Source organism: Daucus carota, chromosome 7 (genome assembly GCF_001625215.2).
Source record: "Daucus carota subsp. sativus chromosome 7, DH1 v3.0, whole genome shotgun sequence".
Taxonomy (NCBI): Eukaryota; Viridiplantae; Streptophyta; class Magnoliopsida; order Apiales; family Apiaceae; genus Daucus; species Daucus carota.
In genome coordinates, this window is record NC_030387.2 from 10835816 (window position 1) to 10907904 (window position 72089).

Consider the following 72089-nt stretch of genomic DNA (forward strand, 5'->3'; position numbering starts at 1 on the left):
TATTATCAGACACATACAGCAAATCATATAAATTTCTAATAAAATAGATATCATTATACGGAAGAAAATTCACAAAATATATAAAAAATAATGCATATGAAAATTATATACCAGAGAACTATGTCATATTTAACATCCCTAACTCACAAACCAGTAGAGAAAGTGGATTCATCCAGTGGTTTAGTGAAGATTCAGCAATTTGCTCAGTCGTGGGTACAAAATGTAACACCACTGTACCCATTAGCATGTTCTCGTAGAAATTGATACCTGATATCCATGTGCTTGGTTCTTGAATGTTGAACCGGATTGTTGGAAATGGCTATGGCACTTGTATTATCACAAAATATGGGAATTTTGTTTACTCAACCAACCATAATCATTTCAGTTGGTTCTTGTCCACACGATCTGAGCACAGCAGCTACCAGCAGCTTCTATACTCAGCTTCAGCAGGTAGAAGTAGACACCGGAGTGCTGCTTCTTGCATACCATGGGAAACCAACCGACGTCCTAGAAATTGACAGCTTCCAGACGTACTTTTCCTATCAATCTGCATCCTGCATAATCCGAATCTGTTAGCCGGTTTTAAGTCAAAACAGTATTCTTAGGGTACCAAAATACCTAAACCATGGTGTACCCTTAAGATATCAAGATTCTTTTGACGGCTTATAAGATGTGATTCCTTAGGATCAGCTTGTGGAAACCTCGACACAAAACATGTTGCAAACATGATATCTGGTCTACTTGCCAGTAAGATAACGTTAGAGAGCCAATCATACCTCGATAGCTTGTGATATCAACTTTCTTACCAGATTTATCCTGGTCAAGCTTTGTGGCAGTGGCCATGGGTGTCTTTGCCGGTGTGAAGAGTCTTCTAGATTGAACTTTCGAAGGAGATCTCTGACATACTGGATTGGCAATATGAATATTCCATCTTCCTTTTGGCTATTACTGAAGACCCAAGGAGTAGGACAGCTACCCATCATACTCATTCATAATTACTCTGCATTAACTTCGCAAATCTTTTGCACAAGTTATCGTTGTAGAAACCAAAATAATTCATCAACATAACTTTGTACCAAATATCATATCCTTATCATGCAATTTGTAAAAGAGAGTTTTTGTCTATGACACCTCTTGTAAAGTGTTTCTATTAAAAACTCGAGAGGAGTGTCATCCCATGTCCTTGGTGACTGCTTGAGTCCATGACCGCTTTGAATAGAAAGTATACAAAATCAGCAAACTCTGGATTCAAAGCCAGGGGGCTGTTCCAGATATACTTCTTCTTCTGCTTTCCATTCAGAAATGCACTTTCCACATCCATTTGATATCCTTTGAAGTTGGGTGTGAAAGCAAGAAGATATTCTGATGCTTCAAGACGAGCAACTGGAGCATAGGTTTCATCGTAATCAATTCCTTCTTCCTGAGAATAACCTTTTGCCAACCAGTCTGGCTTTGTTTCTTACAACAATGCCCATCACATCTAACTTTGTTACGGAAGACCCATCTAGCTCCAATTGTCGAATTTTCCTTTGGTCTTGGAACCAGGGCCCAGGACTTCTTGTCTCTCAAAATGATTGAGTTCTTCTTGCATGGCAAGAAACCAATCAGGATCAGCAAGTGCTTCTTCTATTTTTTTGGTTTAGTTGAGATAGAAACCCAGAGAATAGACATTCATTTGTTCGTTAGCACTTCTAGTCCTTACCCCAACATCAGGATCACCATAATCAAATCAAAGGGATGATCTCTGCTCCAAATCCTTTCCCTTGGAAGTTGTTGTCCTTGATGTTTCAGCAGTATATCATTAAGCTGAAATTGTGTGACTAGTTGATCCATCAGCTCCCCCTGAGTTGTTGCCAGGTTGACTTGATGATCTCCACCACTTGGCATTAGTGGAATCTCCAGCATTATTGCCATTCCTCCACCATTGCCGGATCATCATTTGTTGTCATCTCTGTTGCAACCTCGGTGGTGGAACATCATATCTGAATCAGAATCTGATAGTTTGTCAAACTTCAGAGATTCAGATGGATCAGTAGATTGTATACTTGGAAGTTTTAGTGTCATCAAATGTAACATTGACACTAACTTTTACTGACAGAGTATCAATTATACAAAACTCTATAAGCATTATTTGTATAACCAACAAAAATGCTTCAGAAGCCTTTGGCTCAAACTTGTTCAAGTTCTCTTCAACCTCCTTGCGAACATAACTTGGCTCCAAAGACCATGAGATGTTTGACATTAAGGTTTCTTGTTTGTTATACAGAATGAAATGGAGTTTTCATATGATCCTTGTTGATCAAGTTCTATTCTGGGTTTATAGCAGGGCAGTGACACAGCTTCAGCCCAAAAGTACAGAGGAAGCTTTGCTTCAGCAATCATAGTCCTTGCCAGCTTCTATCAGTGTACGATTCTTTCTTCGACGGACTCCATTTGCCTGAGGAGGTCTTGGTCTGAATATGCCTTCTAATACCCTTTTCGAGTAAAAGTTGATTAGAGTTTGATTTTTAAACTCCGTTCCATTGTCTGAATCTTACAGCTTTTACAGGAACACCTTTTTCCAAACTCAACCCAACTTGTATGATCAATTACTGTCAGGGGAGTTTCATCCTTAGAAGCCAGAGAGTAAACACCCAAGTAAATTTTGAGAAGTCACCACAATAACCAAGGCATATCTTCCTCCATCAATGGGATGCAACATTCACAGGGCCAAACAAATCCATATGCAACAAAATGAAGTGGATCTGTAATGGTATTGATGGTTTTGCCTTTGTAAGATGCTCTCTTCGCTTTTCCCTTTCTGACAAGCTTCACAGAGATCATCAGATTAGAATTCCAGGGAAGGCAACCCTCTCACTAGATCTCTCTTGACTAGAGAGTTTCTGTTTTGAAGTTGAGGTGTGGCGAGTTCTATGCCCATAACCAACTATCTTCAGCTGACGCTTTGGCGTAGAAACAGTGAACTCGTTTCCTGGGCCTGAAGACAAATCAGCTACGAATATATTGCCTTTCCTTATGCCACATAGTGAAGGACGCTTATCCTTGATATGTTTAATGATTACATATCTCTTTTTCCAAAAGCAATAATAACCTTGTCACAGGAATTGACTGACCTCAGGAGCTTATGTTGAAGTCCTTCCACTATTGCAATATCTTCTATGATGATCCTTCAATTTTGTACTTGCCATCCACAGTACGACCTTTGCTTTCTCAGCAAAAAACTGACTGTAGGGCCGCTCCTTCTTTATGTCCTCTAGCAGGGATTTATTGCCAGTCATGTGCATTGGCCGCTCCACTGTCAAGCACCCAGGTAACACGAACAAACTCCACTGGCACCCTGCAAAAGAACTTGCTTAGACAGTCTTTGGGACCACACTTGTTGGGTCCGGCAGTCTTAAAGAACTGATTTTTATTAGGTAATACAACAGAGCCTCTTGGGACTGATACTTGGTTCAGACTTGACTGAACTCTTCTTACACAACAGCCTATAAACCTTAGTTTAGACTTTGGAACATAGTGTCCTTCCTAACATGAGTAGGACTAGCAGTCTTTGATCTAGCATGCTGTTGTTTGTTGTGTTGTCTAAGGTGATTGTGTTTTCATTTTTGGCATGCAAAATTTTTAAAATAGCAGACATCAAATTGAGAGCACAAGTTCATACCAATTATCAACACTACAAGATTTATGACATGCATCAAAGCAGGAAACATCAGAAAGTATCAGTCATGTAGTAGGAACATCAATAGATTCTATCTAACCTTGTTATAGATTTAAAGTTCTCAGTAGAAGACACCTCTTGTTCTTGTTTCTTACTATTAACAAAAATTATTGGGCTTGTTGAATTTAGTTCTCTCAGAGTGTTGACACCCAAAACCGCTTTAGGCAACCTAACATTGCCTTTCACTTTAATTGGTTTCAGGTTTGTCAGACTCTCATCTCTCATCTCATTACTCTCTTTCTTTTTAAGGTCTTCCTGTTTTAGTTCATATCTAATGACACATGGAGTCTCTAAAAGAGGTTCAGCTTCTGAGGTTTTAAACAAAGGTTTAAGGGAATCTTTCAAAACAAAAGGAATCCCTCTCTCTTCAGCACTCTTCTTAAAGGAGTAATGTTGCTAGCCTACCTACAGGATTGTTATAGTCAAAGCCTATTCCAACAGTTTCTCTTGATCTCTTGTTTCTATTAAGTTCTTTGACTATCAAGGATGCATCCTTAAAGGCTTTACATTTCACTTTCTCTTCGTCTAGCTGAAGTCTTAAGGCAATCTCACCTTTCTCTAGAAACTTTGACTTAGCACATTGTAATCCTAAGTCCATAGTCAATTGTTCTATTTTAGGTTTTAATACTTTCATCTCATTCATTTTAAAGCATGAATTTCTTAAGGACTAACGTATCAATTTAAGATTAGCAGCTTTCATCCTTTTATAGCATCATCTCTTTCAAGTCCTAATTGCATAAACAGTTTAGGGCATTAGGATCTACATGAAAGCTTCCAGCAGGGAGGAGTGAAGATGATCCAGTAGTAGCCATGAAAGCAACATTTCTAGCTGCTCCTCTCATCACTATCTGTATCATCCCAGCTTTTTTTGCCTTCTGCCAGATAAGACTTGCTTTTTGGAACTTTGACTTCCAGAAGTACCATGATGCTTTCTTAACCAGTGCATCATACTTCTGCTTCAGCTCTCATACGAATCTTTTCTTTTTCCTTGAACCTTGGGCTGTTTTTTGAATTCAGTTGCAAAGTGTCCAGGTTCACCACAATTGAAGCATTTGAACTTGCTTTGTCCCACATCCCAGTCTTATATCCTCTTTGCTTGTAGAAAGATGAATAGCCTCCCTTCTGCGAACTTACTATATAGTAGGTTTGTATTTATAGGAAGGGTTCTTCCGGAATCTCATGTTTCCAAACTTCTTGGCAAACAGTGATAGAGATTGATCTTCTAACTGTTCAAGCCTTCCATTGTATAGAACTCTTCGTCACCACTGGTAGAGAAGCAGTCTGACCATCTCAGGGGTACAACAAAATTCTGAGTAGTCTCAGAAGGAACAACACATCCTTCTCTTTCTTCCATTACAGGTGTACTCACAACTAGAGCTCTCGAATGGTCTGAGTTTACCTCCGCCATATCTCTGTTTACTCTGAAACTTGCTCCCGTCATAATTTCAAAACTCGTAGATCGAGTCTTTCCCGAGCAAATCTCATTCAGGTCTCTGCTTTTCTCGATGGCAGTGATTTTGTTGTTCCAGATGTCAGGAGGGTTAAGAGAAATTCATGTTGACCTCTTTTGTCGTAGAATTTCCCCTTCAGATTAAATTATTTATCAAATTATTAAGTCTGATACAACTTCTTGAAAATCCCTTCCACCGGATGGGAAACCAAACCTGTTCATACTGAGCCATCAGTATCTTTTCTGTTTTCCCTAACTTCCTCTGAGCCTTCATTGATAATCTCTAATGTATCCCAGATTTGCTTGGCGTTCGTACAGTTTACAACGCATTGCACATCACTGGATTTAGAGATTCAACCAAGATTAGTTTGAAGAGCATCATCTAAGTTCATCTGATCACTCTCTTCGTCTGTCTGTACTCAGGAAGTTCTTTCGGAATGACCTTGATGGTATTTACTCAACACACCATCCTCTTCGTGTGCTATATTGGAACTCATCGAGCTTAGTAAAGTAAGTAGTAACCACCTTTGTCCAAAATCCGATGTATTTTCTGTTCGCAGTGCGGGAGGAATAGGAACATGTGCCTCTTCCATAGGCCAAAGTGTTCCTGGTGAACGGGTGGGATTTTGATGCTACTGATCTTTTGTGTACCTCATGTTTAAGGATTGACATGAATCGTTGTTGGAGGATTTAGATTTTTGAAAGAAAATATTTTTAATCAAAATTACTTTTTGGAATAAATTAATTCGAATAAAAAATATTTGGACGTTACAGGTTGTGTTAGGATGTGGTACGGAAAAAAAAATGGTATCAACCGCTTGATACCAATTGTTAGGTCCAGAAATGATTGTAGAAGGGGGGGTTGTGAATACAATCAGTACCAAATCGTCGCGGGAAGTGAATCTGATTGAATATGATTTGTTAATCAGATTATAATTACTTATATAACAATGTTTACTCGTTATATAATTAAAATGGTTCAGTTTAATGTCCACTAAGTTCGTAGAATAAATTGACAGGGTATATTTCGATTTAGTGATTTAAACAACCGGGTTATCAAAGCACAGAGAAAACTGTGGATATAACGTCAAGCAAGTTCGACCAAACTTGAAAGCTTTACAAATGCTTTGATTACAAAGTGAATGAACACTAAAAAATGAAGGGGCAATGCCATATTTATAGGCAAAGCATTTGTACTTGTAAGACAATTGAAAGACAAGACAATTGTAAGTAGCAAAGACAAATGGAAGGGGCAAGACAATTTCAGATTGCCTTGCAGCACCAAGACACAGCAGAAAGACATTTTAGAGACTGTTAAGACAATCTTCATTCGGTCAGACAATCAAGACAACTTCGGTAAGACAATTGCAATTGTCTTGCAGAAGCCATTCGGCCGGACAATCTTGGATTGTCTTGGCAGAATGCATTCGGCCAGACAAATTAAGATTGTCTTGCAAGCATTCAGTCGGTCAGACAATCTTTGTTAGGTCCAGATATGATTGTAGAAGGGGGGGGTTTGAATACAATCAGTACCAAATCGTCGCGGAAGTGAATCTGATTGAATATGATTTGTTAATCAGATTATAATTAATTAATATAACAATGTTTGACGTCGTTATATAATTAAAATGGTTCAGTTTAATGTCCACTAAAGTTCGTAGAATAAATTTGACAGGGTATATTCTAGATTTAGTGATTAAAACAACCGGGTTATCAAAGCACAGAAAACTGTGGATATAACGATCAAGCAAGTTACGAACAACTTGAAAGCTTTACAAATGCTTTGATTTACAAAGTGAATGAACACTAAAAATGAAGGATGCAATGCCATATTTATAGGCAAAGCATTTGTACTTGTAAGACAATTGAAAGACAAGACAATTGTAAGTAGCAAAGACAAAGTGGAAGGGGCAAGACAATTTCAGATTGCCTGCAAGCACAAACACAGCAGAAGACAATTTTAGAGCTCGTAAGACAATCTTCATTCGGTCAGACAATCAAGAACTTCGGTAAGACAATTGCAATTGTCTTGCAGAAGCCATTCGGCCAGACAATCTTGGATTGTCTTGGCAGAATGCATTCGGCCAGACAAATTAAGATTGTCTTGCAAGCATTCAGTCGGTCAGACAATCTAATTGTCTTGGCAGATCTTCATTCGGTCAGACAATCAACAATTGTCTTGCTGCCACTAGAATCTTCGGTAGGACAATCTCTTTGAGATTGTCTTGCTGCTATACTCATGCATTCGGTAAGACAACCGAGTTGTCTTGGCAGAAAATGATGCACTCGGCAAGACAATTTAATTGTCTTGCTGCCACTCATTTCCTTTAGCAGGAAATCGGTAAGACAATACAGATGTCTTGCTGAGCTTGAGTAGGTGATTGAATGTAATATGTAGATTATATTTAAATAGAAAATTATCCACTTAATTAATTTAATCATATAATTCATAAATTAAATTAATTCGAAGTGAATTAATTAACAAATAATTACATAATTAATTTAATTATTTGAGAAGTGAAATAATAATCTATTAAATATTAAATCACCCGTTCTTCAGAAGAATAGCTTCCCGTCTTCTTTAACATAAATAACTCCTCTTGATCAGTCGACGAACGAACCACCAACCTCTGCTTGACTTCAAATATCTAATTTGAATAACTGATACACAGATGTACTGTCTGGTTCATCTGTATCTAGTTAAATCAAATATTCTTTGTCAAATAAACATTAGGAATTGATTTGTTCGTCGAGTCTTCGTCTTGTAAGTACTTCTTCATTAAATGGAATCTTCTGATAAAATAAGTATAGAAACTTTATATCTTCTGAACTCCTGGACGTGCCACAAAAGATTATTTGTGCACTGAGGCTTGAACATATTAATGAACTTCTTTCAGTGGTGTGTAGCAGCATCCTGGAATTTATCTGACATATAATTCCCATAAATCATTTGACGTTCTTCGTACGGAGTCCGTGAGCTTGCTATTTACTGAGCTTTCTTATCTGAGTTGAGTTGTATCTCTTTAATACAATAGGCTGAACATATGCCTTTCAATCTCCCCCTATTTGTTTGTTAACATAACATGCAAATTTCCTAGAGGATAACTCAACTAACAGATAAGACAAAGATTTAAACAATGGAATGTAAATAGCAAAAGTTTATGGCTTGCATTAACATTAAACCATGATCATAAATAGATTACAAAAGGATGTTCCTTGAACATATCTACAAAATATCCTAATCAATCTATTCACTCAGAACGAGTGACTTCTCTTCTTCAGCATCAGAATAGTGAATAATTGGAGTAGAAGGCTCATTCTGAGAAGGCTCTTCAGCTGCAGTGGATTCTCCACGCTTCTTTCTTTCACGAGCCAGAGCTAGCTGGTGAAGAACTTCCAGATCCACAGGGTCTTCATGAAAGTCAGATGGCTGAGATTTTGTTACACCCTTCATCCTCCGAAAGTATTGAGAAATGTTTCTTCGAGTGCAAGTAGGATGAGATTACATCATCAGCATCAGACTTGGCTTTAGATGCGAAGCCCTTGGTCCTTAGTAATGTGGATGCTAGAGCCAGACGTTTGGCTGGGTACTTTGGCAAAGCCTCTTCATTTAGATAGACAGTGCAGAGGATTTCCAAGTGAACAAACTTGACACAGTATGGGTTCTTAACAACCTGAGGACTGTTGAAAACAGCACAATCCAGCAGTTTGTCACGAAGAAGTTCATTCAAGTTTGAGCAACGCTTGACTTTGTTGCGAAGTACCCAGAGCTCAGATACAGAGAATGATTTGAGAAATTCGACAGATAGTCTGAATGAACCATTCCTCTGTGTGTAGACAATCAGCTCCCATTCTTCTAGCAGTCCCCTAACAGCAACAGTTACATATTCCAGTTCTAAGGCAAAGGCATGCATAAAAACATCCTCATCAGGGTTCACCTCTCGAAGATCATAGATCAAAGATAAGAACTTCTTATTATCGAAAGTTTCCCTTTGAGGTCCATTGAATATTCTCCTAGCAATGTCCCAGCCTTTTCCTTCTTTTCTTTAATCTCAAGATTTTTCTGCTTGATCGCAGCATCATAGATTTTCTGCTTTTCAATCTTGATTTGTTGCTCTGTGATCAACTTGTCTTCCAGAAGTTTCTGATAATCACGAAGCTTACGCTTCCTCGCTTCATTTTCTGCTTTGAACTTCCGGACATTCTCCTCGTGTTCAGGATCAACAGGTTCTTCCTGAAACAAATAGCTTTCATCAAATTTACCTTCTTCTTCAGCCTGACGATAGGTAGCATCGAATACGTCATCATCATCCATGTCTTTGGGATAATCATCATAATTGTCAGTGTTGAAGACATTTTCAGATTGATGTAGTGGTTCTTTGCCTTTAGACCTTTTATCAGCTTCAGAAGATTCTTTGCCACTTGCTCTTTCTCCACCCTTGTCACTCCTGTCAGCATCATCCTTGTCACTCCTATCACCAGCATCAGCATTGCTGTGATCATCTTTGTCCTTATCTCCCTTATCCTTCTCCCCCTTAGTTGAGGGATCCTCCGGAGTAGACTGAGCTGTTGACGGATTAAGCTTAAAGTGATGAATAACTTGAGCCAGAGTGTGCTCCAAGTTTCCAAGCTTTGTCAGACAGAGCTCCTGAGATTGATCAAACTTGTCCATCCTGGAGTGAATACCCTTGACATGAGCATCTAATTCCTGTTTGAGAGAAGAATATGAAGGATCAACAACCTTTTCCTGTAGAGACACCAACTCTCCACTTTTGAATCTGGCATTCTCAGCATTCAACCTTTCTATCTCAGCTTTCAGAGCAGCCATTTGTTCCTGTAACAGATCTGTGTTGGTGTGTGCACTCACCTCACGAACACTCAAAGATTTTTCACTATCCTCTCGTGCATGTGTTTCGCTCGGTGTTTGCCTGAGTTCACTCGTGTTTGTCACACCGTCACCAGTACCTGTATAGACAACCATAGTTCCCTGAGATGGAACTGTAGGTTGTGAAGGAACAAATTGTCCTTCAGATGCCTGTGAAGGCTGATGTACTTGCAGGTTGCCAAGTAGATCCTGATCCAAAAAGAAAGAGTGATCAGAAAGTTTTTCATATGACAATTTTTGAATATCTGTGCTCTCTCTAAGTGAAGAATTAAAAGACAAAGGTTCAACTAGCGTGAGTGCTAGTTGTGTGCTTGACTCTTTACAGGATACCGCGGTCGGACGGCCAATTTCAATAAATGCATTCTGTGAAGAGAATGAATCTAGAGACTGTATATTTACCATGTCAGAGTCCAAATCCTTTTGGGAGGAAATGGATGTGGCTGCAGTTGTCTCCGGTCCTGCCACCCTTTGCTTCTTATGAGACAGAGCTGCGGGTTCTCTCAGAATTGCACTCCCACTCCGTTTCCGGGCTACCTTTCTAACAACTGGTGTATGAGTAGTGTCGGTTGATGTGTTTGACGAAGAATCAGTTGTTGAAACGGAAACATCAGCTTGGATATGAACCTGGGTGTTTACAGGTTCAATGCTGGGAGTCTGGAAATCAAATCCAATATCACAATCAAAATCTGCAATATCAATATTAAAGGTATCAGTAAGATTAGAAAGTACCTGAGCTACCTGTAAATCTGTCCTGAAGTCCTGTAGCTCAGGATTGATAGCAGAATCAGCAGGCAGTGGCTGAGAGGTTGATTGTGGTTGAGGAATGGTATGTGTATGTGTAGGTGAAGGTGTTGGTTCAGATTGAGAGGGAAGAATGGAGGCTTGTTGGTCTGGGAAGAAGTTGTATTGTGGAGGGGATTGGTGTTGAGATTGGTGAGGAGAATTGTATGATGATTGATGAGGTGATTGTTGTGGTGAATTGTAAGGAGGGTTGTAAGGAGAGTAATGTGAGGATTGGCTGGATGATTGGTAGTCTTGGAGTAGTTGAAGTGGTTGATAGTTTTGAGGAGGTGATTGTTGTTGCGGTTGGTCTTGTTGTTGAGCTTGTTGTTGTTGTTGTGGTTGATATTGTTGCTGTTGTAGTGGCTCTGGAACTTGTACTGGCTGAAAAGGAACACTGAATTGCTCGAGCATGAATGGAGTCACCACAAGTGGTACATTGTCATGCTTTTCTTGTTAACCAGCCTAGTTTGGATCTTGGCACAAGTCCTCTGAATAGGAACAACAGGAGAGTCGACGTACATGTGCCTATCATCAGCATTCATCTTATCATTCATAAACAACATCAGGAATCTGGGGTAGAAGCATTCAACTTTGTCATTCTTTTGAATTGATCTCTGTGCAACAGACCCCATCTTCCTGATAATCTCCCTCAGCAATATCTTCCCAAAATTGATTCGACGGTTGTAAGCTATGCTGAATCCAAAGATCTGCAGCATTGAAGATATATTGCCAAAATTCTTTCTATTTGTGGGAGCAAACACCTTGGCAAGGGTGTCAAAGAACACATCCCATTCAGCTTTCAGATTTCCCTTTGACATTTTCGGGAGAAAAATCTGACCCTGATAGTGAATATCCTGAAAGAACTGTCTCAATTCATCCTCTGAGGGATCTGGCTCAAAATTGTCCCTAGGAAGTCCTAAGATCCGGTTCACATCATCGACAGTGATTACAATACGTTTCCTATTAGGCAGATCCCCTATAATCTTGTAATTCTCCAGAGTTGTAGAATTGACAGCATTTGAGTAGAAGTCAAAAAGAGGTTGCAGCTTAATCGGAATATCTGCAGTCATTGCCGTACTGACTAAACTCTGTCGCGAAAGAAATCTAACCCAAGTGCGGAATCTATCAGAACAGTCATCGGGGTTAAGACTGGCACAGTAGTTAGTCTCAGCAACCACGAATTCTCCGGCCATTTTTAATAATTAAAAATTGAATTAAGCGAGAATTTTTCAAATTAAATGTGAATTCTCAAATGTCTCGCAAATTTCAACTATTAATTAAAGCTTAATTAATTAATTAATAATTCGAAATATTTGGATAATATCGAATTAAAAGTTAATTAACTTAAATGGCACTAATCAATTAAACTCCACAAACTAGACTTCCAAACACGGCCTTAAGTTGAAAATCCCCAATTAATCAAAACAATTCAATCCAAACAGCCCCTTAAATCACAAACCCTCGATTCTCCAGTATTAACAACAAAGGCAGCACACGACTAATTCCAGATGAAAACCGATCGATTCGAGTAAGAAAACGGCAACGAGCAAATCCAGTTCGAAAATCGGGCAGAGGTTCGAGAGGAGTGGATCAAATGATTCAAACCAGCAAGCAATCAGAGCTTGAAAAACGAAACCGAGCAAGTTTGAGAAACTTGAAAACGATGGTGAAGTGAATCGGTGTGTGTATACAATCGAGTGTGTGTATAAGTCGATGGAGAAGATGAAGCTTTGGGCAAGACAATCTAAATTGTCTTGCTCAATTGTCTAAGAGGGAAATATATACAAGCACAGCAAGACACAAACGAGTATAGTCTCGGTAAGACAATTCAAAATTGTCTTGCCGAGATTGAATAATGCAGACAAATGATGTGTCAGTAAGACAATTAGATTGTCTTACTGATACATAAAGCGGCAAAAGGCATACTCGGTAAGACAATGTAATTGTCTTGCCGAGTTGTTTGAGGAACAGCGAAAAACCAGTTCAGCAAGACAATTAGATTGTCTTGCCGAGGCAACCAGTAGACAATTTAATTGTCCAGCAGAAAATCAATAAAATAATATGATTTTTGATTAATTTAAAAGATAAAACATTTTGCAATTAAAATCAAAAATCTATAATAAAAACCATACTATATATTAAACAAATATTTTGTAAATTTCAACTTTAATTAAATATAAATACTTAGATTTTAACTTTAATTCAAAAAGATGAATTAACTTAGAATCAAATATTTATGCTTAATTAATTTTGAAAAATACAAAATAATTACAAATAATTATCTAAATGCTTAGGGAATAGTACAGGGGAGTGTATGAGCACTTAGAAAATTACAGACTAATATACAAACATGCATAATTACTCAGAATATTATCAGACAACATACAGAAAATCATATAAATTCTAATAAAATAGATATAATTATACAGAAAATTCACAAAAATATATAAAAACATATAATGCATATGAAAATTATATACCAGAGAACTATGTCATATTTAACATCCCTAACTCACAAACCAGCTTAGAGAAAGTGGATTCATCCAGTGGTTTAGTGAAGATGTCAGCAATTTGCTCAGTCGTGGGTACAAAATGTAACACCACTGTACCATTCATGACATGTTCTCGTATGAAATGATACCTGATATCAATGTGCTTGGTTCTTGAATGTTGAACCGGATTGTTGGAAATGGCTATGGCACTTGTATTATCACAAAATATGGGAATTTTGTTTACTACAACACCATAATCATTCAGTTGGTTCTTGATCCACAAGATCTGAGCACAGCAGCTACCAGCAGCTATATACTCAGCTTCAGCAGTAGAAGTAGACACGGAGTGCTGCTTCTTGCTATACCAGGAAACCAACCGACGTCCTAGAAATTGACAGCTTCCAGACGTACTCTTCCTATCAATCCTGCATCCTGCATAATCAGAATCTGTATAGCCGGTTAAGTCAAAACCAGTATTCTTAGGGTACCAAATACCTAAACCAGGTGTACCCTTAAGATATCTAAAGATTCTTTTGACGGCTATAAGATGTGATTCCTTAGGATCAGCTTGGAACCTAGCACACAAACATGTTGCAAACATGATATCTGGTCTACTTGCAGTAAGATAAAGTAGAGAGCCAATCATACCTCGATAGCTTGTGATATCAACTTTCTTACCAGATTTATCCTGGTCAAGCTTTGTGGCAGTGGCCATGGGTGTCTTTGCCGGTGAAGAGTCTTCTAGATTGAACTTTCGAAGGAGATCTCTGACATACTTGGATTGGCAAATGAATATTCCATCTTCCTTTTGGCTTACTTGAAGACCAAGGAAGTAGGACAGCTCACCCATCATACTCATCTCATAATTACTCTGCATTAACTTAGCAAATCTTTTGCACAAGTTATCGTTAGTAGAACCAAATATAATATCATCAACATAAATTTGTACAAATATCATATCCTTATCATGCAATTTGTAAAAGAGAGTTTTGTCTATGACACCTCTGGTAAAGTTGTTTTCTATTAAAAACTCAGAGAGAGTGTCATACCATGTCCTTGGTGACTGCTTGAGTCCATAGACAGCTTTGAATAGAAAGTATACAAAATCAGCAAACTCTGGATTTTCAAAGCCAGGGGGCTGTTCCAGATATACTTCTTCTTCTAGCTTTCCATTCAGAAATGCACTTTTCACATCCATTTGATATACTTTGAAGTTGGAGTGTGCAGCAAATGCAAGAAATATTCTGATGGCTTCAAGACGAGCAACTGGAGCATAGGTTTCATCGTAATCAATTCCTTCTTCCTGAGAATAACCTTTTGCAACCAGTCTGGCTTTGTTTCTTACAACAATGCCATCACCATCTAACTTGTTACGGAAGACCCATCTAGCTCCAATTGTAGATTTTCCTTTTGGTCTTGGAACCAGGGCCCAGACTTCTTGTCTCTCAAATTGATTGAGTTCTTCTTGCATGGCAAGAACCCAATCAGGATCAGCAAGTGCTTCTTCTATTTTCTTTGGTTCTAGTTGAGATAGAAACCCAGAGAATAGACATTCATTTGTCGTAGCACTTCTAGTCCTTACACCAACATCAGGATCACCAATAATCAAATCAAAGGGATGATCTCTGCTCCAAATCCTTTCCCTTGGAAGTTGTGTCCTTGATGATTCAGCAGTATTATCATTAAGCTGAAATGTGTGACTAGTTGATCCATCAGCTCCCCCTGAGTTGTTGCCAGGTTGACTTGATGATCCACCACTGGCATTAGTGGAATCTCCAGCATTATTGCCATTTCCTCCACCATTGCCTGGATCATCATCATTGTTGTCATCTCCTGTTGCAACCTCAGGTGGAACATCATCATCTGAATCAGAATCTGAATAGTTGTCAAACTTCAGAGATTCAGATGGATCAGTAGATTGTATACTTGGAAGTTTAGTGTCATCAAATGTAACATTGACACTAACTTTTACTGACAGAGTATCAATTATAAAAACTCTATAAGCATTATTTGTATAACCAACAAAAATTGCTTCAGAAGCCTTTGGCTCAAACTTGTTCAAGTTCTCTTCACCATCCTTGAGAACATAACACTTGGCTCCAAAGACATGAAGATGTTTGACATAAGGTTTCTTGTTGTTATACAGATGAAATGGAGTTTTCATATGATCCTTGTTGATCAAAGTTCTATTCTGGGTATAGCAGGCAGTAGACACAGCTTCAGCCCAAAAGTACAGAGGAAGCTTTGCTTCAGCAATCATAGTCCTTGCAGCTTCGATCAGTGTACGATTCTTTCTTTCGACGACTCCATTCTGCTGAGGAGTTCTTGGTGCTGAATACTGCCTTCTAATACCCTTTTCAGAGTAAAAGTTGATTAGAGTTTGATTTTTAAACTCAGTTCCATTGTCTGATCTTACAGCTTTTACAGGAACACCTTTTTCCAACTCAACCAACTTGATATGATCAATTACTGTCAGGGGAGTTTCATCCTTAGAAGCCAGGAAGTAAACCCAAGTAAATTTTGAGAAGTCATCCACAATAACCAAGGCATATCTTCCTCCATCAATGGATGCAACATTCACAGGGCCAAACAAATCCATATGCAACAAATGAAGTGGATCTGTAATGGTATTGATGGTTTTGCCTTTGTAAGATGCTCTCTTCGCTTTTCCTTTCTGACAAGCTTCACAGAGATCATCAGATGAGAATTCCAGGGAAGGCAACCCTCTCACTAGATCTCTCTTGACTAGAGAGTTCATGGTTTTGAAGTTGAGGTGTGAGAGCTTCTTATGCCATAACCAACTATCTTCAGCTGACGCTTTGGCGTAGAAACAGTGAACTTCGTTTCCTGGGCCTGAAGACAAATCAGCTACGAATATATTGCCTTTCCTTATGCCACATAGTGAAGGACGCTTATCCTTGATATGTTTAATGATACATATCTCTTTTTCAAAATGAACATAATAACCTTTGTCACAGAATTGACTGACACTCAGGAGATTATGTTGAAGTCCTTCCACTATTGCAATATCTTCTATGATGATCCTTCCAATTTTGTACTTGCCATATCCCACAGTACGACCTTTGCTATTATCAGCAAAACTGACTGTAGGGCCAGCTCCTTCTCTTATGTCCTCTAGCAGGGATTTATTGCCAGTCATGTGCATTGACGCTCCACTGTCAAGCACCCAGGTAACACGAACAACTCCACTGGCACCCTGCAAAAGACAACTTGATTAGACAGTCTTTGGGACCCACACTTGATTGGGTCCGGCAGTCTTAAAGAACTGATTTCTATTAGGTAATACAACAGAGCCTCTTGGACTGATACTTGGTTCAGACTTGACTGAACTTACTTCCTTAACAACAGCCTTATAAACCTTAGTTTTAGACTTTGGAACATAAGTGTCCTTCCTAACATGAGTAGGACTAGCAGTCTTTGATCTAGCATGCTTGTTGTTTGTGTGTTGTCTAGGTGATGTGTTTTCATTTTTGGCATGCAAATTTTTAAAATAAGCAGACATCAAATTGAGAGCACAAGTCATACAATTATCAACACTACAAGATTTATGACATGCATCAAAAGCAGGAACATCAGAAGTATCAGTCATAGTAGTAGGAACATCAATAGATTCTACTCTAACCTTGTTATCAGATTTAAAGTTCTCAGTAGAATGACACCTATTGTTCTTGTTCTTACTATTAACAAAATTATTGGGCTTGTTGAATTTAGTTCTCTCAGAGTTGACACCCAAACCAGCTTTAGGCAACCTAACATTGCCTTTCACTTTAATTGGTTTCAGGTTTGTCAGAATCTCATCTCTCATCTCATTACTCTCTTTCTTTTTAAGGTCTTCCTGTTTTAGTTCATATCTAATGACAACAGGAGTCTCTAAAAGAGGTTCAGCTTCTGAGGTTTTAAACAAAGGTTTAAGGGAATCTTTCAAAACAAAAGGAATCCCTCTCTCTTCAGCACTCTTCTTAAAAGGAGTAATGTTGCTAGCCTTACCTACAGATTTGTTATAGTCAAAGCCTATTCCAACAGTTCTCTTGATCTCTTGTTTATCATTAAGTTCTTTGACTATCAAGGAGGCATCCTTAAAGGCTTTACATTTCACTTTCTCTTCGTCTAGCTGAAGTCTTAAGGCAATCTCACCTTTCTCTAGAACTTTGACTTTAGCACATTGTAATCCTAAGTCCATAGTCAATTGTTCTATTTTAGGTTTTAATACTTTCATCTCATTCATTTTAAAAGCATGAATTTCTAAGACTAAAGTATCAATTTTAAGATTAGCAGCTTTCATCCTTTTAATAGCATCATCTCTTTCAAGTCCTAATTGCATAAACAGTTTAGGGCATGTAGGATCTACCTGAAAGCTTCCAGCAGGAGGAGGTGAAGATGATCCAGTAGTAGCCATGAAAGCAACATTTCCTAGCTGCTCCTCTTCATCACTATCTGTATCATCCCAGCTTTTGCCTTCTGCCAGATAAGACTTGCTTTTGAAACTTTGACTTCCAGAAGTACCATGATGCTTTCTAACCAGTGCATCATACTTCTGCTTCAGCTCATCATACGAATCTTTTCTTTTTCCTTGAACCTTGGGCTGTTTGCATTCAGTTGCAAAGTGTCCAGGTTCACCACAATTGAAGCATTTGAACTTGCTTCTGTCCACCATCCCAGTCTTATATCCTCCTTTGCTTGTAGAAGATGAATAGCCTCCCTTCTGAAACTTACTAATAGTAGGTTTGTATTTATAGGAAGGGTTCTTCCGGAATCTCATGTTTCCAAACTTCTTGGCAAACAGTGATAGAGATTGATCTTCTAACTGTTCAAGCTCTTCCATTGTATAGAACTCTTCGTCACCACTGGTAGAAGCAGTCTGACCCATCTCAGGTACAACAAATTCCTGAGTAGTCTCAGAAGGAACAACAACATCCTTCTTCTTTTCTTCCAGTACAGGTGACTCAACAACTAGAGCTCTCGAATGGTTCTGAGTTTTACCCCAGCCATATCTCTGTTTACTCTGAACTTGCTCCAGTTCATAAGTTTTCAAAACTCCGTAGAGTCTTTCCAGAGAAATCTCATTCAGGTCTCTGCTTTCCCTGATGGCAGTGATTCTGTGTTCCAGATGTTCAGGAAGGGTTAAGAGAAACTTCATGTTGACCTCTTTCTTGTCGTAGAATTTCCCATTCAGATTTAAATTATTTATCAAATTATTAAGTCTGATAAATACTTCTGAAATCCCTTCACCAGGATGGGAACCAAACTGTTCATACTGAGCCATCAGTATCTCTTTCTTGTTTTCCCTAACTTCCTCTGAGCCTTCATTGATAATCTCTAATGTATCCCAGATTTGCTTGGCGTTCGTACAGTTTACAACAGCATTGTACATCACTGGATTTAGAGATTCAACCAAGATTAGTTGAAGAGCATCATCTAAGTTCATCTGATCACTCTCTTCGTCTGTGTACTCAGAAAGTTCTTTCGGAATGACCTGATGAGGTATCAACACACCATCCTCTTCGTGTGCTAATATGACCTTCATCGGAGTAGTAACACCTTTGTCCAAAATCCCGATGTATTTTCTGTTCGCAGTGCGGAGGAATAGGAACATGTGCCTCTTCCATAGGCCAAAGTGTTCCTGGCTGAACGGTGGGATTTTGATGCTACTGATCTTTTGTGTACTCATGTTTAAGGATTTGAAATGAATAGTGTTTGGAGAGATTTAGATTTTTGAAAGAAAAATATTTTTAATCAAAATTAATTTTTGGAATAAAATTAATTCGAATAAAAAATATTTGGACGTTACAGAGTGTGTATAGGATCTGATACGGAAAAATGGTATCAACCGCTCTGATACCAATTGTTAGGTCCAGAAATGATTGTAGAAGGGGGGGGTTGAATACAATCAGTACCAAATCGTCGCGGAAGTGAATCTGATTGAATATGATTTGTTAATCAGATTATAATTAATTAATATAACAATGTTTGACGTCGTTATATAATTAAAATGGTTCAGTTTTAATGTCCACTAAAGTTCGTAGAATAAATTTGACAGGGTATATTCTAGATTTAGTGATTAAAACAACCGGGTTATCAAAGCACAGAAAACTGTGGATATAACGATCAAGCAAGTTACGAACAACTTGAAAGCTTTACAAATGCTTTGATTTACAAAGTGAATGAACACTAAAAATGAAGGATGCAATGCCATATTTATAGGCAAAGCATTTGTACTTGTAAGACAATTGAAAGACAAGACAATTGTAAGTAGCAAAGACAAAGTGGAAGGGGCAAGACAATTTCAGATTGCCTTGCAAGCACAAGACACAGCAGAAAGACAATTTTAGAGCTCGTAAGACAATCTTCATTCGGTCAGACAATCAAGAACTTCGGTAAGACAATTGCAATTGTCTTGCAGAAGCCATTCGGCCAGACAATCTTGGATTGTCTTGGCAGAATGCATTCGGCCAGACAAATTAAGATTGTCTTGCAAGCATTCAGTCGGTCAGACAATCTAATTGTCTTGGCAGATCTTCATTCGGTCAGACAATCAACAATTGTCTTGCTGCCACTAGAATCTTCGGTAGGACAATCTCTTTGAGATTGTCTTGCTGCTATACTCATGCATTCGGTAAGACAACCGAGTTGTCTTGGCAGAAAATGATGCACTCGGCAAGACAATTTTAATTGTCTTGCTGCCACTCATTTCCTTTAGCAGGAAATCGGTAAGACAATACAGATTGTCTTGCTGAGCTTGAGTAGGTGATTGAATGTAATATGTAGATTATATTTAAATAGAAAATTATCCACTTAATTAATTTAATCATATAAATTCATAAATTAAATTAATTCGAAAGTGAATTAATTTAACAAATAAATTACATAATTAATTTAATTATTTGAGAAGTGAAATAATAATCTATTAAATATTAAATCACCCTTTCTTCAGAAGAATAGCTTCCCGTCTTCTTTAAACATAAATAACTCCTTCTTGATCAGTCGAACGAACGAACCACCAACTCTGCTTGACTTCAAATATCTAATTTGAATAACTGATACACAGATGTACTGTCTGGTTCATCTGTATCTAGTTAAATCAAATATTCTTTGTCAAATAAACATTAGGAAATTGATTTGTTCGTCGAGTCTTCGTCTTGTAAGTACTTCTTCATTAAATGGAATCTTCTGATAAAATAAAGTATAGAAACTTTATATCTTCTGAACTCCTGGACGTGCCACAAAAGATTATTTGTGCACTGAGGCTTGAACATATTAATGAACTTCTTTCAGTGGTGTGTAGCAGCATCCTGGAATTTATCTGACATATAATTCCCATAAATCATTTGACGTTCTTCGTACGGATTCCGTTGACTTGCTATTTACTGAGCTTTCTTATCTGAGTTGAGTTGTATCTCTTTAAATACAAATAGGCTGAACATATGCCTTTCAGTCTTGCCTTTGTGAGATGCTCTCTTCGCTTTTCCTTTCTGACAAGCTTCACAAAGATCATCAGATGAGAATTCCAGGGAAGGCAAACCTCTCACTAGATCTCTCTTGACTAGAGAGTTCATGGTTTTGAAGTTGAGGTGTGAGAGTTTCTTATGCCATAACCAACTATCTTCAGCAGACGCTTTGGCGTAGAAACAGTGAACTTCGTTTTCAGGTCCTGAAGACAAATCAGCTACGAATATATTGCCTTTCCTTATGCCACATAGTGAAGGACGTTTATCCTTGATATGTTTAATGATACATATCTCCTTTTCAAAATGAACATAATATCCCTTGTCACAAAACTGACTAACACTCAGGAGATTATGTTGAAGTCCTTCCACTATAGCAATTTCTTCTATGATGATCTTTCCAATTTTGTACTTGCCATATCCCACAGTACGACCTTTGCTATTATCATCAAAGCTCACTGTTGGGCCAGCTCCTTCTCTTATGTCTTCCAGCAGGGATCTATTGCCAGTCATGTGCATTGACGCTCCACTGTCAAGCACCCAGGTAACACGAACAATTCCACTGGCACCGTGCAAAAGACAACTTGATTAAACATTCTTTGGGACCCACACTTGATTGGGTCCAGCAAACTTAAAGAACTGATTTCTATCAGGTGTAACAACAGAGCCTCTTGGACTGATACTTGGTTCAGACTTGACTGAACTTACTTCCTTAACAACAGCCTTATAAACCTTAGTTTTAGGCTTTGGAACATAAGTCTCCTTCCTAACACGAGTAGGACTAGCAGTCTTTGATCTAGCATGCTTGTTGTTTGTGTGTTGTCTAGGTGATGTGTTTTCATTTTTAGCATGCAAATTTTTAAAATAAGCAGACATCAAATTGAAAGCACAAGTCATACAATTATCAACACTACAAGATTTATGACATGCATCAAAAGCAGGAACAACAGGAGTATCAGTCATAGTAGTAGGAACATCAATAGATTCTACTCTAACCTTGTTATCAGATTTAAAGTTTTCAGTAGAATGACATCTATTGTTCTTGTTCTTACTATTCACAAAATTATTAGGCTTGTTGAATTTAGTTCTCTCAGAGTTGACACCTAAACCAGCTTTAGGCAACCTAACATTGCCTTTCACTTTGATTGGTTTTAGTGATGTCAGGATCTCATCTCTCTTCTCATTACTCTCTTTCAATTTAAGGTCTTCTTGTTTGAGTTCATATCTAATGACAACAGGAGTCTCTAAAAGAGGTTCAGCTTCTGAGGTTTTAAACCAAGGTTTAGGGGAATCTTTCAAAACAAAAGGAATCCCTCTTTCTTCAGCACTCTTCTTAAAAGGAGTAATGTTACTAGCCTTACCTACAGATTTGTTATAGTCAAAACCTATTCCAACAGTTCTCTTGATCTCTTGTTTATCATTAAGTTCTTTGACTATCATGGAGGCATCCTTAAAGGCTTTACATTTCACTTTTTCTTCGTCTAGCTGAAGTCTTAAAGCAATCTCACCTTTCTCTAGAACTTTGACTTTAGCACATTGTAATCCTAAATCCATAGTCAACTGTTCTATTTTAGGTTTTAATACTTTCATCTTATTCATCTTATAAGCATGAATTTCTAAGACTAAAGTATCAATTTTAAAATTAGCAGCTTTCATCTTTTTAATAGCATCATCTCTTTCAAGTCCTAATTGCATAAACAGTTTAGGGCATGTAGGATCTACCTGAAAGCTTCCAGCAGGAGGAGGTGAAGATGATCCAGTATTAGCCATGAAAGCAACATTCTCCAGCTGCTCCTCTTCATCACTATCTGTATCATCCCAGCTTTTGCCTTCTGCCAGATAAGACTTGCTCTTGAAGTTTTGACTTCCAGAAGTACCATGATGCTTTCTTACTAAGGCATCATACTTCTGCTTCAGCTCATCATACGAATCCTTTCTCTTTCCTTGAACCTTGGGCTGCTTGCACTCAGTTGCAAAGTGTCCAGGTTCACCACAGTTGAAACATTTAAATTTACTTCTGTCCACCATCCCAGTCTTGTATCCTCCTTTGCTTGTTGAAGATGAATAGCCTCCCTTCTGAAACTTACTAATAGTAGGTTTGTATTTATAGGAAGGGTTCTTCCGGAATCTCATGTTTCCAAACTTCTTGGCAAACAGTGATAGAGATTGATCTTCTAACTGTTCAAGCTCTTCCATTGTATAGAACTCTTCGTCACCACTGGAAGAAGCAGTCTGACCCATCTCAGGTACAACAAATTCCTGAGTAGTCTTAGAAGGAACAACAACATCCTTCTTTTCTTCCGGTACAGGTGACTCAACAACTAGAGCTCTCGAATGGTTCTGTGTTTTACCCCAGCCATATCTCTGTTTACTCTGAACTTGCTCCAGTTCATAAGTTTTCAAAACTCCGTAGAGTCTTTCCAGAGAAATCTCATTCAGATCTCTGCTTTCCCTGATGGCAGTGATTCTGTGTTCCAGATGTTCAGGAAGTATTAAGAGAAACTTCATGTTGACCTCTTTCTTGTCATAGAATTTCCCATTCAGATTTAAATTATTTATCAAATTATTAAGTCTGATAAACACTTCTGAAATCCATTCTCCGGGATTGGAACCAAACTGTTCATACTGAGCCATCAGTATCTCTTTCTTGTTTTCCCTAACTTCCTCTGAGCCTTCATTGATAATCTCTAATGTATCCCAGATTTTCTTAGTGTTCGTACAATTTACAACAGCATTGTACATCACTGGATTTAGAGATACAACCAAGATTAGTTGAAGAGCGTCATCTAAGTTCATCTGTTCACTCTCTTCATCTGTGTACTCAGAAAGTTCTTTTGGAATGACCTGATGAGGTATTAACACACCATTCTCTTCGTGTGCTAATATGACATTCATCGGAGTAGTAACACCTTTGTCCAAAATCCCAATGTATTTTCTGTTCGCTGTTCGGAGGAATAGGAACATGTGCCTTTTCCATAGGCCAAAGTGTTCCTGGCTGAACGGTGGGATTTTAATGCTACTGATCTTTTGCGTACTCATTATTTAAGAATTTAAAGTGAATAGTGTTTGGAGAGATTTGGATTTTTGAAAGAAAAATATTTTAAATCAAAATTAATTTTTGGAATAAAATTAATTCGAACAAAAAATATTTGGACGTTACAGAGTGTGTATAGGATCTGATACGGAAAATGGTATCAACCGCTCTGATGCCAATTGTTAGGTCCAGATACGATTGTAGAAGGGGGGGGTTGAATACAATCGATACAAAATAATCGCGGAAGTGAATCTGATTGAATATAACTTGTTAATCAGATTTATAATTAATTAATATAACAATGTTTGAAGTCGTTATATAATTAAAATGGTTCAGTTTTAATGTCCACTAAAGTTCGTAGAATAAATTCGACAGGGTATATTCTAGATTTAGTGATTAAAACAACCGGGTTATCAAAGCACAGAAAACTGTGGATATAACGATCAAGCAAGTTACGAACAACTTGAAAGCTTTACAAATGCTTTGATTTACAAAGTGATGAACACTTGAAATGAAGAATACTAAGCCATATTTATAGGCAAAGCATTTGTACTTGTAAGACAATTGAAAGACAAGACAATTGTAAGTAGCAAAGACAAAGTGGCAAGGGCAAGACAATTACAATTGCCTAGCAAGCCAAAAGCATGGCAGAAAGACAATCTTCAGGAAGGGTAAGACAAATGACCTTCGGTCAGACAATTAGGATTGTCTGCAGGAGCCATTCGGCCAGACAATCAAGGATTGTCTTGGAAGCCTTCCATCGGTCAGACAATCTATTGTCTTGCAGGCAATCACTAATCTTCGGTAGGACAATCTGTTTTGTCTTGGCACAAAGCATTCGGTAAGACAAAGTATTTGTCTTGGCAGTGAACACACGGTCAGACAATTTGTCTTGCAGACTTCCTGATTTCTTCGGTAAGACAAAGTCTGATTGTCTTGGCTGTTGCTTCATTCATCCTAGAAACAGATTCGGTAAGACAATCTTGGATTGTCTTACTGAGTTTGTTTTGATGTAATTTAAGATATATATTAAATAGAAAATTATCCACTTAATTAAATTAATCATATAAATTCATAAATTAAATTAATTCGTGAGTGAATTAATTTAACAAATAAATTACATAATTAATATAATTATTTGTGAAGTGAAATAATAATCTATTAAATATTTAATCACCTATTCTTCAGTAGAACAGCTTCCGGTCTTCATTAAACTTTAATAACTTCTTCTTGAATTGTCAAACGAACGAACTACCACTTCTGCTTGACTTCAAATATTTAATTTGAATAACTGATACACAGATGTACTGTCTGGTTCATCTGTATCTAGTTAAATCAAATATTCTCTATCAAATAAACATTAAGAAATTGATTTGTTCGTCGAGTCTTCGTCTTGTAAGTACTTCTTCATTAAATGGAATCTTCTGATAAAATAAAGTATAGAAACTTTATATCTTCTGAACTCCTGGACGTGCCACAAAAGATTATTTGTGCACTGAGGCTTGAACATATTAATGAACTTCTTTCAGTGGTGTGCAGCAGCATCCTGGAATTTATCTAACATATAATTCCCATAAATCATTTGACGTTCTTCGTACTGATTCCGATGACTTGCTATTTACTGAGCTTTCTTATCTGAGTTGAGTTGTACCTCTTTAAATACAAATAGGCTGAACATATGCCTTTCAATAACAAATGCATTGTCATAGTTCTTGCAACAGAAAGATCAGAATATTATCGAGGCTATGAATTTGGTTACAACTGTAAAAAGGAAACTGCAGAATTTAAGAGAAAATGGATGGGATGAACTACTTGAAGATGTTTCTGATTTTTGTTTAAAACACAATATTGTTGTTCCTGTTATGGAAGATAATGTGGCAGGCCGTATACGTGGTAAAAATGCAAGTACGTATTACCATCATTTTAGAGTTGTAATATATTGTAAATTAATTGATCGTATTAGTCAAGAGATGGATAATCGTTTTTCAAAATCAAGTACAGAACTTCTTATGTGTATAGCATGTCTCGATCCCAAAAATGGTTTCTCAAATTTCTGTCTTTCAAGAGTGGTTCGATTAGTTGAATTATATCCATTAGAATTTTCACCATCCGATCAGATGGAGTTTAAAGAGGAAGTGAAGACATGGGTTTCTCAAATGAGAACTAATGAAAGATTTTCTAAGTTGCACAATATTGGGGAGGTTGCAAAGAACATGGTGGAGGTGGGTTATCACATGAGTTTTCCTTTCGTATATCTTTTGATTGAGTTGATTTTAGTTTTGCTGGTTGCCACTGCTACTGTGGAACGCGCATTTTCAGTAATGAATATTGTTAAGCCGAATCTACGCAACAAAATGGGGGATGATTTCCTTACTGATTGTTTGGTTTGCTATTTTGAAAAGGATCTTTTCACGGCTGTTGATAATGAATCAATTATTCAGAATTTTCAGAATATGACGACACGGAAGGCTGATTTATCGCACTTACGCACTGGATAGGGGAGGTGATAACTATCACTTTTTCAGTATTTTTAGTATTATGCAGTGTAATGGATTTTTTGTTTCTAGCGTCCGTCACTGCCACTCTACAATAATAAGAACCCAAACCTAACACTTGGACAACGACAAAAATAACAACATCCATCTGCGCTTATGAGAACATTCCTGTGTGACCGTGTCTCAATAATATTTAACCAAAATATGAATATTCAGTAAGGAGGGTCCTAAATATTCGCAAAATATTTGAATGTAAGAGTATTATCATGGTGATACGTTCAATTAATTGAGTATCGGGGTGGTACCCTAATGGTAGAGGAGTATCAGTGTGATATTCCACTCGGAGTGAAGCAACTTATCTATTTATATAATAATTCCTGAACGATGCCCAGTCACAAAGTCCACGTAATTCGTTTAAAGCCACGTAAATGCCATATAAAATCCAGCTCAATGGTTACTTTAAATATGTAATTTCATATTTTCAGCCTTGATTTATGCTTCCTATTCTTTGGATGTTATGACACAATTAATTCGTGTTGAATGGCTGTCATTTTTGGTATGTATCCTATTTTTTCTTTCCTTCTTTACAATCATTCTAGCTTTTATTTTTAATTGTCTTAACCAATATGTAAAGCATTGATTGTTTTTCAAAATCAAATCAATTCTTATCATCTATTTTAAAAACTCAAATTCATCGGTATCTCTCTCATCTTTTTTATTTTTCTCCTCCGTTTTCAAGTATGTTAATTGAATAATTAGTATAACTTGCACGGGAAGTTTACTAATTGTAACAGACTTTATTTTACTTATTTTGATTCTTTTAATTGATTTCATATGTGTGTGTATATCCATAATTTTGCGTATTTATAATTGTAATTAATTACTTCCAATTTCTCTTTGATTAAATATGGGAAGACATCCTAAGCACTCTGAAGAATTTATTGTACGATGTTGCATGAAAAATTAAAAATCCAAAAATTGAATCATCTCTTAAATTGTTGATTATCTTATCTTAAAATATTTAAAATTAAAATATATTTAAGAAAATTTCAAACAATAATTTTCTTATCTTTATACATTTAATTTATTTCACATCTACATATATATTTTTGTATATTTACCTATTTTTAATTGTAATTTTTTGCTTATCTGTTTCGAATTAAATTTGTAAAGACTTCATAAGCACTTAAAAGATTTTTGTATGATATTGCATTAAAAATTCAATAGATTGAAAGAGTGATTACCTCTTAAACTGCTAATCGTCTTTTCTTAAAATATTTAAAAATAAGGTATAGTTAAAATATTTTCATAAGATTATATTAAAAAAAATAAGGTATTAATGCACGAATAAATATGTTATACTTTAAAAAATTATGATTTGACTATTATTTTGTTAAATTTATTTATGTGTTATTGTTTTCTTCATTATTTTATTTTTTAGTTTTAATAAAGTAATTCTTATATATAAAAACTGTGAGATGCGTCATTATATATGTTTTACTCTCTTATTTTTTATTTTAAAATAAATATGAAATTAGTTCAAAATTATATACTAAAGCACTAACAGAGCGTCGCAATGGTAGGGTGTGTGAAGCAGCATTTAGTTGATATTTAAGCATGCTCAATCAGCTGCATAATCAATGCTTTTTATATATTTAATTGGTTTGATTTTTTTTTAATTTTATTTGAAAAATAATATCTTTTGAGGATCAGAAATTGTAAGCAATTTAGAAAGCACATGTGGTCAATATTTAGCTCTGCTTGATTATATGCATGATGGTGCTTCAGAATGGGAATGGAGTGAATTTCATTCGATTCTTTCCATTATCATCTAAAAATTTGCAAAATTGGAATCATATGGTTGTCTCTCTTCAATTTTAGATTCAAATTTCTTTGATTATAGCTTTCGTTAAACAATAGTATGACAAGAATTAAAACAACGATTTTATTTATTCTAATTTGTTTGATTGATTTCATATCTATGTATATGTATATGTCTATATATCCACATATTTGGTAGAGAGTGGATATATATATTATGCTAATTTGTTTGATTGATTTCATATCTATGTATATATGTATATGTCTATATATCTATATATCTATATATTTGGTAGAGAGTGGATATATATAAAACCCGTCATCAAGACCTCATATCCTTGATTGTTTGTATTCATCTTTATTTTTATTTTTCTTTTTTAAGGCTGATATGGTAATTTCACATTGGAGTGGATCAACCCATCAAGCTTCCGGTTCGACCCCGCATCTTCTTATTCAAATTAACACTGCGATGAAACATTTCGGATCTTCAAGAAACCCGATCCGAGTATTGTTGGATCTGAGAGCACATTCAAATCATATCACGATCATCATATCAAGATTAGAATTTCAAAATAGCATTAATCACGCATCCTTGAATCGTGCCACTGATCACGACGTCAGTTCAGATTTAAGCTAGACTACTTATTTGCATAAGATATTCTTATCAGATCAAAGCAGATAATTTTAATTTCACATTCAAAACCATTCTTTCTTCCAAGCCTCTAATCATGACGAGTATGTTGTCTTGCTTAGTTTTCGAACTGATTTGTGTCCTCGGTTGGATTTTACTGCTGTACTACTGATTTTGGCTTTCTTTTCACATTAATTTCTCTACCTGACGAACTTTGCTTTGCGCTTATTTACTTTATTTAATAATAGAATTCTACTTATCTTGCACAAATCGCGTTGATCCGTGTATGCATCAGGTAGTATATGTCAAAGTCCTTTTGTGACGATGCTTCGACAAGGGATGACATCTCGAAGTCAAAAAGAGAAAGACACCATTGATCATGAAATAGGTTTTCACTATTTCCAGCTTAATTTACAATATTTGCTCCATTGTGTATATTTGTTTATTCTATTATTGTTGAACGGGTTCTGAAGTTTGTTGTTTGAACGCTGCAGGTATCATAATCAGTATATGATTATGTATTTAACGTGTTTGATAATTTGCTACAGAGAAAAGCTGAGAAATCCGTCCTCACGATTTCTATTGATTTCATGTTCCAGGAATTTGAGATTATTTTTGATTTCTAACGATTATTTTTGCATAATTTCCTTTCGTATTGATAGTGATTAGGATGCACATATGTACTCTTATGCATTTATTGAGCCACTTTTTGTTATTGAGTTTTCCTTGCAGCTGCTGAATAGAAATAATTCGTCCATGCAACTATCGTATGCTCATCGTGTGAAGATTTATATTCACATTTTCCTCAACATCTGCTTATTGATCTAGACATTCTGTTTACATCTTATCGTGTGTCATTGTTGTTTGACAAGAACCACCGAGAATGAATATGACGCAATTTCTGTCCAGATACATGAATCTAACCTGCTATAACTCATATGTAAATCGGGAAAAGTAGTCAAAATATTGATTTTCAATGATTTTGGCATTTATTTCTTTTGTATAATATGAAGATGTTTCCCTATTCACTATATTCAAGTTTCAAATCTAGAATTTTTGTTATAATTTCAAATTAATGGAGTCCTTTTTCACTCCACAATTTTAGCTCTTGATAAGGAAGTTTTTATATATTAGATTTTTAAATATTCGGATACATGGATCTCGACTGTTATAGCTCATATGCAAATAGGAAAGTCAGACTTTATTTGATTTCCACTGATTTTGATATTAATTACTAAAATACTTTTCTATTAAATTTTTGCAGTTTCCATGTTCATTATATTCAATTTTCAAATCAAGACTTTTTGTTATAATTTCAAATAAATATCTCACTCCATAATTTTAGCTCTTGATAAGGAAGGTTTTATATATTTTGACTTTTTTAATTTTTTTGATACATGGGTCTATCCTGCTATAACTCATATGTAAATAAGGAAAAACAGTCAAAATTTATTTGATTTAACTGATTTTGGCTGTTATTATTACAATACTTTTTTGTATAATATATACTGGTTTCCATATTCAATACATTTAATTTCTAAATCAAGTCTTTTTGTTATACTTCCTAATCAATGGAACACTTTTTAACACCACAATTTAGCTCTTGATAATGAAATTTTTATATATTAATTTTTTTTTATATTTCCCGATACATGGATATAGACTGCTATAATTCATAGCAAAAAGGATTTAAAATTTAAATTTATTTACAATATTTTCAAACGATAATTCAAAGCATTGATTCTAGCACAATCCCACAAATTATGCATTCATTCTAGCTTTTGTTTTTAACTGTCTTAACTGTTTTCATATCATGGACGAAGTATTTTCATCCGGGCTATGTTGATTTTAAATGACATTTTATTTTATTAAATTTAATTTTTAATTTTGGATTATTTGATGGTTTGATTTTCTGTTCTTAATCATAAAAATTATTTCACAACGCCAAAAAAAAAAACAACTGCAATATCAGGACACCCGGCAAGAAAATCTAGTGTATGTATAAAAACTTAATTAAATTCTTGGGTGAATACTCGGCCAAAATACCCAATTTTCAACAATGTTTGACTAAAATATGAATATTTAGTAAGAAGGGGCCTTAAATACCCAGCATGCTCATGCCTCAACAATATTTAACCAAAACAAGTATATTCAGTAAGGAGGGCTCTAAACACCGACAAAATTTTTGACTGTAAGTGGATTAACATGATGATATTATAATCAGTTGAGTGTCATGGTGATATTCCACGGCTAAAGGAGTATCAATTTATTTTCCACCATGAATGAAGCAACATATTTATAAACTTAATTAAATTTTTGGGCAAATTTCTGGCCGAAATAATAAATTTTCAACTACATGTAATCAAAATATTAATATTCAATTAGAAAGGGTCTTAACTACCCACAAGATATACTCTAATATTGGAGGAGTATTAGGATGATACGCCACAACCAGTTGAATATAAAGGTGATACTTTGCTAAGGAGGACCTTAGATATCTACAAAATTTTTACGATAAGAAAATTATCACGATGATACGTCATAATCAATTTCCTATCAGGGTGATATTCTATGTGTCAAGGAGTATTAGTGTGATATTCCACTGGCAGTAGAACAATATATTATAAGTTTAATTAAATTTTTGGGCGAATTATTGGTCCAAATAGTAATTTTTTTTAATAAAAATTTAAGCAAAATATAAATATTAAGTAAGAATGAAATTTACCTACCCACAAGATGCTCTGCCAACAACCAGTTGAATATCAAGGTTATACTTCATCTATACAGGAATATCCCTGTGACATTTCGCTTATATTGTTTTAAGAACAACTATATCTAACTTACAATAACGGTTATTGCACGCTAAACAATAAAAGATATTTTGCACTGCAATAATAAGGATCTAAATTTAAACTCTTTATTTTTGACACTGTCGAACAATAATAAGAATAACGATATTCATCATGCATTTAAGAACATGCCCGTGCCTCGCACGGGTTACTGTGCTAGTTGTCTTTTAATAATAGTATGATAATAATTATTTATTAAAATAAAAAAATTATAAGATGGTAACTAATTTTTTTTATTTGAACTCTGAAAAATGATAGAAATTTTATAGAGTTGTTTCATAGATAAAATTGTGTGAGTTTTATAAATTAAAATGAATAATTTTGTTGGCGATATAATTCTGTTAATGAAATAATTGTAAAATTACAATAATCTAGGAGCAGTTGACATAAATTCTTTTTCCATAGTAATTGAACAATTACTATCATTAAAATTATCGTAGTCAATATAAAAGGCTTTTTACAGTGATGTAATAATAGTTATTGTAAAATTAAAAAAATATATGATGAGAACCAAGTTTTTGTATTTTGATATTTTATACTTGTGATTTTACATTAAAAGAGTTTTTTTAGCGATTTTTTCAAAAATATCCGAGTTAAAGAAAAAAATATTTTGAAAAATATCCACTTCTAAAAACTATTTTTAAAAATACTGTTCGCGGTCGATGGTGTTCATAGCCTCACGTGCTACTAGTAGGTGTGGGCTGGTGTAGTGATGTGCTACGGGAGTGGAATCAACTAAAATCTAACATATAAATTAACCTTTTCAATAATTAAAACAAAGTTACATTTTTAGTCGTAAAAATTGTAAACCGTATTTTGAAAAACAAAATTTAAAAAAATTAGTAATTCTGAGCAATTTCACTTCTTTTTTTATTAATGGCATGCTCTTTACAATGTTCATTTCGCTCAGGCATTCTGGGAAAAGGCTGGTTTTGAGGTTTTGAGGCGACTCGGAATTTTCTTTAACAGAGTGGATGATGAATTCATTTCATGGCTGGGATACAGATAAGAGACAATTGCTATGTTGGTCAATATGGAAGTGTCGAAATAATATGGTTTGGAAGCAAAAAGGGTTGGAGGTGGAGGATGTTGTAATGTTTATCCAGAGTTCACAGATGTATTATTGAACGATTTGAAGTAATGATATTCATCTCTTTCTCGGCAAAAAAAAGTGTATAGATTTATTTTCAAATTCGTGTCAGGGATCCTGTCGACTATCATGAACAAGCCTCTTTATACCAAATTACTTGAAACTCAATGCAGTGATATCAAACAGACTTGAGATTCGGATTCTAATATTGATTTAGAACTTTGATATTTGAAAAGTGAGGCTGCATCTTCAAGGCGCTGGTAGCGTTGTATCCTTGGGATTGTCTAGCATAAGAGGCGAACTGATGCTGTTTGCTTGAGTAAACTTCCTTTCCTTAGAAATTCCCCATATAACCGTATAGACCCCAACAATGATAACAATTGATCCTACCAAACTGCACCAAAACAAGAATTAGTAGGTGTGTCGTGTCCTGGGGGCTGATTTCAAACAGAGAGGTCTGTCTAGGCATGAGTAGTACCTTCCCAGATAGAAAGCATCACCCATGAAGGTTATACCAATGATGGATGAAATGATAATCCCCAAGGGATGAAACATCACCACAAATAGCGGTCCTGTCCTTTGCATGCACCATGAACTAACAGTCACTTGGAAACTAGCACCAAATAGTCCCTGCCCGCAAATCATGATTAGTACCAAATAGTCCTTTGTAGTTAGTAATAAAGGATATGGAGTTTGCTAAAGTGATTGTCTCCTCACCGAGTAAACAACAGCCATGATCCTCACATTGGAGCTTAAGCTCCAAGGACTCAGGTCTCTCTCTAATATCAAGGATAGCACGGCAGATAGAATGGCGATAGTTGAGCTGTAAAATAGTGATACAACCAGCTTTGATATATGTTTCTGAAGGATCAGTGCCTGAGAGTATTAAATCAGACATTCAATTGATGCACAAGCAGCCATCTATTTATCAACAATACGATGTGGTCAATCAATATACGCTACTTAATTGCGTTATTGTGCTGATGTGATCGTTACCTGTGTGGTGATAAATAAAGAAGCAAATACAGAGGTCAAAGCTAGGAGCAACCCTCCTATGACCCAATCTTGTGATTGAGTCAAATTCTGAGTTGAGTTTGCGGATGAAGTTCCTTTTAGGATTCGGGGTCCTTGGTACAAAGTTACGATGAAAGCTCCAACAACTGAAACCAGAGTTCCAATAATTTTAGCCCGTGCACCCGAGCTCCTTACCTCTGCTTTCTCCAGCCTAATCCCACCAGACATGACTTTATTCAGATATTTTAATGCAGTTCTTATTTCAAATTGTATACAGAGAAAATAAAAACATCTCGATAGAGTAGCCGTTCATCGTTAGAAAGCAAAAAACCTGAAAATAATGGCGAAGATGAAGGTAAAACCAGGGATGAGATTAAGCATTGAAGTGGCAAGTGTAGGGGAGGCATACTGAATTCCTGTATACCCAGTTATCTGCGTCATAAAACTACACATTACATAGTAATTAGCAGTTGCAACTAAACTCGAGATTCCAGATTCCTCAAAGATACAACACTTCTAAGAACACAGATTTTGCATACTGAGGAGTCAAACACTGCAATTTAAGCTCAAATTTTTTTGTTTTGTACATAAAAAAAGGTTCTACTTGAACTATTTAGTTAAATGGTCCAGGAGTTGGAACAATCCATGTATTTTTGCCGGAAAAAGGAAAAAATATATGCCTACTTAACAGTAAAATTGAACCACTTATTATTACATACCCGAAAAATCCAAACAAGAGGCATCTCCAGACTACTGCATAAGTGAGGGCAGGAAGATTGCTAGAGTTTCGGAAGAAAAACAAAGAAAATGCAAGAATGAGGAAGGAAAGAGCATTGAAGTAGAAAATAAAGGTGAAATTTGTCATTCCATCGAGCATGGCCTCTTGTCCGGTTACCAATTGTCCTACCATAGCAACCTGCACAATCACCATCCCCATGAAGGGTAAAACACTCTCCATCCCCATTTTTTCACTCACACTACCTAGAACCTACTGCACTTTCTTCGTTCAAGTATACTACAATGCTACAGAGAATGTATCCTTATCGTGCTTCTCTGAGGCAGGTTAAGACTTAAGTGGTCCATGCTTCGGAACAATCACCTTTTGAAATTAAAAATTGTAGTTTGGATCCAGATTGTAAGATCTTTATAAAATTCGCGATCTTGACTGGTGGCTTAGGTATTAAAAAAATAGTTGATTCGAAATCAATAGAAATTCAAGGGAAGTTAGACAAAGTCGATGCAGAGTTATACCTTATAATTTATAACACTCTGCAGTTCTGGATGTATTATTAGGATGGCTCCAGGAAACTTAAGTGGTCCATGCTTTCGACTAATCACCAATTTAAATTACTAATCTCCAGTCTTATATCGAGATTATAACTACTTGACAGGATTCACAATCTTGATTAGTTTACTTTTTAAACAACATTTATTTGTTCAAATTTATCATTCAAAGAATATTCAGTTATAAGAAAGAACTAAAACCCAATACGCTTTCATATCAAGCTTCTGGAACTTGTAGAAATTTTAAAACTCTGAAAAGTGAACAAGTGTAGGTTTGAAGTCAATAAACACACATTATATATACTTGAATTAATTTAAAAATATTTAGTTGTAAATTGTCAAATTTATATGCATATTTCTGTTGATATTAAAATCTGAGTATGTTTTTTTTATGACAAAGATATAAAATATTTTTCCATGTCTCCGGCCTGCTTGGGCGAATTCTTGATCTCTCTCAATATCTCTCTTAATTCGAAAATCCAGTATATGAATTGATGTCCTTTCATTGATTCCTCCAGTAACTACAGGTTTATACATATTTATCTCAAAGTTACTTCTTAATCTTTCAATGAGCAGGCTGCTGCTTTGCATTGTTCAAGGGCCTAGTAGTGTTGTGTCCTCAAATTTGCTATTATCTTGCAAAAGAGGCGAACTGATGCTTTTGGCTTCGGAAATCTTTCTTTCCTCCGAAATTCCCCATATAACTGTATAGACCCCAACAATGATAACAACTGATCCTACCAAACTGCACAAAAATAAGATTGAAACTCAAATCATAATTGTAGGAGCTAAATTTAGTCATTCAGGCAGAGAGGTATTTCCAGGCATTAGTAGTTTCACCTTCCGAGATAGAAAGCATCACCCAAGAACATGACACCGACGATAGATGAGATAACAATCCCCAGGGGTTGGAACATTACGACGAATAGAGGTCCTGTCCTTTGCATGCACCATGAACTAATGGTTACTTGGAATGTAGCACCAAAAAGTCCCTGTATAGAGCTTATGAATTATGATTGGTACGATGAAGAAACTAGTGTTATTCTAGTCTACTTATATATTCTAGGCTTCTGAATTCAGAAACTAAGATTTACCAATTATAAGCTTTTGAATAGAACATAAACGGATTTTGCTGAATTGTTCATCTACTCACCGTGTAAACAACAGCCATGATCCTTACGTTTGATTGTAAGCTCCAAGCACTTAGGTCCTTGTCTATTATCAAGGATAGTATGGCAGATAGAATGGCGATAGTCGAGCTGTAGAATAGTGACACAACCAGCTTTGATGTATGTTTCTTAAGGATCAGTGCCTGATAATATTAAATCAGGCATTTAATTGATGCGAGCAACCATGAATTTATGAGCAACGTGATGTGGTCATTCAGTTATATAGAGTTCCTGTTTACTGTACTGGGATTATGTGATCAGTACCTGTGCGATGACGAATAAAGAAGCAAATACAGAGGTCATTGCCAGGAGCAACCCTCCTATGACCCAATCCTGCGATTGAGTCAACTTTTGAGTGGCGTTTAGTGATGAGGTGCTTTTTAGGATTCGGGGTCCATTGTACAAAGTTACAATGAAAGCTCCAAGAACCGAAACTAGAGTACCAATAATTTTAGCCCGTGCACTTGAGCTCCTTATCTCTGCTTTCTCTAGCCTAATGGCCAAACATGACTTGTTCAGATATTTTCATAAATTATAAATTCCAGGGCAAGTTTATCATTTCAACTTGTATACAACAAAAGTATAGTTAGCTTTTTATATAGAGATTGTAAGCAAAAAACCTGAAAATGATGGTGAGGATGAAGGTAAAACCAGGGATGAGATTAAGCATGGAAGAGGCAAGCGTAGGAGAGGCATACTGAATTCCTTTGTACCCAGTTATCTGTATCGCAAACCTGCAGAGTACATGACAATTAGCAGCAACAACTAACATAAAATTACTTAAAGATACAACCCTTTTAGGATAGACAAATTACAATTCAGTTGAATGGTGTAAGAGTCTAAACACTCTCCGCAATTTTGTTATGAAAGTGTAAGGAAATGAATGAGACGAAGGGAGTATTACATACCCGAGTAATCCAAAAACGACACATCTCCAGACTAGTGCAAAAGTGAGGGCAGGAAGATGAGTCCATTTTCGAAAGAAAAACAAAGATGTTATAAGGATGAGGAAGGAAAGAGCGTTGAAGTAGAAAACAAAGGTGAAGTTTGTCATTCCATCGAGCATGGCCTCTTTCCCTGTCACCATTTCTCCTATCTGCGCTACCTGCAATATCACCATTCCCATAAATGGCACAACGCTCTCCATAGCCATTCTTTCGCTCACCCTCGGCACTGCAGTTAGTATACCATAATCCTGCAGTTTTGAGTGCTTCAGTATGGTTCTTGCCTATAGGACCATGCTTAAAAAAAACACATTTTGAATTTGTAGTTTTGTGTCCAGATTCTAAAGATAAGTTTTACGATCGTGACTGCTTTCATCGATTTTATAAAATAAAAATCGATGCATCTTTGTCGTGTTAGCTAGAGGAAATATTTATTCCGGATTAACACTGCAGCTTGAATGCATTATTAGGATGGCTCTATGGGCAAGTTAAGTGGTCCTTTGATGGAGTCACCTGTTTAATTAACTAATCTGTAGTCTTGTATCAAGCTTATAGATTGTTTGTAGGATTTAAAATTTTGATTTGTTTGCTTATGTATATAATATTGAAGTTCCTTTCATCTTGGTGCAGGGCAGGCTAAATATTATATTTGATTGTTGTTTAAATTTGAGAATTGAGTGTAGCGTTCCTGTCTAAATTTTTTACAGCAACTATCAGAGGTAGTCATGTTAAATCTAAAAAATTCTCGTGCAAACTGAATTAGAAACTCACACAAGGCTGTCTCCGAAATTTTTACTCATATCTTGGATACATTTTTATCGCTAAATGCAACCCACAGCACCCATTTTTATAGTTTTTTTTATTGTCGTCTAATCTTAGAAATCTGTTCTAAGATGATAATTAATACTGTATTAGCTTACGCCTTTATTCAATATTTAAACATCATCATTTTTTCATTTCGTTCATCACGAGAGCAACTCCGAGGGTTATTTACAGTTAGGTAAAAGTGCTGAGTTAGCCTTAAAAGAAAAAGGTACGCTATTTCTATTGAACGTAAACTTGCAATATCATCTCCCCTGTTTCTCCCGCGTTGTCTTCCGCATGATTTTTTTGCCCCACCCCCTCCCGCCCGCTTCTCCTTCTACTGCATCAGTTTTGGAATAGGTTTGAGTTCATCTTCAATTACTATTTATTTCTTTATCTTTGGTGTCATCCCGTCAAAATCTTGTGTTGTTATATATACACACAGATATGTAAAGATATAATTAGGATCTCAGTAATTTTGGGGATCTTTCAGAAGTTAATTAGTTTTTGTGCTTTTGTTGTGAAACTAGAAATGGAAATATCGTTTGTATCTTTGCTTAATGAAGGTTCATTTACCGAAATGGAAGATATGATATTTTCTCAGCCACCACAATCTCAATCACAGCCCCTATCCATGTCTCAACTTCAAAACTGAAAAAAGACAAAATCAAAAAAAAAATTAATTGAAGAGGATATGTTGTTTATTTCCGCATGGCTCAATGTTAATATGGATCTGGTGTAAGGAAATAATCAGACTCATACAAGTTATAACAATCCGATTTGAAATTATTACAAGGAAAATAAAGAAGAGCTGGAAAGTGATCGAAATGCTAATTCATTGTGTAATCAGGGGTGCTCAATCAATGAAAATGTCACAACATTTATAAGATTTTACAATCTAATATGTGGAAGGAATCAAAGGGGATTGATAGAGCAAAATAAGTTAGATTTTCTTTTTGTTCGAGTCTATTTTTTTGGCTAAATAGTTGGAGGCTATTTTTAATAAAATAATTGTTTTGTTTGTGCTTATGGCTAATTGTTTGATATGTGATGCTCGTTAAAGTATTTGAATTATCTTGGTTTCACGATCCCGGGTTGTATGCTGGCTAGTGTTATTTTACACAGAACTGAAGAAAGATTGTAGAAGGGGAGCTGAATACAATCTTTTAAAACTTAAAAGATTCAAGAATATAAACACAAACAAATTGAAGAATGGAAATAACACCAAGTATTTAAAAATACGGGTGGATTGTTTGATCCACCCGTGAAAATATATTAAGAAGAAATATGTGGATCTTTTACAATTCTTACGGCTACTGGTTCAACACTAGAACTCACAAGAATGCTCAAGCTTTTCTAATATTTCGAACAGTTCTAATGTTATTCCTAACTTGGTTATATATATTCCAAGTTGACAAAATATAACTTGAATACAAATTTGCACTCTAAACTATACTTTGATGCACCACATTTGTCTTATGCATGTCTTCTGAATTGTCTACATCTTTGACCGATCTTCTTCAGATAATCCAAGTTGCATTGCATAAAACAGATGTGTTTCTGTTTCTTCTTTATAGTCCCAAATAGGCTACCATGTCCAAATTAGTGTAATCAACCCATGTGATCTGTTAGAATTAAGCTTTAGTCACTTTCAACGGCTGCTGATTCATCTGTTGAAATATGACTCATCCGTTGATTGATTTATAGACTTCATCCGTTGAGACCTGTACAAGCTTTAACTGTTAAAAGTTCTTGAGATTCATCCGTTGAAAGTTATACAGACTTCATCAGTTGAGATTCATCCGTTGATCGTCCTTCACTTAGATAAAATCACATGTCATCAGATATTTATAATTAGCCATCCTATTCTAACTATCCGTTGATGCATCTTAAGATAGAATATATTACATTTACAACTGACAAAATGATAAAGATTCTAATTGAACATGTTACAAAATGTTATGTTATCATCAAAACTTATTGATTACTAACAATCTCCCCCAATTTATGACTGGAGGAAATGCAGACATAAATTCTACATTTAATGATAAAAAACACAAAGCAATATAAAAGTAAAAAGTTCAAATAAAAAGGATAAGAAATTTACAGATGAGAATGCTCCTCTAGCCTGGGCAGATCACTTGTTCCTAGAAGATCTTCTTCAGGTCCTAAGCTTTTCTTTATTTATCTCTATCTATTTCTGAAGGATTCCATAAAACCAAGCTTCATCACTATCGAAAAAATCTTCTAGTTCCTTCACTATCTCTGAATTCCATAATTGAAACTGGTTCATGATGAATTTTCTTTCCAGTGTAAGGGATTTTAAGCTTTCTTGGCAGACTAGCATTAGATGCCCATTCATGTCTAATTTGTTGAATCCTCTTCAAAACCATTTGCTTAGCGGGAGAAGTAAAGCCACATAGAAGCAAATATCTTAGTGCACTACACCATAGATGCACTTACGCAACGCCAAAAAAAGGTTGCAAAAAGCCAAAAATTGTTGCTATAACCCTGAAAAGGGAAACCGCAACACTTTTCTGGAGTTGCCTTCAGCACCGCTGCCGTAGTGAGATGTAGCAACACTTTTGCAACACTAGGATTGCAGTTGCAGTATTCACCCAAGGCATCAGTTTGTTACACCTATAGCAACATTCAATAGTGTTGAAATAGAGTCTGAAATTCTATGAAATATGGGCCCACCAGTGGGGCCCACATAGGGGACCCATATGTGGGCCCCACAGGCGGGCCCCACTTTTGGGCCCCACAGGCGGACCCCACTTGTGGCCCATATGTATGGCAACATTTTTGTTGCAACACTTTATGAACTCTTACAACTTTTTTTAAGAAAATGGTTGCAACATTATATATCACTACTACAACACTTTTGTAATTAAATTTTGACATAACCTTTCTATAAAATGCACTTCCAAAAATAACCTGATATTATAATTTCATCAATACGAAATCATCCCATCAATAAAAATAGACCAAACATCCAACCACAAACATATACTACTTCAAAGTCTAATAACATATTAACATCCAGTCTAATAAAGGCCTCTTTGATTAACTCTAGTAAAGAACCAAAGGCGGACTCGGTCATTCCATGTACACATTTTTAAGGAATAAAGCCTAATAAGGAAACTTAAACGTGTAAAATTTGTACAGCCTTGATATAATAGTTGTTTTCCATATTCAACAAGGCGATAAAATCTTTTAGCTTCCTCATTTGGTAATTTTGATTTATATTCATAGTTGTGTGTACGGTGTAACATATCAGCAATGTTATCTCCTAAATCTATACCACCATCAGACTCCATATTTTCATCACTACCTAAACATTGATTTGACACTTCACAAATCCATTTCACATATAGTGGAGACAGACCATTATAAATGAGATGGTCATAAATCACGTCTTCACGACGCCACCTTTGGTTATTACAATTTCTGCAGGGACATGTAATTTCATCACGTACCGCAAATCTAGAAGATGCATTGCCCAAAAATGCTCTGAACCCCCTAATATATTCTTCGTTGAACTTTGGAAGTTTTATCCAGCCTTCCATCACTACCTTTATGACCAAAATATTGACATCAAAACATAATCTTGTGGCCACATTAAGATGACTTAAGCCTACTAAAAGTATATATCGAGCCTATTTAAACTTATTTATTAAACTTTCAGAATTAGTATCATAATATATATTTGTTTATTTAATTATGACTACCAAAAGATACTTGTAGATTTATATTTAATAGAGCATAACTTGGCTATTTAATAGAACCAAGGACCACTGTCGTGGAACTATATAAAACTATGACTTACAAACAAAATACAATATTTAACAGAACATGTAGACATCCATTATACACTATACAAAAAATAGTCATACATTATACAATCCATTAATTAAAGATTTAGAATAGAGAGAGATTGAAGAAAGGGGAGAGAGGTAGGGAGGGACTGAGAGAGACAAAAGGAGGGGGGAGAGAGGTAGGGAGAGGGGAAGGGGATGGGGAGGGGGAGAAAGAGATAGAGATGGGTGGGACAGAGAGAGATAGAGGGAGGGGGAGAGAGAGAGAAGGGAGGGAGAGAGAGAGAGAAGGGAGGGAGAACACATACAATATCTTAATTTCTACAGATACAAAATCAAAATTCATAGATGCAAATGAAGAGGTTAAAATAAAGAATATTACCTGATAATATCCCTAATTCTGCTCGATTTTATCATCCCCAGTTGATTTCACCCCAATCAGAACCCTAATTGAAGAAACGAGCTTGAGTTTGAACCCTAATCTCGAGCTTCACCTTCAACACTAATCTCGATCGAGCTTCACCTTGCACCGTAGAGCAGTGTGCGTCGTGAGGTGTGGTTTTGTGTTTGTGTAAGAGAAATAGATTAAAGTGAATGTGTTAGAGGTATGTGTAGTTCAGTTATTTCACCCACACAGAGGCGGCAAATTGTCCCGCTTCCAACATCCAAAAAAGCAATTTGTCTCCCTTCTCCCAGACACCTCTTTTTTAGTTTTTTCCATTTTTAAATTATATATATTTTTTCACTAATTTATTTATTCAAAACATATTTTTTTAAAAAAAATCATATACTTTGATATAATGATAAATTTATATTTTTAAAAAACAAAATATTTTTTTTAATTTTGTATGAAATAGTATTTTCAAAATTTTATTCAATTAATTATCATTTTAATTTTATTAGCATGACATATTTTAAAATATTTAAAATGACTTATTTTTATAAAGATAATTTTACTCATCTTAATACTGACTTTGCATTAAAATATTTATTTATATATCTTTTTGGACTTTGTTTTGTTTTATGATCACTAATTGTTCTCTTTAAAAATTTTAACTAAAGTACATTTAGTTAGAATATTGAGGCAACAAATTTTAAGTGTTGCAATCTATTACATTTCTTAGAGCTACGAGAACACCATGTATACAATTCAGCAACACCAAAAGACAATTGATGTAGTAGATAAAAATTTTGGAGTTATTACAATATTTTTCAGTGCAACACACAATTATGGGGTTGCGTAAGTGCATCTATGGTGTAGTGGTGAGAGTGTTGAATCCTCCTTGCGGAATTCTGTGAAGAGGCTAGATGACATCAGTTGTGCTTCTATAGACAAAGACAAGTCTCGCAGGCAATCTTGAGGTAGAATCTATTCCCTTGACTTCATGAAGATCATCCAGGTGAAGATCAAGTTCTGAGAATTCTTCAATATTTGCAATGAAAAGATAATCATCTTTGTTTTTAGGCTCCTTTGTTGGCTTTGGTGCATTTACCATCTTCTTGGCGTGATATTTCCTTTCTTCTTAGGAGGCTCTTCTTTCTCTATCAGAATTGATGGTATGAAAATGTTGCTGAAGTCTATTGGTTCATCTTTTGGAATGATTGGTTCCTCAAAGAAGTTGACATTTAGATGGACAACAACATTCTCCTTGATTGGAGAACAAGGCCTTGAGACCTTGACTGGTTCTTCTCTTCCTTTAGCTTCCTTAGGCATCTTTGATCTAGCTTTCAACCTTTGTTTTCTTATAACTAATTCTTTGCCTGTCTCTTCACCTTTCTTCTCATCATTTAGCTCAGCTTCCAATTCTTGCTCTAGCTCAATTGCATACCTTTCATCCATTTCAGTTTCTTTGTTAAGAGCAAGCTGTGATTCCATTTCTCTCCTTTCACACTCCTTGGCCACCTCCTCAGCTTTAGCAAATGAATAGTGTGGATGGCTAGTACCAATGAACAACTTCTGGCCTTCTCTGTAGATGATTGAAAAATAAGCCTTTAGATCATCATCATCTGCAATATCTTTGAATCTTTTGATTTCTTGGCCCAGAAGTTTGAATTTTTCTGGCTTAGCAAGAGGAAAATATATGGAACTAGATTCCTTGTCAGCTTTAGTGTATTCAGAGTTGATTGGAGTGAGAAAATGAGGTCTGAACTCATTTTAACAGAGGGCTCACCTTTTTCTTTTGTTGATGGAATCACAATCTCAGGTGTGATAACCTTTAAAATTGTAGTAGAAGTTGGGAATGAAGTAGGAATTGTAGAAAGAGGTTGAGAAGAGTTGCTTCCTCCTTGTCATTAGCTGCTTTAATCTCTTCCAACCTAGATTTTATTGAATCCCTTCATTTTAAGACTTTCAATCCAGCTGGAGTATAGTAAGGAGGAGGGATTTTGTAAATTAAATCTGCAGGAGATGGAAGAGGCACCTTCTCCCCCTTTTTGTTTTCATTAAGTGAGAGGGTCTAGGCACTGGTATACCAGAGGCCAGTAGGAGATGTTGAAGAAGATTAGTCTCCACTCTTTGATGTTGGATCATTTTATGCATTCTCCCATCTAACATATATACCCTGGACGCAAGATCGTCCAGCTTTTGCTTAAGCTTCTCATGCCTCTTATCAGACTCTGATAAGGAAGAAATCAGCTTCTTTCGCAACTTCTCATCAACTTGCTCTTTAACTTCATATTTGATTTTGGTAATTACAGAGTTTAGATGTTCCATTTCTTTGCTTGAAGTAGAGAGATTGATATTTGTGGAGCTTCAGATTATCAAGAGCTTGACTGGACATAGTAGCAGAGATTGAAGTAGAGGAACTGCCAGTTTCAGAAAAAAAGTAAGGCTGTGGCTTGCCTTTGAATCTCAAAGTTAATAATGGAAGCATTAGTAGTTTGGAAAGAGACGCAAGCTGGAAGATTTACAGTTGATGATGAGGTTCCTTCACCTTCCCCTCCTAAAGAAAGCTCAATGGCATCTTGAAAGTCTTCATTACTATCATCATTATATTCAAAATCTTCACCGACAGAGGAAGGAAGAGCAACAAGTGCATCCTTGGCTCTCAACATTAATTTTGTAGTGTGAATCAAGTTGAGAGATCTTTAAGCAGCCTGATTATCCAGCCTAGCAAAAGACTAACATGCAGAAAATCCATGAGTAAAAGTCTCAGGATCAAGTGAGACACTGTGTAGAATAGACCTATATTATTGTTGTATCTCCATCTCATTTGGTCCCTCATTGACACCTGCATTTCTCTCAGTTTCTCTCTGTTCTTGCATCAATGGCTCCCCTTGGCTCACCACACATCTCACCTCTTCCTCACTTACTCTTTCTAAAGAGCCACTCAAATCCTCTCCTTTTTCCTAGCTTGAAGAAATAGCCAGACCCTCCACTTCCTCTCCTTTTGCCAGCTCCCAAGGCTGTCTCTCCACAGTTTCTCTCCCTTCCCTCAATCCTAGAAGTGTTTGAGCTTTAATGGGTGAAGTTGTGTCCCTCCCCTCTTTGACTGTGTCCCTGGCTAGGGACTATTTTCAATAGCAACATCCTTCTGGGAGGATGCTGCTATGGATGACTTTATGTTTGTATTAACATCTGCAACCTATTGAGAGATTGCAGAGTCGCCAGGCTGGTTATCACTCACCTCTCTAACCTTATTCTTGGGGTTTCTTTGATTTTCACCCCTTCCATCACCCTCACAAACCTCCTTCACACTCCCCTCAGGTTTGTTTTTCTTTGATTTTACAACATGTGCCTTTTGGGAGGCACCTGAGGTGGGCTTTTTTAAATTTGGATTTAGAGGGATTTGTCACTTGGGTAGGATGCTGTGGGACATTACCAGCATCTATAGTGACAGTAGGCAAAGAAGTAGGAGGTTGAGAATTAATAGTTGAGGGGAAGCCAAAAGTTTTACCTTCATTGTCAGGCTCCATGATTGGCAAGTACTTGAGCTCCACATATGAATATAAATTCATCCTTAAGAGGTCCCTAAAGACTCTCTTCTCCTGTACCCAAATATCAATCATGGCATTTGGGTTAGCAATAATAAGCTTATCATCTACATGATTAGCAAACATCATCAAAAACCTAGCATAAAAGATATTCTTAGGTCTACCCTCCCTATCACCTAGCTTTTCACCAATTTCTTGGATCATTAAGCCCCACAATTAAAGTACTCATTAGTAAGATACATATAGAGCATTTGAAGAATTTGGGAGGTAATAGCATCAAAATTACTAATTTTACCAGAAAATGTTTTAATAAAAGCATCACACAGATAACTCCATTTTTTCATAAGTCCTCTTCTAACTATTTTACCTAAAGCAGAAGTAGGTAAAGCATAATTCATGACATTTAACAAGTTAACAAGCTGTTCATCAGATGGCAAACTATCAACAGAATCTTCAGAAATATTAAACATGCTTTCATAACATCAGAATTAATCACATGAGTTTTATTCTTAAGAGAGAAAGAGATAGTTTCATCCTCACTATTGAACTCAACTGTAGTCCAGATTTTCTCCACAACTTCATGGAAAATATTGGGAGTTGAGAGCATAGCATGAGACAACTTGCTTGCCTTGATAAAATTCATCATTTTGTGGTACTCTTCACCAATGGTGCCAGTGTCCATAAAGGAGGCAAAGTTGTTCTTTTCATAGATGAAGCCAGTTGGAGATTCGTACTTCTTGGTGGGTGCCATTGTTTTGCAAAGATGAAGCTTAGAGAGAGGTTAGAGAATTTTGCATAGAAAGAGAGAGAGAGAGAGCTTGAATTCGAATGAGCAAGATGAAAAGAAATGAAAATAAAATGAAAAAGCTTCCAATCCAGAATATTACTGTGGTTGGCTGAAAAATAACCGTTATAAAACAATTACTTTTATTTTACTCCGCAAAAATTACACACACGACTGTATGTATAAAGTAGTGGAGAGATAAAAGTAATTTCAACGGCTAAGATTTAGTATATATTTCAACGGATGAAACAGGCACCCCTTTGGCATTCATATTCAACGGATGATTTATTAGAGAGCAACTATTGATATGTTTCAATTACTAAGTTTAAAGTCCTCCGTCAAACTAAAAACAATAAAAGCCTGTTAACTTATTAGTTGAAATATCAACTAAATAATCCATAAAATTTAAATTATTCAATTTTTAGAAAATTGAACTCAGAGAATTTCTGGATGCCAAGTAACATATAAATTCACTAGAAATTAGGAGAAATTTAACATACCTAATTTACTTATCAACCTTGTGAATGTGGATTCATCAAGTGGCTTTGTGAAGAAATCTGCAATTTGCTCCTCACTTGGAACGAAATGCAACTCAATGGTACCTTCCATAATATGTTCTCTTATGAAATGATATTTTATGTCGATATGTTTGGTTCTTGAATGTTGTACTGGACTCACATAGACCTTTTCTTCCAGTTCATCATTCAGAAAAGCACTTTTGACATCCATTTGGTATACTTTGAAGTTTTCATGAGCAGCATAAACCAATAGAATTCTGATAGCTTCCAATCTTGCAACTAGGGCAAAAGTCTCATCAAAATCAATGCCTTCAGATTGAGAATACCCTTTAGCTACCAGTCTTGCCTTATTTCTAGTGACAACTCCATTCTCATCCATCGTGTTTCTGAAAACCCATTTTGTGCCTATAATACTTTTGTTTTTAGGCTTGGGCACCAGCTTCCAAACTTTATTTCTCTCAAATTAATTGAATTCTTCCTGCACAGCTAGAACCCAATTTGCATCCTTGAGAGCTTCTTCTACAACTTTAGGTTCATCTTAAGAGAGAAATGCACTATAGAGACATTCATCTTGAGTTGCTCATCTAGTTTGCACAGATGCATTTGCATCCCCAATAATTAATTCAAATGGATGATCCCTTGTCCATTTCCTTTAAGGTGGTAGTGATTGCCTTGATAATGTTGCTTCATTGTTGGAATTCAAGTTGACATTTTGAAATGCTCCCCCTAAGTTCGACATCTCATGATTCCTAGAGAGATTGGAATTCTGAGTTGATATTTCAACTGATGTTTCAACATTGTTTTCAACGGATGTAGGGTCATCCGTCGAAACCCCATCAGTTGGAATATTATTTCTAGCATTTTGAATATATTCTTCACAGTCATCATCACTATCATAGAGATCACTCTCACCTTCATTTTCAAATTTAAGATTGTCATGAAAACCTTCATCTGTTAGACCTTGAATTTTCTTATCATCAAAAACCACATGAATTGATTCCATAACAATTTTTGTTCTCAAATTGTACACTCTATAAGACTTCCCACTAGAGTATCCAACAAAAATAACTTCATCTGTTTTGGCTTCAAATTTTCCAAGGTTTTCACCTTGATTTCTCTGTACATAGCACTTGCATCCAAAAGACATGAAGAAAGCTAATTGATGACTTCTTCCCTTTAAAAATTTGAAAGGGAGTCAAGTCGTGCGACTTGATTATTAGAGAAATATTTTGAGTGAAGCAAGCAGTGCTGACAGCTTCATCCCCACAGTAGGTTGACAATTTTGCTTCATTTAACATGGTTCTTGCAGCTTCAATAAAGGTTCTATTCTTTATTTCAACAACACCATTTTGCTGAGGTGTTCTTGGTGCGGAAAACTCATGAATAATTATTTTTTCTTTACAAAAATCCTTCATCGCTGCATTTTTGAATTCTGTTCCATTATCACTTCCGATTCTTCCAACTTTGGCTTCTGGATTGTTATTTGATGCCTTGATGTGATTGATAATGATTTTCTCAGTCTCATCCTTAGAGTGTAGAAAGATAGTCCAAGTGAATTGTTGTCGAGTATTTTCAAGAGTATCGTTCGCAGGGAAGGACTAATATCAATACCAATTTCGAGTCTTTTATCTCTTGTAATTCAGAAGTGTGGAAAAGAATTTGGTGGGTTTTTCTATCAACTAATTAATATAATAAATAAATAAATATAATAAATATGAGAGAAAACAACCCAAGAATTAGAGTTCTTCAATGGCTATCATGAATGTCTAATTTATGTCTCTTGATTGCTAAAAACAATCCTTCTAATATTTATAAACTCCTCTCCCAAGGTAGATTATAATGCCTACAATTATCCATTAAAAGCCACTCCCATGGTCAATTAAAGAACACTTGTAAACTATTAAGAACCAAAGATTTTATGTCTCACAATTCTCATATCAATCTCCCGATCTAATACTCAAATTGTGTCCATCATATCATGTACTAGAATTATAATTCCTCTCCCGATTCGTTATAACTCCTAGAGATTCAATCACAAGTTAGCTACTCCTGTAATTGTATAAAGAGCTCAATGACAGATTTACAAATCAAGAGAAAATACAATCCAACTAAGCAAACATAATAAGCCAAAGAATACTACCCAACTCTTGGATTAAGGAATTAGCTACTCATGATAAGATGAAACAAATATGTATTTATACCACAGACCATGAGTGTAAGAATATAAGCACGAAGAATACAACTTGACGAAAGGGCTTGACGTCCGGATGAATCCCTTCACTCCTTCTTCCAATATCTCTCACAAGTGCTTCTCTCCCTTTTCTCTCTCTAGAAAGGCTATCTCTATATTATTCTATATGATACAAAGTTAGTTGTCTCTAATCTCTATCAAACCCTAATATATATAAGAGTTTTCTTAATTTACAAGAAAATAAAATAATATCCTAAAACGGGTTGGATTCTGATGCTGAAATTCGTAGGCTGCTGTTCAGGCCTGATTCTGGACTGATCCAGTTGCCTTTTGATATCTGGACCACCTTAAACTTGTAGAGAATTTCAATATCTTTGTGTGGGCTGTTAAATCGCCCAATTCTGACATCCAGAACTCAAGTTACGGCCCAAACAAGATTTGCTTCGCTGGCTATCCATAAAGTCCGAATTTCCATCTGATTAAGCCCAAATAAGCTTGATTTAATCCAACTTTAGGAATATTTATTTTCCTGAAATTAAACACTTAAAATCAATTAGTAACATCCCGATTATTTACAAAATACTAAAATTATGGGAATAAAATCATATAAAAACATATATAAATATATGCTCTATCAAATATCCCCACACTTAGTCTTTTGCACGTCCTCGGGCAAATAAAATAAATAACACTAACACCTAATAGATATACCAATTCCGTAGGTGATCACGGTTGCATTTGGCATATGCAACAAGCCCTTTAAACCCCTAGGCAGCCCTAGTGGACGAGTAAGGTCTCGTGAGGGCCTATAGCGAATGTACCCACAAAATCCATCTAGCTCATGTAATAATAATATAGATGACCACAAGAACACAAGAATGGAGTGCAACTACATAAATGCGACTAATAAATGAATATGTATGGATCCCAATAATAATAGTAATTCCAAGTTAGTGATAACCATCAGAATATGCAACAAGTTTAGACACATCAGGCTCACACCGCAATAAAACCACTTAGTGAACACAAGTACAGATTGTGCGTGTGTGCTTAGCTTAACAACATGCTCTTCTTTGAATCAAGAACAGAGACACACAAGTTTCAACATGACTAGTCATGCGAGTTAATAGCTCCCAAGTTGAGTGCTAGAATAAATCTTAAACACTTCGTTACTTGGAACTAGCTATCATTCAAGTTTACAAGGGATTTCCACGTCTTCTTTTTTATTTCTATAATACTACTATATATAATTCTTTTTTTTTCCACATGATCGGTCTAAGATTGGGACGCTCCTCAGGGTAAGTGAGTTACGACCACCAAAAGACTTCACAAGCTCAACTTTCGCCCTTTTTTTTTTTTTTTAAAGTCAAGCAATTCTCCAGTAATCATGGATAATGAAAAGTCACCAAGAAATTTATATTTCTAGTACAATTGCACTTAATACCAGCACAAGTACATGGGTCGTCCCTTTCATTTTCGTCATCCATTGATCTCAAAGGAGTACTTGATACTTTATTTGCATTTTTTTTTCTTTTTTTCTTTTTTTTAAGAAAACATTTACACCCCACAATCACCTCAAACTCAAGCATTTACGTACTAAGCTCAAAAGGGAATACTCAAAATTCTAATCATCAACAAGCGGCTACCCCTCAAGAAGCAAGTATATCTAAGTCTCAAATCGATATTTAAGCGCATAATAAGCTTGTGTCAATAAAGAAGCTCTGCACTAGTGACACTACGCATGTAACATCGCTAATATGTGATCATAGCAAGAATTAATCAAAAACAAGCTACACATATAATCATCATAGGTTACTAACTTGGACTATTATATGGGATCATGCTATGCTATGCTATGCAATGAAACATGTTATGCAACTATATGAACTAATGTATGCAATGTATGAGTATTTATCCTAGCATGATATGATCATCTAACTATTTTACAAGGCTAGAATTATTTTTGATTTTTATATTTATTATTTTTTTTTGTTTTTTTAATAACATAACACACTATTGAGAACACATCCCCACACTTAAATGAGTCAATGTCCTCAGTGACACACTAATACTCCTCCTATAAATAAAAGAAAATTAAGAATACTCTCCTATGCATATGCATGAAGTGCCGTTTGAAAAATAAGCGAAGTGTGTTGCCTCTAAGTCGATGCACCGCGGGCACCTTAACCATGCCCATGGTGCCAATCATTCTGCCCGGACTTCATAAACTGACTTCTGGACCTTAAAATCCAATCTCCACCGTTCAGAATTTAGATATTAGTGTAAGGAAGATGCTGTCCAAAATTCAGGACGATCCGACCGTTGGAACTCCGGGAAACGCAAAAACAATGTAGCTGATGCAACCAGAAAAATTGCTGCGATTTTTTTTATTTTCAACACCTGTAACAGCCACTTCAAACAAACACATCAAGGTAACTTGTGGGAGTAAAAACAAATCAAAATCTATCAAATATTATAATCATGGGTTGCCTCCCAAGAAGCGCTTGTTTATTGTCATTAGCTCGACTTATTCACATACAAGTAACAAAACTAATGAGGTGAAAAAGCATATAAGTGCACATATCTACGAATCAATAATATAATTATGATGTGCAAATATATCTTTGGTTCACAAACATGTAAGAAATTTTGTATGGACCACACTTGCTCAAGAGACCTTGTAAAATCAAAGTAGCTAGAAAAGTCGTCAGAATAATCATCATAAGTACGACTCATAAACTCTTCCCAAACTGGATCCTTATACTCCAAAGCAAAATTATCAAGTATCACATTCTTCTCAAGTATAATTGGAAACTCATCAATTTTTATCTCATCTACCAATTCGTTGAGCACAACATTATCTTCTAAATTTGGTAGAACTTCAGCTACATCCAATATATCACTTTCAAGCAAGGGACAATTGTCATCTAGACAAGTAGATTCATCAGACACTAAATTTTCATCAGCTGCTAAATAAGTATCATGACAAAGTGGAAAATCGACACAAGGAGGAATCCTAAAACAACCATCATGCATCACAAGTTGAACATCCATAATAAACGTATTTCTTTTAGCATTCTCCTCGTACCAACTTATCGAATCTTGACAGATTATATCAGGCTTATTAGCAACTTCAAATTTTGGTTCATTAATATGTGCAAAAAGTCCCATAGACATTAAAGAAGAATTGTACTGAACTAAGCTTTTATCAACATCATAACATGGGTAAGGATCATAACATTGATTTTCAGATGCATAAAAACAATCAATGTTAGGTGGGTATGGAGGGTAATATGAGTTGCAACAATCAAACGAGTTCACCTGATACGCATTAAAATCCTGAAAAGAATTATAATCTAGATATCGTTCTTGATCATTGTAGAAATTCTGAGCATTATTCCAACCAAAATTGTAATCCATGTCGTCTCTTTAGCTCACAACTTTTTTGGTGTCAACCTCAAAGAACCTGTAGACACACCAAAAACAACAAAAGACGAAATAATAATAATAATAATAATAATAATAATAATAATAATAATAATAATAATAATAATAATAATAATAATATACAACAATAAAATCTAAACCACAAGAAACAATTAACCTAAAATCAGTATTGCTGCCTTCCCCGGCAGCGGCGCCAATTTGTTGTCGAGTATTTTCAAGAGTATCGTTCGCAGGGAAGGACTAATATCAATACCAATTTCGAGTCTTTTATCTCTTGTAATTCAGAAGTGTGGAGAAGAATTTGGTGGGTTTTTATATCAACTAATTAATATAATAAATAAATAAATATAATAAATATGAGAGAAAACAACCCAAGAATTAGAGTTCTTCAATGGCTATCATGAATGTCTAATTTATGTCTCTTGATTGCTAAAAACAATCCTTCTAATATTTATAAACTCCTCTCCCAAGGTAGATTATAATGCCTACAATTATCCATTAAAAGCCACTCCCATGGTCAATTAAAGAACACTTGTAAACTATTAAGAACCAAAGATTTTATGTCTCACAATTCTCATATCAATCTCCCGATTTAATACTCAAATTGTGTCCATCATATCATGTACTAGAATTATAATTCCTCTCCCGATTCGTTATAACTCCTAGAGATTCAATCAAAAGTTAGCTACTCCTGTAATTGTATAAAGAGCTCAATGACAGATTTACAAATCAAGAGAAAACACAATCCAACTAAGCAAACATAATAAGCCAAAGAATACTACCCAACTCTTGGATTAAGGAATTAGCTACTCATGATAAGATGAAACAAATATGTATTTATACCACAGACCATGAGTGTAAGAATATAAGCACGAAGAATACAACTTGACGAAAGGGCTTGACGTCCGGATGAATCCCTTCACTCCTTCTTCCAATATCTCTCACAAGTGCTTCTCTCCCTTTTCTCTCTCTAGAAAGGCTATCTCTATATTATTCTATATGATACAAAGTTAGTTGTCTCTAGTCTCTATCAAACCCTAATATATATAAGAGTTTTCTTAATTTACAAGAAAATAAAATAATATCCTAAAACGGGTTGGATTCTGATGCTGAAATTCGTAGGCTGCTGTTCAGGCCTGATTCTGGACTGATCCAGTTGCCTTTTGATATCTGGACCACCTTAAACTTGTAGAGAATTTCAATATCTTCGCGTGGGCTGTTAAATCGCCCAATTCTGACATCCAGAACTCAAGTTACGGCCCAAACAAGATTTGCTTCGCTGACTATCCATAAAGTCCGAATTTCCATCTGATTAAGCCCAAATAAGCTTGATTTAATCCAACTTTAGGAATATTTATTTTCCTGAAATTAAACACTTAAAATCAATTAGTAACATCCCGATTATTTACAAAATACTAAAATTATGGGAATAAAATCATATAAAAACATATATAAATATATGCTCTATCATGAATTTTTAAAAATCATCGACAATCACAAACAAAATATCTTTTTAGAAATGGACATGATATTGACAGGTCCAAACAAATCCGTGTGTAAAAGTTGAAGTGGCTTCACAATTGTTGACTGAGTTTTGCTTTTGAAGGAGCTTCTTTTCTTCTTTCCTTGTTGACAAGCACCATACAAGCCTTCTTTAGAAAATTCAAATCTTGGAATTCTTCTAACCTAATCTTTCTTGACCAAATCAATCATAGTTTTGAAATTTAAATGAGACAATCTTTTGTGCCATAGCCAGCTTTAATCAGAGCTTGCTTTGCTGAATAAACAAGTGATAGAATCTGATTTGACTGAGTTAAAATCAGCTATGTACACATTTCCTTTTCTTTGACCAATTATCACCACATTGTTGTCTTCCCCCTTGGTCACAACATAGGCTGCAGGAGTGAAATTTACTTTAAAACTTTTGTCACAAAGGTGACTAATACTTAGCAAATTATGCTTAAGACCAGACACCAATGCAACTTCATCAATGATGACATTTTTTTTGCTACCAAGCCATATCCCATAGTATATCCTTTGCTGTTATCTCCAAAGGTAATGCTAGGGCCAACTTTTTGCAACCAACTGTGTCAGTAGAGAAGAATCTCCAGTCATGTGCCTGGAGCAAACACTATTTAGGTACCACAAATTTTTCTTCTTGTTTCCCTGCACACATGTCCAAAACAGATCAAGTTGACTTTAGTACCCAAATTCCTTTGGTTCCAGGTTTGTTAGACTTCACAAATTTTTCTTTAATCTCCACCTTTCCCTTAGAAAGATTTGACTCAATCTTTGGTTTAGGTTGAGACTTTAGAGCATTAATATTTTTCTTAGCAATAGGCACATTTGACATTTGAGGAGCACACATATTGTTCATACCAGGCATGCTTGAATGAAATTAAGACATGTTAAAAGCATTGAAATATGGATTGAACATATATGCCATGTTTGGATAAGCATATGGATTTTGAGGTAATAATCCAGGCATCATGTTTATAGCAGGAATATTCAGGTTAGAAACAGATGGCATAGGCATGGAAAATATAGTAGCAACCACAGTCTTATAGTTAGTAGATAAATGATTAACACTCTCACATTTACAGCAAGTTTCCCTGGGAGCACTAGCATTGGGAGCATAGTTGTTGTGTTTGTTAACTCCAATTTTACCAATTCTTTTATTCCTCTTCTTTTTAACCTCAACTGGCTTAGTCTCTATAGCATCAAGTTTCTCCTTGAGTTTTCTCTCAGACAGGTGACCTATGTTCACACTCTCATTTGTTTCAGAATAATTGCTCTCTCCTTTAACAAAATTTTTGTTAACATGTCCATATTTCTTGTTTAGTTTCCAAAGATTTTTCTTGTCAACTGATGAGTTATTCTTCAACGGATAGCTCTCATCCATTGAGCTTTTAGATTTCAACGGATGATCAATATCCGTAAGTTCATCAGTTGAACTAACATCAGAAATCTCAAGAATTCTCTTGTCCATTTTCCATTCATTTTCAACAAATGTCTCCCTGCCTTGAATGTCAATGATGTTTGCAGAAACATCTCTACCAGACTTCCACCTAGCAATGATCTCTTGTTCTTTCTCAAGCTATTTCTTAATGACTTCTTCTCTTTTTAAAACAGTCAAGAGATCATCCTTGGCTGTTTGACATTCAATTTTAAACTTCTCAAACTCAATAAATTGAGTTTTTAACAAGCTATTTCTATCACTTAGAAATGTGTTTGCTTCTTTAATCCTACTATTTTCCTTAATCAAAGATTTTAAAGAGACATGCAAATGGTACAACTTAGTAGCCATTTCATTTATGGTAGCATTGCATTCATCTTTAGATAACTCAACTAGGTAGTAGTGAATATATACCTGACTGCTAGTTGCAGTGTTTTCTTCTTGATCTGAGGAGTTGTCCATGAGAGCTAAATTGACAAATTCATCATCCTCATCAGAATCATCCTCTGCAGCCCAATCATCTCATGTAATGAATGCCTTTCGTTTTGTTTTAGAAGCTCATAGTAATTCTTCTTGTAGTCCACATTTTCAAAGGAATTTTTCTCTATTTTAGGCTTTCTGCATTCATTACAAAGTGACCAGCTAATCCACAATTGAAGCACTTGAATTTGGATCTATCAACCATGCTTCTATCAGATTTTGGATTGCTTTGAATGGCTTTGCATAATTGAAATTTTTCATAAATTTGAATTTGGAGAATCGTCTTGACAAAAAGGCTAGATGTTCATCAATCCCATCAGTGTCTTCATCTGAATCAACTTCTTCAACCATCTTCCCTTTTGCTTTCCTTGATTTTGTGCTCTCCTCTTTGACCAACTTGATTGATTCTTCATCTTGAGCCTTACCCTTATCCTTGATTGCATCTTCACCAGATGCAACTAGAGCCAAAGATGAGTCTCCTTTCTTTTGGCTCTTTTCAATTTCCTCATCTTGTTCTATTTCAAGCTCATAAGTCTTCAAGGTTCCATATAGTCTCTCAGGAGTGTAGTCCTCACATTCTTGAGTGTTTCTCAAGGAGATTGTCATAGGCTTCCATTCCTTGGGAAGGGCCCTTAAAAATTTCAAGTTTGAATCTTTGACTGATAGATTCTTCCATAAAGTTTCAAACCATTTAACAGTTTTTGAAATCTGTTAAATGTGTCACTTAAACTTTCACCAGCTTTAAAATGGAATGACTCATATTGTTGGATTAGCAGCTGAATCTTGTTTTCTCTTATTTGCTCATTTCCTTCACAGATACTTCTGATGGTGTCCCACACTTCTTTGGAAGTTGAGCAACTCATCACACTGTCAAACATCACTTGATCTAAAGCATTAAACAGAATGTTCATGGCCTTTTTATCTTTGTGCAATTCTTCAGTGTCTTCAGGAAAATATTCATGAATAGGCTTGGGAATCATCTTGCCTACCATATCCTCACCATCAGCTCCAATGCCAGTACAGACCTTCAGAGCAACATGAGGTCCTTTTTCTATGCAGTTGACATAACTTTCATCAATTGACAACAAGTGCATATGCATTTTTACTTTCCAGTGAAAGTAATTATCTTTGTCAAGAACAGGTATCTTCACTCCAGCATCCCACTTTCCCATCTTTCTTTAGTTGAGTTGATCTTTTTCCCTGTATGTTGGGAACCTCACTCTAATACCAATTGTTATTTTACACAGAACTGAAGAAAGATTGTAGAAGGGGGGTTGAATACAACCTTTTAAAACTTAAAAGATTCGAGAATATAAACACAAACAAATTGCAGAATGGAAATAACACTAAGTATTTAAAAATACGCGTGGATTGTTTGATCCACCCTTGAAAATATATTAAGAAGAAATATGTGGATCTTTTGCAATTCACACAGCTGCTAATTCAACACTAGAACTCACAAGAATTCTCAAGATTTTCTAATATTTCGAACAATTCTAATGTTGTTCCTAACTCGGTTATATATATTCCAAGTTTACAAAATATAACTTGAATACAAATTTGCACTCTAAACAATACTTTGATGCATAACATTTGTCTTATGCATGTCTTCGGAATTGTCTTCATCTTTGACTGATCTTCTTCAAATAATCCAAGTGGCATTGCATAAAACAGATATGTTCTGTTTGTTCTTTATTGTCCCAAATAGGCTACCATGTCCAAATTAGTGTAATCAACCCATGTGATCAGCAAGAATTAAGCTTTAATCACTTTCAACGGCTGCTTATTCCTCCGGTGAAATATGACTCATCCGTTGATTGATTTACAGACTTTATCCGTTGAGATCTGTACAAGCTTTAGCAGTTGAAAGTTCTTGAGATTCATCTGTTGAAATTTGTACAAACTTCATCAGTTGAGATGTTGAGATTCATCCGTTGATCATCCTTCACTTAGATATAATTACATGGCAGTGGATATTTACAATTAGCCATCCTATTTTGCCTATCCGTTGATGCATCTTAAGATAAAATATATAACATTTAAAACCGACAAAATGATAAAGATTCTAATTGAACATGTTACAAAGTTTTATGTTATCATCAAAACTTATTAATTCCTAACAGTTAGTCTACCCCTGATTCTAGTTTTGTTTTCGGACTTTGTATGATCAGTTTTAAAAACTGGAGTAAATAAGTAAAATTTATTCTAAAATACCGGACCGGAATTTGAAGAATACATTTGAACTAGTAAAATTAAATCAGATTCTAAGACTCTAGAATCTCAACCTCATTTATCATTAGCCATAGTGAATAATGATGTGTGGGGATTGTTTTACTAAGGGTGTAGAATGTATGAAATGAAATGTCAGCCTTGAAGTAGAAGAATTTTATTTCTAGAAGTTGAGGTATATCTCTGTTTTTACTGATTTTTGTGGGTTAAATTGCAAGAATCGAGTGTGTATCACTTTTAAATTAGATGTCATGGTAATTAATAAAACACTAAGAAAACTGAGAAGAGAAGTTTTGGTGACGCGGAAAACCCTTGTGAGGTAAAAACCGCGAGTGGGATTGTCCCAGCCAAAAGTGTTCACTAGAATTTTTGTGTGTGATAGGGGTTGAAATAATTCTTAATTATTAAAGGATTATTAAAATCCCAGAAACATAAAAACCCAGTTAATAAGGGCCTGAAACACTTAATTAATTTCATAATTAATTAATGTGGCCCATAATTAGGCCCACAATTGGGTTACGTAGACTGTCAAAGCCCAAGAATTGAGCCATCGGCCCTCTCAAGGCCGGAATCCAGGAAAGCCCTGTCATGGCCCGAATTCGCAATCCTACTCATCCTCGGAGAAGTGAGGAATATCATCATGATCGAAGGTATCACCATCATTAGGATCAGAAGTGGTATCATCCTTGTAAAAGCACATCAAAAGAGTTTTATATTGCTGGTTTGTTCTAATATTAAGATAATTAATTATGTGTAAAATAATAATATCTTAGATATATAATTAAGCTATTAAATTGTTACAATACCTGGATGATGGTCTTTCCATTTGTGCTCAAGATTTTTTCAACTGCCATAGAAACAAATTTGACATACTTAGCAAAATGTGAATGATCAGTAGGGATGGCTTCTGCAGCAAGATGTTGAACATCATAATCTAACTCTGAGCTCAACACAGAATCCACATTGGCCTTCGCATGAGCTATGAGGGCAGCAGTTCCAATGGCTTGCTGAAGTAAATCATCTGAGAGGTGAGAAGACTGGATATCAGACACGGGACTAGTTGATGCAATATCACTGTCATATATATATATATATATATATATATATATATATAAGCTTTTCACGACCCTCCATGTAAACTCTGTTTTTTTTGTATGCTGTTGTGCCCAACTCGTTAGAAGCCTGGGAGGCAATATCTGCCTCTAAACTTCTTCGTTTGGTCGGTGATAGTGGAGGAATAATGGGAGGAGAAGAGGTGCATGTCTCACTCTCGTCACCTCCAAGCTGAATCTGACTATCCCTATATTCATCCCATAACTTGACCAGCACATCCTATAAATATTGAATACCGGGTTCAACAAATTGTATATACAATATTTAAAACATATTTGTACTATCATATACCTTCATGCGTTTTGCTGTTAGCATCCAGAACTCACTTCCGTGGGTAATTTCAAAAAACTCAACATGTGTAATTGCCCTGTTCTTCTCTTTCTCAAGCTCCTGTTATTATACATAATAAGTAATATAGTTAGTCTAAATTTTGAGCTACACTGAGCTTGTTTTTATGTATGATTTTGTTTTCTCCAATTGTTTTCTTCTATAAATCAGCTTTAATTCATTAAGAGAAGCCACAATACATGAATAGTTTCAACAGAGATGTGCATAGCTTACAAAAAACTAGAGTACTAGAACGATGGACCACTGAAAAGCCTAGATTACTAATACTAGAATCCAAACAAACAGGATTTCCCTTGGAAATAAGACATAATACAGCGATGCACTACGGAGTATCCTCATCCTCTTCAAACTTCTTCCACTCCGCCATGTTTTATCCAATTTTTAATTCATAATTATTTGTAAATATATTATTTGATTTTCTATGTAATAAGTAAATTAAATATATGCATTTACAAACAGATGTTAACATTATTAAGTGAGAAACATTGTATAAGTAACATAAATATGACAAATTTTTACCTAAATGATGGTATTAATAATGTAAAATTTTGCATAATGCTGCAAAAGGTTGAAACTTATATTCAAACATAGTTTGACTTGCATATATGCACCTCAACTTACCCTCTTCCCCCCATAATTCTAAACTCAAGCAAAACATTTAATTTTGCATTTTCAACTACATACAGATATATTTTCTTAATAATAAATGATATATTACCACTAAACAGAACAGAGTAATAAAAAATCATTATCAAAACATTTTTAGCAAGGCTAAACTAATCAGCATTCGCTGGAAAACGATCAAACATACATAATATCAAGAAATTATAGTAAACTAACCTGTCTAAATTTGATATAAGGCTTTGCGCCTGTTGTGTGTATAACATCATTCGTTGACTGATATATTTTATTTTGTGCTGACATAGCTTTGAATTTAGGATAATCCCACCAATCACATAATGAGTCCCATATTGGAGGATCTACATAAGGAGGCTTTACATCTCGTCGACTGGTTCCCGGGCGACTTGCTGCAACTCTCTCATTAGCTTTTCCACGCTAGAAAAAAGCAATTGTCTCATCTTGCTACTTAAGTGAGCTTTCACCTTCGCATGAGCATCCTCCAGTGTCATCCCCTCCGCATAGTCATAATACACATGTTTTTATAATTTATTATAAATCATAACTACAATATGAATTTTAACAATACTAGCATATTACTCTGTTAACTGGACTTGTATTTTATTTTGTGAAGCCTAGTGATTATTTATATTCAAGTTGTCATTTTATTGTTGATTAGAAGAAATAAAATGGATAAAGATTGAAACATCATAGAAAACTTAGTACCCTTCTCTGTTACTAGATACTTACATCAAATTTTCAAGCACTTCAGTATACCATTTGTTGTCAAAATATGAGCTACGGGGTCTGCCAAGACTATGCACAGGGCCTGTTGGCCAATGATTTCTCACAATTCCCATCAAAGTCTTCTTGTGTCGGGATTCATCAATACTTCAAAATATAATATTTATTTGTAAATATATATTTAAGAGGACTAACTATTGAAATAAAAGGATAAGAACTTACTATTTTCCTGAAAATGTAACAACATCTTTCTTCGGTTCACCATGTAGTTGAGCATTTAGATAGTCCCCATTACTAATAGATTTGTCCGCCCTTTCGAAATAACTGCTTAGCTCATTAAAACCATCATTATTAGTTCCGCCACCACTTCCTCTCCCCCTCCCTCTTCCTCTTCCACTTCCACTGCTACAAGGAACGGTAGAACTACTGCATCTTCCCCAATGAAAGCCACCACCAGAATGACTTCCCCTGTCTCCTATTCGAGCAGCTCGACCCCTACCTTCCTCGCGTCGTATCACCGACACCACCATCATCATCACAACTAATGGAATAAGTAATAGCATAAAACCTTTCAACACCTGAAAGTGTAATAATGACACAAGTTCAAGTTTTTTTTTTTTTTTTGACAAATATGGCTTATAGCCTTACAAATGAGTATCTGTTCTACGAAACTCTCGGAGTGAGCCAGGGTCGAACCCAGCACCTGGGACGACAGAGGATAAGCTCTTTACCATTGAGCTGATAAAACACATATATAGCAGGAATATTTTGTCATCTGAGATACATCCAATTTTAATGTATTAGACTACTAACAAGAGATATAGTTTTTGTACAACAAAACAATAAAAAAAACCCCAAATTTTGTTGAGCCACCCACCTTAGTAAGAGGTTGTAAAACTAAATTTTGAAATAATGGACCCAAATATATTCCACTTGAATGATTGTATCTAGCTGAACTCTAACTTACAAATCCAAATGGCAGAAACATAAAAACTATGGACACTAATCAAACCACAAATTGTAAAAATCTTTTATACCCTAATCCTTGCTTCATCAACTGGAATGAAGCCCTTGTCGTGTCCATGTTTCCAAGCCTTGTTTTGAAATGTTCTTACCATAACTGAATGAATTGCTGCAGATTGTGAATAAGTCCAAGAGAATGGAGTGATGTAGATTGTGAATGGGTAGAAAAGGATGGAGTATAGAGAATTTGAAATTAGGATAGTGGAGTAGTGGAATGGTTGAATAGTGCTAACCCCTAATTTTGGTGTTTGTACTTAGATGTAAGTACGTGCTTTTTTATATTTAAAATTACATATTTTACAAACCACTAGTGCACCACGTATATTAAAAATGATAAAGATTAAAAATATAAAAATATTATAAAAATGTCTTTAAAAAACAAAAAAATTAAGATATAATACATCTTTTTAATTTGAAATTAAAAAAATTGAAATTGTATTTTATCCTATTTGAAAAAAAATTGAAATTGTATTTGAAAAAAAACTGAACAGTATTTTATCCTATTTGAAATCAAATACAATTTAAGTAACTTTAAAAAAAAAAAAATTGAAATTGTTTTTTTAATTATAATGTATGTTGACTTTGGTCATATCTATGCCACACTGTAAATATGTCAAAAAATTCAAAGTATAATATATCCATCGTACTTTCACTAGTTAACAACTGAATACGTTTAAAAACACGAAGAAATAAATAATTTTGTGAGTTTACCTAAGACAACTACTCCAGAATTTGAAGATGTAAGATCATTAGCTTCGGCATAAAGAAATTTATAACCATTGAAATAACAGCCACGATAAGTTGTGCAATTTGCATTGGACCTCTAACTATGTCCTTAAACTTCTTTTGAAGGTTAGGATCATTTTTTTATCTACAATCATTAATAAGAAACATCAAATAATCAAATTTATGATCAAAAAAAATATATTTAAATAACATATACTTCTTTCAAACCAACTAATAAAATGTTTCTTTGCATATCTTTCGAAGCTGGCTGGTTCTAGACTTGGCTTCTATGCATATACTAAATCTTCAAATTTCCTGGAACAATTAATGTCAGAATATGATTTGATTCAAAAATAAATCCTAAAACATGAAGAATATTTAAAATTACAAGTTAGCAAAAAAAAAATCATACTCTAAGTATTCTGAAAATTCAGGCATGTTGATCAGAGCATAATATCTCACAATCTCATGCTCTTTATCAGTCAATATCCTTTGTTTCTCCCTTCCGATTTTACTTGTTGGATGGGTATAGGCTTGTAGCAAGTGTGGATAATGGTTCTGTCGTGGTGCCTCATTACGTTGTAGTCAATTATGAATAGTTTTTAACGTCCGATTTAAAGTACAGTGAACAGAAGTTAGCAAGCTCTTCTTCGACATACCGTTCTGCCATTGAACCCTCTACCCGTACTTTGTTTGTTATTCTTAACTTCAACTTACCCAAATATCTTTCAAAAGGATACATCCACCGATATTGGACTGGACCACCAAGTTTACACTCTGTTGCCAAGTGAATGGGAAGGTGCTCCATTGTGTCAAAAAAACTAGGAGGAAAAATAAGTTCAAGTTTACATAATATGTGTACTATGTCCTCCTCCATTTGGTCAAGATCTTGTCTTGTCAATGTTGTAGAGAATAAATTTTTAAAAAAATTACACAATTCAATAATTGTATCCCTAACTTTGCTCGGCAACAAGTCACGAGAATGGGCATCAATTTTTGAAGAAAAACATGCCCATAATGTGATTTTAATCCTCTAAACTTCCCTTTTTTTAAATTTAACAGACCGAAATAGGTTTGAGTGCCATCCATCTTGAAGTTTCAGCTCATCCACCCACTTACATAATTTTTGAACGTTTTCCTTTGTAAGAACATATGGTGCCTCAGGCTTTGTACCATCATCACGAATCCATAGTTCCTTCCGTATGCTTAAATGCTTACAATCATGTCTTGCTTTTATGTTGTCCTTGGATTTTTCACTATCATCCACCACTGTATAAAATATATATATTGTCAAATACATTCTTTTCAATGTGCATAACTTTCAAACAATGACGAAGGCGAAGTCTCTCCCTGTATGGAAGCTCCCAGAACATGGATAAGTGAGTCCAGTTATGTGTAACCCCAAAATCCTTTGGTTTGCGCCAGGTTTTTTTTCCATGTGGAAAAGAGTAAAAAACTTAACTCGCTGAACCTGAATCTTTGTTGCTTGACCAGAGTATCGAGATCTAACTGCTTTTGTCTCCCTGCAACCATACCTATAGTTTATTCTCAAAGAAGAATTTGGTTTTAAGAAAACTCGAGAAGTGCCGTAACAACTAGCTTTCCCCCCATGCTTCAATTGAAATCACTTAACATCTCCTACACACATCAGGCACAACATCTTTCCATGGATTGACCACCCACTAATATGACCATAATAAAATTAGAATGTAAAGATTGATCAAACACTGTTACTCCCATGTCCCATAACATTTTAATTCATCAATTAATGGACGGAGATAGACATTGAGGTCTTTCGCTGGATTTCTATCCCCGGGAATGATGAGAGGCATAAATATGAACTGATCTTTCATACACATAGAGGGAGGAAGGTTATACACCACAATAAAAAATAGGCCAAACACTATACTTTCTTGCATGTTTATCATGAAACGGTTCAAATCCATTAGTTGCAAGACCTCGCCTAACATTTCGAACCTCTTTTGAAAATGATGGAAATTCTTTATCAAATCGTTTCCATTCATCTCCATCAGCCGGGTGAGTTAATTGTCATTCGATCACTTCTCTATTTTTGTACCACTTCATATATTGTGATGTATGTTTTGACATGTATAGCCATTTAAGTCTCGGAGTTAGAGTAAAATATCGCAAGATCCTTTTTGGTATCAATGGTTTTCTTGCATCCTTCCGCTCTTTATACCGGTCCGCTCCACATATATCACAACACAACTTCTCAGCATCTGTCTTGTAAAATAACATACAATCTTTTTCACAAGCATCAATCTTTTCATACCCCAAGTTTAATTCCTTTATAATTTTTTTTCACATCGTTGTAAGTCGCATGCAATGTATGAGGTTTAGGCAAAACATACCCAATTAGCTCAAGCAACTCATCAAACCCCTTTTGAGTACAACCGTGCTTATTCTTGAAGTGTAGCAATTTCATAACAAATGATAATTTTGTATCTTCTTCTTCACTATTTGGACATAAAGGTTCTGAAGCACTCTTCACCAACTTGTAAAACTCAGAAGCTTCTTCATTTAGAGCTTCTCCCATATTTTCAATTTGATTTTGTTCCCCTGCAACATCCCTTAACATATTAAGCACATCGTACCCATCATTATCTACATTAGTGCCATGATTCAAAGTTGTACCCACTGAATAATGAGCATTCTAATTAGAATTTTCTCCGTGAAAATCCCATATAACATATGCCTCAATAATGTCAAATTGTAACAAATGTCACTTTAATGTATCATCAATCATAAAAGCCAAGTTTTTACATCTTTTGCGCGGACATTTAATCAAACCTTCTTGACGTTTCATCTTTTTCAGTTGAACAAATTCAACAAATGAATTAACACCTTCTACATACTCTGCAGAGATATCACCCTTACCATCAAGCCTACGTCTCATTCGACTTCGGTCTGAAGACATCTATACAAAAAAGTTATTTATATAGTTGGTCAGGTCAAAGCTATTAACAAAACCAATGTTGCTAGATCAATACATATTATTATAACCATGAATATAATAAGAGATGAGTATGACAATTGTTCTTATAATGATTACTTGATCATTATAAAGAAAAAAAATTTGTTTGACACAATATACTTAATATATAAGATGATTTATATATGTGTGTATATAAATATTATACAATGATATAAAAGAAATCATACATACCTCAATATATTGCTGATCATAAGGTAGATATATTTGTTTACAAATATGTGTAATTTTATTATAGCCTCCAATCTTCCATGATCACAGTGTTGTACACAGAGGCTCAAGCTTAAAATAAAATCCACAAGTAGCCTCACGTACATGGCGTTTTTTTAAAAAATTAGGGTTTTCTTTATAAATTCAACGAACCATCCATCATATTTATTGATATATGACATAATTCTGTCATATTTAAGTTCTTGAATTCAACATAATACTTCCATTGAATTCATAAATTATAAATATTACAGATATCTGTCAAAATTAAAAATTCCATCACATTTAAGATGTTCATCATTTTTGTTAAATTTTAATATGACGGAGCTCTGTCATTTACATTATATTTGTCATATTTAATGTGTGCGTCAAATTTATGACATGTTATATCAACGGACAATCATATTTCCGTCACATTGAAGCGCCTCACTACTCCGTCAAATTTGTCCGTCAAATTTGTAGTGTAATAAATAATTTAATTTTTTTTTAATTATTACTCACTACATCTGAGTCACAAGTCTAAGTCACAAGTCTTGCGTAAATTTTATTCTTAAAGAACTGATATCATCCATATTCGGGGATTACTCGGGAATAATAACGCTTAGTTTGAATGCATTATTAATTAGGATGGTTGTCCATGGTCAAGTTAAGTGGTCCATGTTTTGATGTTACGAAATCGCTTGAGTTATTTTAAGAAAAGTAACTTTTGATTTAAATTATAAAAGTGATAATAAAAATGAGAATTAATTATAAATTATTAAATTATTTGGAAAAAAGTAAAAGCCGTGAAAGAGATATTCTTATTTTTTTATAAATAATTATAAAACTTTTACGCAGACTAGTCAAGGAGAATCTAATTTTAAACTACTGCTTATCGTAAACAACGTAGTCACTTATTTGATTAACTAATCTGTTGTCTTGTAGTATCAGGATTATAGATTCTTTACGGGATTTAAAATAAAATTTGTTTGCTTATGTATATAATAATATTGAAGTTCCTTTCATGATGACGCAGGGCGGGCTAAGTATTACTCATTTGATTGGTGTCGTTTAAATCTGAGCATATTATCCTGTATAAATTGTTTGCAGCAAGCCAGCAACTATCAACAGGTAGTCATATTAAAATCCAAAATTTTCTCATGCAAACGAAATTAGAAACCCAGAAATGACGAGCACGATTGGATAGCCCAGTGGTGGGTTTATCCTCTGTTGACCCGGGGCATCCGGGTTCGACTCTGGCTCACCCCGAGAATTATTAGAAACAGATACTAAGTTGTAAGACATATAAGCCTGCATTGTCAAAAAAGAAACCCAGAAATGGCCATCTTCGAAAATTATAGTCTCTATTTGAAAACTAGTGTTTAGTGGTCAGTAGATTGAATTAAATATTCTGGCTAATTGATTGAAGTAGATATTTTGACTAATTATTTGATAAATAGTTGATTGATTAACTTTTTATGATACAAATTTTTAACAGAAAAAATTCCTCAAAATAGTTTTTTCAGTTCCAAACTTCAATTTCAATCCGCTAATTACCAAATACCAATATTAACAAATTATATTAATTAAACCTCTAAAATATCTTTAAACTCTAATTTTGACAAAAATCTCCGTCCAAACAAAACAAGGCCATAATCTTATCTTGGATACATTATTATCGCTAAGTGCAGAGCACCCATTTATTGTAGCGTACTAGTGTTTTTGTGGTCTAAGAGCATCTCCAACGGTGTTGGCTATAATCGTTGGCTAAATGAGAATTATAAGACATTATGTAAAATTTGCTCAACCTGCAAGACATTTTGCTTCAATGGTATTGGCTATATTGGTTGGCTATAATTTAAAAATAGTATGTTATTAATATTTTAGATGGTTAAAATAGAATATATCAGTTTAACATGGTAATAAATGATGTGCAATCTTCCTACAGATTTTTTACAGACCTGTACAGGTTCGACAAATTTAGCCATCCATAGGAGGTTGGCTAAAATTATAGACAACAGCTCGATATGGTTGGAGTATGAGTTATTGGAGCTGTTGGCTAAATTTTTTTATTTATAGTACGTCACATCACCGTTTAGCTAAGGGCTTTTAATGGTCGGAGATGTTGTAATAATATAAATATGTTGTAAGATGGTTATAGAAAATCCCTATGCCTGTAAAAATTTGGAAGTAGGTTTACTAAGAGCGGGCCGGACCAGTTTTTCTTTTGAAATTAATTTTCTGAGCGATCAGGCCACAACCAAGCTAAGCTGGTCTTCTCAGTTGGGCTTAAATCGGCCTTTTTAGTAAGTCAGACAAAATAGTATCCTGAGGTTCAGTCTTCATGTGCTGTTCACTTGGCCAAAAAGCAAGTGAAAATTTTATTTTTAGCAAAAGAGAAATTACATCACTGTATGTTTGGATTTAGAAGAACATTGGATTTTATTTCTACAAAGGTTTCTAAGTTTAAACACAATTTGTATTAGAAATGCATGATTTACGTACATACCTACGGAGGCGGGATAATTTTGATACAAATTATTCAAATCATATTTCTTGAGAACACTCATAAATTTTAACTGATCTATTTGGTATATTCATGAACACATCAAAATAAATATTTTTACTTAAATGGAATAGTTATATCGATAGAAATTTTTGTGAATAAATGACATCATAAAATATTATTTATCTGAGGAGCCAATAAAAATATCTCGTTTGATAAAAAAAAAGATGATTTATTTTAGTTTCAACACGATTCCGCCATCCATGACCTCTCCCTTGCCATAGTAAATGTGATGTACACATTTTCAAGCATGTCCAAGAGGCGTGCGAAATTCAACATTCCAACATAATCTTATCTTGTGAAGAAGCCATGTGACAATCTTAGTGTAAAGGGAAGTAAAATCAGCAATAGAAAGAAAGTCTAGTAGTGGGTTTAGTCTATGAAAAGACATTGTTGGAGACATCCAAGATTGCTACAAGAAACCATGGAATTATCGGACACCCCGTGGTTGGTAGCTAGGAGGAATATGTTAGAATAACCTAGTAATAACATCAATTACAAAATGTGTGTGAGAGAGGCTAAGGGGCTGGCTGGCTGGCAAATTCTTAGTGATTGATGAATTAAAAGTCATTATCAGAAGAGCCCCACATATCTCACTCATGTCCTCAAGAGCTTGGCTTAGATGCCTATTCCATCTTCTCTATGATTGTGAGTCATTTTCATATACCTGTTTGATTTTGAAACTAGCATCATCTTTTGACCCTACCCCCAACTTGTGCTATCGTACCGCCATCTTTGTCTATGGCCGGTTTTTTCCGCACGAACCCGCATTTCAAAATGAAAAATGTTAGGTATCTAGAAATTGTTGTCACGTATTTTTTTCAAGTACTCTAACTCGTAACATATGATTGTTTCAACTCACATATATAATATAATAATGAGATTTTATGTATACACGTCAACCATCTAATTAAAATTAGTCAAGTACCTAGCACTTTCATTATCAGAATAGTCGATATTAATAGGTAACATTGCACTAAATAAGAGCTTTTATGATTAGCATGTTAGAAATAAATAACAGGATTTGAGGTTTTAAAAGAAAAATTATTAAACTCGAAATATAAGTCTTGTAGTTGGTTAAGATCCGGAGGTGGATCGATCATGATCTGTAATGTAATCATCTCAAGTAATCAAGAAGTTAACTAGCCATGATCTGTAATGTAATAATCTCAAGTAATTAAGAAGTTAACTAGCTTGTTTTTTTAAGACACGTACTTGTCATTCTTTTTGCATGTATGATCAACATCAAAAGTAGTTTTCTGATTAGTCAATCATTAGTTTGATTTCTTTATACTTAATTAACTTAACCACTTTTAGACTCCCTTTACGGGGCAATCTGAAGTTGTTAAAACTAATAAACAATATAATATGTATAATTTTAAAGCGTTATAAATAAAATATATTATTTTGATATAATAATAGATGAAGAGAATCTCACTAGGTCTCTACAAATTGGCCAAATACAGTCCAACATATAAAAATGCCGACTTAAAACTATAATAACAACTGGAGTTGAAATTTTATTTACATACACAGTCAGGCGGTATATGAAAAATTAAGAAAAAAATAATTTTAAACCTAATGAATAGGAAAAATAAGCGATATTGAAACTTAGTCGTGACTGTTTTCTAATTCAAGCAGCTCTGGAAATTCGAAAATTTTAACTTTTTGCTGCCAAAAGATGTGTCCGGGAGTTAAATTCAAGAGATAAAGAGGATCGAAAGGCGGGTAGATAATTTAGTTTTTCATTGCTTTGCTTTTGTATGCCTTTATCTCTTTCCTTTTGTATATATCGGAAAGATGGATACCTAAAAGCTTTATATAGGCTAAGATGGCGACAACCACTGCCTTCACGTGATGCCTTGGAGTTTTTCTCTGCGAACAAGTTAGAATTTGCAGTGTTCGTTTTTTGATGCATTGACCAGCTTCCCTTTTGCTCATCTTCTATTATACGATCATCCCTATATATACTTGAATTTATGCACAAAAAACTAAATTACGTGGACCATGTGAAAAACAGGAACGGTCCTTGGTAAGGCGAACGCTTATAGCATCACTATTTTTAAGCACCGAAAATTTTATTCATATTTACTTTATAACGATAAATTTATACATTTATATATTTACATAAATTCGAATCATTTATATGTTTACATGCATTTATATATAGCAATCGAGACTTGAGAGAGGCAATCGATTATAACAACAGGATTGTTGGAGTAAACAGGCGTAGTATGTCTACCCATGAAATTGGCCACAACTTGATGTTTATTACTAGTGGAGTTGGAGAGACTTAATTTATGCCATAAAATTGCTACCCCACAGGCTTTCAATAATATTCTTCATGTCTTTCATTATATTATTATGACTATGTATGCATATACTTATGTATAACTGTCTACTCAAATATCTAATCGCTCTTTTTAATATGCGAAATCAAACTTGCATGCGCCAAACGCGATGAAACATTATGCCCAAGCTAGCGAGCTAGCTATGATTCTTTTTAGTTTTTACCATGCATTGTACTTTCGAACCTTTGGCTTGTGCATCGCACGTGTTCTTCCCTGAATCCTGCTGGCTAGCTAGCTAGATTCTGGTAACCTGGTGGATCGTGGATTGGAATCATGCATGCAGAACCCTTCCAAATCTTAACAAACTCGTGAGCATTTCAACAATCATATTATGCAACGGATTCTTAACACTGTCGTAAATAAGATGATTGTTGGTTTTATTTAATCTAAACATGATATTTTAAATAAAATTGTAGCTGTTGGAGCTATATTCTAGTGATAGAGACAGTAGCTTAGTAGTAGGAAATAGATAAAGATATTAGAATTGAGATAGAAGTTGGGAACTGATAGTAGAGTTGTGTTAGGAGTTTAATTTCTCTAGCTTGTACTGCACTATATATTTTCACGTCTGCTGCTTGAATTAATAAGAAGTTTTCTTTGCTTATTTCCATTTCTTATATCAGCTGTGTGTGTAAATCGTGAGTAGATTCTATACGTGGTATCAGAGCTTGAGTTTTCAATCAGTGCACCCATGGAAGCAAACAAGTCAAAAGAGAATGGGATCGGGCTGAGCTACCCAATGCTGACCAAAACCAATTATGCTGCGTGGGCTCAGAAGATGATGGTGTTCATGCAGGCACACGGCGTGTGGGACGCCATTGAACCCAAGGACCCGAAAACAGTAGTTGATGACAAGATGGACAAGCGCGCATTGGCTGTGATTTACCAGGGAATTCCGGAGGATCTGCTCCTGGCACTCGCTGACAAGAAGACATCGAAGGAAGCTTGGAATGCTGTGAAAACAATGAGTCTGGGAGCTGATAAGGTGAAGAAGGCGAAGGCCCAGACTTTGAAAGGTGAATTTGAAAACTTGAGTATGAAAGATAGTGATCAGCTGGACGATTTTTACCTGAAGCTGCATGGTCTGGTTTCAAATATCAGAGCACTAGGGGAAAA

The 72089-nt window shown here is 35.2% G+C and overlaps 3 protein-coding genes across 3 annotated transcripts; 1 reads left to right on the forward strand and 2 right to left on the reverse strand.

Moving 5' to 3' along the window:
- The first annotated feature begins 25570 nt into the window (after positions 1–25570).
- Positions 25571–26323, forward strand: LOC108194612 (uncharacterized). The gene has a single exon (XM_017361567.1). It carries the CDS (start codon positions 25571–25573, stop codon positions 26321–26323), a length of 753 nt encoding a protein of 250 aa, XP_017217056.1.
- A 6416-nt stretch (positions 26324–32739) lies between these two features.
- LOC108195542 (WAT1-related protein At5g40240) lies at positions 32740–34841 on the reverse strand. The gene is made up of 6 exons (XM_017362514.2): positions 34445–34841; positions 34057–34170; positions 33708–33936; positions 33429–33587; positions 33190–33341; positions 32740–33105 (listed from the first exon to the last, which is right to left on the reverse strand). The coding sequence occupies exons 1-6, from the start codon at positions 34687–34689 to the stop codon at positions 32961–32963; spliced, it is 1044 nt and encodes a 347-aa protein (XP_017218003.1). The 5' UTR covers positions 34690–34841; the 3' UTR covers positions 32740–32960.
- A 655-nt stretch (positions 34842–35496) lies between these two features.
- LOC108195516 (WAT1-related protein At3g28050) lies at positions 35497–37439 on the reverse strand. Its single transcript, XM_064080985.1, has 6 exons — positions 37087–37439; positions 36799–36912; positions 36443–36671; positions 36163–36321; positions 35850–36001; positions 35497–35754 (listed from the first exon to the last, which is right to left on the reverse strand). Exons 1-6 carry the CDS (start codon positions 37329–37331, stop codon positions 35604–35606), a joined length of 1050 nt encoding a protein of 349 aa, XP_063937055.1. The 5' UTR covers positions 37332–37439; the 3' UTR covers positions 35497–35603.
- Positions 37440–72089: the final 34650 nt, after the last annotated feature.

Coding starts and splice junctions, on each gene's coding strand:
- LOC108195516 (XM_064080985.1), bottom strand. CDS start 37,331: ATGGCTATGGAGAGCGTTGTGCCATTTATGGGAATGGTGATATTGCAG. Junction 36,322..36,442: donor CTTTATTCGTCATCGCACAG/GTACTGATCACA, acceptor TAATATTATCAG/GCACTGATCCTTAAGAAACA. Junction 35,755..35,849: donor GATGCTTTCTATCTCGGAAG/GTGAAACTACTA, acceptor ATTTTTGTGCAG/TTTGGTAGGATCAGTTGTTA.
- LOC108194612 (XM_017361567.1), top strand. CDS start 25,571: ATGAATTTGGTTACAACTGTAAAAAGGAAACTGCAGAATTTAAGAGAA.
- LOC108195542 (XM_017362514.2), bottom strand. CDS start 34,689: ATGGGGATGGAGAGTGTTTTACCCTTCATGGGGATGGTGATTGTGCAG. Junction 33,342..33,428: donor TCATGGCTGTTGTTTACTCG/GTGAGGAGACAA, acceptor ATTTGCGGGCAG/GGACTATTTGGTGCTAGTTT. Junction 33,106..33,189: donor GATGCTTTCTATCTGGGAAG/GTACTACTCATG, acceptor GTTTTGGTGCAG/TTTGGTAGGATCAATTGTTA.